Source organism: Leucoraja erinacea, chromosome 10 (assembly GCF_028641065.1).
Source record: "Leucoraja erinacea ecotype New England chromosome 10, Leri_hhj_1, whole genome shotgun sequence".
Taxonomy (NCBI): domain Eukaryota; kingdom Metazoa; phylum Chordata; class Chondrichthyes; order Rajiformes; family Rajidae; genus Leucoraja; species Leucoraja erinaceus.
The window spans coordinates 157,775-229,863 of NC_073386.1; the positions used below are offsets into that span (position 1 = coordinate 157,775).

Below are 72,089 nucleotides of genomic sequence, written 5' to 3' on the forward strand. Positions count from 1 at the left end.
GGAAATGAGAAGACAAGTTAAAAGTTAGCAACTGGGAGATCCAGTAGGCCTAGGCGGACCTAGAGCAAGTGTTTGGTGAAATGGTCACCGAGTCTATGCTCGTAGAGCAGATGGTTGTACAGTAGATGGAATAAAACGTGCTGAGATACCGACTAAATTCAGCTCTGCTCCAAGTTAATTAAACCTTGGATCTTTGATGGTATTCACTCAATCATCTGTGGTAAAATGAGTTACCTTGCATGACAAGTCTAATGTTATATGAATGGGCGATACAGTAGAACTCATCTTCCATAGCTTCAGTTACCACAATCGTTGTAATCTTCGACCAGTGATATTGCGCCCAGTCACTTTGTTCAAGGTGAAATATAACGACCTGGAATAATATTACAATTACCATTTAAATTAAGAAATAACACTTTCCTGCAACTATACAGACCCTGAGGAAAATTACGAGCCGTTGGTGTACAAACTACGGCTTTTTCCCCATGTCCCTTGATTCCGTGAGGCCGAAGAACTAAATCTAACTCTCTCTTGAAAACATCCAGTAAATTGGCCTCCACTGCCTTCTGTTGCAGAGAAATCTACAGATTCACAATTCTCTGGCTGAAAAAGTTTTTCCGCATTTCAGTGCTAAATAGCCTACCCCTTATTCTTAAACTGTGACCCCTGGTTCTGGAAACCCCCAACATCTGGAAAATTTTTCCTGCTTCTAGCCTGTCCAATCCTTTAAGAATATTAGTTCAAGTTCAAGTTCACATTATTGTAACATGTACCATTCGGTACAGCGAAATTTGAGTTACCACACAGCCGTACAAATAAAAAGAACACAATACACACATAGAGTTTGACATTAAAAAACACCACAATGGAATCAACATTTCCCACCGTGATGGAAGGCAATAAAGTCCACTCATCTTCCTCTTTGTTCACCCATGGTCGGGGTCGTGAAACCTCCGCAGTCGCCGCTACGGACGGCCCGATGTACTAGCCCTCTCGCCGGGATGATCGGAACTCCGACGTCAGAATGCAGGAACACACTCGCACTTGGAGTTTCCGAATTGGCGCTTCTTACCGGAGACCGCGGCTTCTGAAGTCCACAGGGCGAGCTGGGCGGAACTCCAACACTGGCGATCCCCGGCAAGGCATCGCCTGCTCCATGATGATATTTCAGTGCTACGCCACTGCTGATGTTCTGGGCGCTCCGGGCTAGCCACCGGTAGGAAAGACCGCACAAAGCCAGTTGGTGGGCCGCAGGGGGGGTGGGGTGTGAAGATCCGACAGAGAGAATAGATGCATCTCCGTCCGGGAAAGTGACTGACAAACGGTTTCCCCCTATTTCCCCCATCATTCCCCGTATGAAACATACTAGGAAATGTTTAAATCATACAGTTCGACACACTAAAAGTAACAAAAATGGAGAAAGGACTAACAGCTGCTGGCGTGGCAGCCATTGCTGGCACCTCACGGTTATTATAGGCTCCGACAAGGTGTTCTCTCATCCTTCTAAATTCCAGTGAATTCAAGACCAGTCGACCCATTCTTTCATCATATGTCGGTCCCGTCATCCCGGGAATTAACCTGGTGAAACTACGTTGCACTCCCTGAATAGCAATAGTGTTCTTCCTCAAATTAGGAGACCAAAATTGCACACAATGCTCCAGATACAGTCTCACCAAGGCCCTGAACAACTGCAGTTGGACCACCTTGCTCAAATCGTCCCACAATGAAGGCCAACACGCCATTAGCTTTACACCAGCTCTTTGTGTCTATCTTCTGTACTATTCCATGTTCTATGTTCTAATTCTGTCCCTTTCAGAGCATCTCTGCTTCCATCTGAGGAGATTAACTCACCACTGACATCTACTATGAGCCCACTAATTACCAAAACCAACTCATAGAACGTGGACCAGTACAGCATAATAACAGGCTTTTCAACCACAATATCTGTGCAAACATGATGCCGAGACCAACACTGATCACCCTGCACATAATCCATACCTCTCCATTCCCAGCATATCCATGTGCCTATCCAAAAGTATCTTAAATGCCACTATCATCTCTACTTCAACCACCACCCAGGAAGCGTGTGCCAATCACCCACCACTCTCTGCATGAAAAGCATGTCCCGCACATCTCCTTTCAATGGTGCCTCTCACACCTCAAAGCTATGCCCATCCCCTTCTTCGCTATGTATATCTTTGTTGGGTACGTCGAGCAATTCCTGTTCCAGGCATACACTGGCCCTATCTCTAAACTCAATCTCTGCTACATTGACGACTGCATCTCTGCCACATTGACAACTGCATCGGGCTACCTCCTGGACCCATGCAGAATTCACAGACTTCATCAAGTTTACTAGTAATTGCATCCTGCGCTCAAATTGGCTTGGACCATCTCTGATGTCTCCCTATTGTTTTTGATCTCACCGTATCCATCACAGAAGATAGACTATCGATTGACATAGAAACATAGAACATAGACAATAGACAATAGACAATGGGTGCAGGAGTAAGCCTTTCCCACATTGACCCTCCATTATCATAGTGAGGCCCAGCGCAATTGAAGGAACAGCACCTCATATATTGCTTGAGCAGCATACACCCCAGTGTTATGAGTATTGATGTATCTTACTTCATGTAATCCTTGCTTTTCCTCTCTCTCCATCCCTCCCCCTTCCCAGTTCTCCAACCAATCTGACTTCCCTGATTACATTTTATCTGTTTGCTTTGTTGTTACCTTCTTCCAGCTAACAATGATCAATTCTACATTTTACACAATAGACAATAGACAATGGGTGCAGGAGTAGGCCATTCAGCCCTTCGAGCCAGCACTGCCATTCAATGTGCTCATGGTTGATCATCCCCAATCAGTACCCCGTTCCTGCTTTCTCCCCATATCCCCTGACTCCGCTATTTTTAAGAGCCGTATCCAGCTCTCTCTTGAAAGCATCCAGAGAACCTGCCTCCACCGCCCTCCGAGGCAGACAATTCCACAGACTCACCACTCTCTGTGAGAAAAAGTGTTACCTCGTCTCCGTTCTAAATGGCTTATTCCTTATTCTTAGACTGTGGCCCCTGGTTCTGGACTCCCCCAACATCGGTAACATGTTTCCTGCCTCTAGCGTGTCCAAATCCTTAACAATCTTATATGTTTCAATGAGATCCCCTCTCACCCTTCTAAACTCCAGAGTGTACAAGCCCAGCTGCTCCATTCTCTCAGCGTATGACAGTCCCACCATCCCGGGAATTAAACTTGTCAACCTACACTGCACTCCCTCAATAGCAAGAATGTCTTTCCTCAAATTAGGGGACCAAAACTGCACACAATACTCCAGGTGTGGTCTCACTAGGGCTCTGTACAACTGCAGAAGGTCCTCTTTGCTCCTATATTCGATTCCTTTCTTCACTGCCTGCTGTCCACCCTCTTTCCTTGATTTTCCTTGATGTCCACCCTCTTTGATGTCTAATTCTCACATTTACACTTCCTTATCTCTGTATTTCCCCCTCCCCTGACTCTCAGTTTGAAGAAGTGTCTCGATCCGAAATGTCACCCATTCCTTCTCTCCGGAGCTGCTGCCTGACCCGCTGAGTTACTCCAGCATTTTGTGTCTATCTTGGATTTAAACCAGCATCTGCAGTTCTTTCCTACACATTGTGCATTGTAAGTCGTATACACATTTTAAATGGATAAGAGTGTTGTGTTGCCTCAGAGATTTGTGATACTTTGGAATGTTTAATTACAGAGAGTTCAGATCACTCACTAAACTAGATTAACCAGGATCGGAACGAAAAGCAGAACAGTCACTAGCAGTCAAAAGTCCACCTACATTTGCTCCCATTGCCATGTCATGTTCTGGTGTCCACACAACTAGAATATAGAACAGTACAGCACAAGAACAGACCATTCACGATGTCCATACCGAACATGACCCCAAGTTAATCTATCAGTTTCCCATCAAATCTTTCCACTCTCAACTTGAACCTATGCCCTCTGGTTCTTTATTCCCCAACCCTGGGCGACATCCTCGTAAATCCTTGCTCCACTTTCCATCTGAAGAGATAAAAGGCTACGCAGTGCTTTCCACCTCATCACTCACCTCAGTTCGATGGGTTGAAGAGATGGGTTCGCACAGAGTTTCATTCGCACACATACAATTTTTCCCATCTGTGTTTTGCATCCACAGTGTGTTTATGACCAAAGTCAGCACTGATTCCAGTCTCCATCTCATCCTCTCTGTCTGACTCTGCCAGACCTGCTGCAACCAATGTTTTATGTATGGTAATCCACTAAGAATGAAACATCCGATTCCTTTCTATATCTCTCTCTCTCTCTCTCTGCAAGTGGCAACAATGGAATATTGACGTCAAGTGCATGCAATCAAATGTAACTTTGCAGGAACAGTGATTTCCTCTCCTCTCCTGCAGCCTTGAACAACAGTCAGCACTGACTCCCCCTTTCATCTGACCAATATTCAACTCCAAGACACTAATCCCCTTCCCTCACAGACTCGGACAAAGTTTGTCCCTCAACGTAGATTTGATTTTCACCCTCCTCCACCATTTACACCTCTCCACACGAACTGAGGCAATAATAATTATCCATGACCAATAAGTATCTGATGTGGATTGGTTAAAAGATACCAATCATGTTATTCCCTTGATCATGTATCAGTACACTGTGGATGGCTTGATGGTACTCATGTACTGGCTTTCTGCTGACTGGTTAACACGCAACAGAAGCTTTTCACTGTACCTCGGCACACATGACAATAAACTGAACTTTAAACAGTACAAATTATATTTTTTCCAAGTCAGCCAGCAAGCTTTATATCTGTGCTTTCAACTAGTTATAACTTAGGCATCCAAGTGGAAATAATGTGGCAGTGCTTTTTACAGCTTTCTATTACACGTATTTAAGGTTGTAGGAAGGAACTGCAGATGCTGGTTTAAACCGAAGATAGATACAAAATGCTGCCGTAACTCAGCGGGACAGGCAGCATCTCTGGAGCGAAGGAATGGATGAAGTTTTGGGTCAAGTCCGTTATTTCAGACTCTAGGTTGTTCAGAACATGTTGACACTGCCCTGGCCACGCTCTCACCTCCCTGCGAGTGCCGTGAAGTCGTCAAGAGAGTACCCGCGTGGTCGAGGAGGGGTCTGCGGCGGGTGGTGAGTGCCCGAGGCCGGATATGCCACGTGGGTGCCGGAAGACAAATGAGGACGAGCCATCGAGGTGGGGTGGAGGGTGGTGGTGGGTGTTGCTGAGAACAAAGAAGGACTCGGTGTGCAGGGGGGCTGCCGAGAACAAAAGAGGGACCATTGACTTTATGATTGCCACATGATCACCACATGATCGCTGGTTGTCTCTGGTGAGTCTCCTTCATGGTCAAGAGGAGTTCCCGCACTCTGGGATCTAGTCGCCACCTCAGTATGGTCGCAGCAAATTTTTCAACATGTTGAACATTTTTCTGCGACCAAATATTGGTCACCATAGAGAAAATCTATATTTTTGTAGTCGTAGGTGCAGTAGTAGTGTGGTCGCCATGTCATTGTAGGTAGTTGAGGCAGCCGTGGGTAGTTTTAATTAATCTCCTTTGCTGACTGGGCAGTTTCATTGGCTCATTGGGGGGAAAAAAACGTAAGCACGAGTTTTCAGAGCCAAGGAAAACTGACCGGTAATGTTAAATGCCTGCTAAACTTCACAGATGTGTATCTCTGGCTTATTAAACGTTGTCTGGCTTCTTAAAACTCCACTCCTTTCCCCCCCTCCCCCCATTCTCAGCCCTTCTCCCCTCTTCTCCTCTCCCGCCCCTCCCCGCTCTTCTAAAGGACTTACCGTCCCACTGTGCTAGCCGTCTTTAACCTTCCTGTTCATCGCAGTGTGTGTCTGTATCACCTTGGCTTTGCACCGAGTGAATTTCAGACAGCGCTCCCCTACTTTCCCTGGTGCCCGCCTTTGCGATGTGTTTATGTGTGTGTTCCGCTCTGACAGTCGCCGTTCCAGTTGGAGGTTTTTCAGACGAGTGCCTCGAGCTTGAAGGTCGCACGCAGTCCGCTGAAAAGTCGCCCGTGGGACAGGCCCTTAGCTTTGCAACTTTGTCAGCGCCCTATATGTGGTGATTCTTTGCATATTTGTACATGGAAAACAAAGAATTTCACCGTGACATGTCACATGTGATTATAAAGTATCATTCACAATTCAGCTCACTGTTACCAGTGGGAAGAAGGTACAGGAGCCAAAAAAAACCGTGACCTCTAGGTTCAAGAACTGCTTCTTCCCAACAACCATCAGGCACTTGAACACTGCACAACACTAATAGACAAGATGCAATAGACAATAGGTGCAGGAGTAGGCCATTTGGCTCTTCGAGCCAGCACCGCCAATCAATGACTGATCTTCCCCAATCAGTACTCCGTTGCTGCCTTCTCCCCATATCCCCTGACTCTGCTATTTTTAAGAGCCCTATCTAGTTCTCTCTTGAAAGTATCCAGAGAACCTGCCTCCACCACCCTCTGAGGCAGAGAATTCCTCAGACTCACAACTCTCTGTGTAAAAATGTTTCCTCGTCTCAGTTCTAAAAGGTTTACCCCTTATTCTTAAACTGTGGCCCCTGGTTCTGGACTCCCCCAACATTGTGAACATGTTTCCTACCTCTAGCGTGTCCCCTCTTATTTGATCTTCATTAACTCCTGAGATTTTTTACTCGCTGCTCGGTCGCCCTGAGCCTTGCGGTGCCCACAGTCCTGTTGTCTCTGCACAACGGCGGGGGGGGGGGGGGCAACAAAAACCCCCCCCCACGTTATCTACTCGTGGTTGCCTGTTGCATAATTTTCTAGTACGTTTGTTTCAGCATTACCTAATCCCATTGTGCCTCTTTGCCCCATCTTTGATGGGGACTTCTCAATGGCTTTCCGCCGTCCGGTCCTACCCCTGGTCTTTCGTCCTTCCTGTCATGCTCCCTCCTTCCGCGATTGGTCAAGCTGCTTTCGCCTTGTCCATCCTGCTGCTCGGCTGATCCGGTCTCTGTATGCACCACAGTGCCGTATTTCTCCATGATGCTGACTCGCATTCCCTCCCTGTCCGGTACCCGGTCCCATCATTCCCTGTTGATTTCCTCTTGCCTTTTCTTACCCGGGCAGCCTGTAGCTCCCCTCCCCTCCAGGAATTCGACTCTCTACGGACGGACTAACCCCTTGCAGCCCTCCGGCCCTGGGGATTTGCTGTCCCTTCCGTCTACCCCACCTCCTTCTGTCCTGTGGATTTTTCAGTTTCCTAGCCGCTCCTGGCCGGTCCTCAGGCCGCTTCTTGTCTCCTAATGAGCTGCTCCCTGGCCTGTTCACTCATCTGCATTCTTGCCCCCATACTAAGTCCCTTTCCGTTTCGGTCCCTTTTGCTCCTCTCCTCCCGCGCTCCCCCCCTCCCTTCTTTTTTTTGTCTTCGTTATCTCTCTTTCCGTCTGTTTTTGTTCTTTGTGCTCTTCACCCTATTTTCACTATGCTCTGCCCTTTTGTCCGTGTTTTCTCTCTTTTCTCTGGCGTTTGTGCCCGGTCCCTCCTGGCTTTTTTGGCGCACCTCTGCTTTGTCTTCTTCGAGCCATCCGTCCTTGCGTCTGTCTTGTAGGGTTCGTTCCCCTCATTTGGCGGTTCCCTTGGCTTGGTCTCCTCCCCTGCCCCTCCCCTTCCTCCTTTGCTGAGCTCCCTGTCATCTTCTGTTCCGCCGGCTCTTCCCTTCCGCCTTTGTCACTCTTGTATTCCCTCTCCACCAGCAGCTTCTCGTGGTCGGTCCCATAACGTGCTTCCATACACTCCGGGGCACCCCCCCCTCCTTTTGGTGGTTTGCCCCCGATTTTCCCCAGTCCACCGCCCCCACCCCCCTTAGCTTCCTGTCTCCCATGCACTTTCTGATTACCCGTACCTCTCCGGTACGGTTTTGGGGGCTGGAGCGGTCCAAGAGGGCTTTTCCTCCCATCTAGTTCTATAGACCCAATTCGTTTCACTGTCCCTTGAAGGGTCCTGACTCTTCTCCCCCGACTCGCCCCTTGGTTGTTTTTTGCCGCGCCATACCTGGCCTCTCCGTTCAGCTGGCTTTGAGCATGTTTGTCATCTGCCCCTCTGCATTCCTCCGCTCGATTTGTCCCTGATATATCGGCTTTCCCCCCTTGGCTCCGGTCACTCTTCTCGTGCGCCCCTGGGTGATCCCTCTCAGTGCCTCTTTTTTTTTTGGTTCTTTCTTTCTAGCAGCCCCGTCCCTCCTGCTCCGCCCCTCTAGTCATTGTGCCCTCTTTTTGGCTTTCCCCCAGAGCCTACCCCAAGTCCGCAGGCGCCAAGCAGGACGTGCCGGACGGTTGTGAGCAACGCTAGGGCCGGCATCGGTGGCGCAGCCCAGCAATCCCGCCCGCCAGCGACGCACCACAGAGAAAGACCTACTGCTCTATTGTCCCCCCCCCAATTCGCAACAGGCTATACAAACTGTTCTATTGCCCATTACTTGTATACCCCTGCAGGTCGGTAGCTTTGTTTAACTTCTCGGCATTTGTTGTTACCCTCCCCAGGGGTATCAGTCCGCCTTTTTTTGTCCGCTCGTGGGGGGCGTTCCTTCAGTGTGTTGTTTCGCTGTTGACCACATTTGTGTTGGTCATGGAGCTTTACCCAATTCAGTTCGTTTTCCCCCGACTCGTCCCTTTTCTTGCAATATTTCCTTTGGGGTCTGCTATTCCCGCTCTTCTTGGGTCGTAGTTTTGTTTTCCCTCATTGTGAAGCTTCCCCCCTCTTGTTCCCCATTTCGGTTCACGCCCCCCCCCGAGGGCTAGTTCGCTCTGTGCCGACCATTTCCACCGGTGAGGCATGGGCCCACTTTCTTCTTTAGTTTGCCTCAATAGTCTAGTCAGTTTCTATTGGCTTCGAGTCGTCGACGTTGCACGCGCTTCTGACGCTACCGTGTTTTACCGCTCTTGAAATTGTAAGTACTTCTTGTTCCAGTCTTCTCCTCTTATGGTTGTCGGTTTCCTATCTCCATATATCTCAGACGTATGTCTAGAGTTTGCTGATTCAGCTGGCTTCCTACCCTCAGTGGGGGCTACTACTCGTCTTGAAGTCTCCTCCCTACTGTAGTCTTCCTCCTTCTTCTCGGTCGTTGCCCGGCTAACTCCGTGTGTTTGCGTTTCTTGTGTTCAATGCTCCTACATTGGGTTTTCACCGCAGGTATTGGTCGGATTCGCCGGCGCCCCCTTCTTTGTCTTGTCCCCGTTACTGCATGTACGTTCCATGTTTCCACATCGTTGGTGAGGTCGCCGTGATTCCCGGCTGCAGCTCGCTCCTCAATCGTCCCCTGGGTAGGCGGTGTCCCGTGGAATTCTCTCCTTTCCGCCAGTCTCTTTCGACATTAGGCTCTTGAGCGGTGGGTGTGGATTATAATCCAGGGATGTATGTTATTTGACCATTGCCGGTGATGATGCACTCCATCGTGTGTGTACACAGTCTAAGCTATGCTCTCCGAATCGGCGCGCTCAGCCTATGATGTCCTTTCAGTAAGGGGCCTAGCATCAACGGTGCCTAGTGATTTTCACTGTACTTCCTCGTGCATGTCCGGTATTAAAGGGTGTTTCTTCGACATCTACTGTCCTCTGTCCGAGCCAGCTGACCTCCTCCGATTCGGCGCCTCCCCCGCTGATAGCACAGTGTGTGAGAATTACTGATGGGGCTTTGACTATGTTAGACCGAATCTGTCGCTTCATAGTCTTGTCCTATGATGGATGTATAACACGAGTCGGTAGGTCGCATTTCCGCCTACCGGTCACCACCTGTCCCCGCGCAAATCCCCGGGTGTCTGACCCGGTCTACCTTGCCTGTATGGAATCGTGTGATATTCTTAGTTAATTCTCTGGGGTGTTACTGTCCTACTTTACCCGTCTGCGCTTCTCCTGAACTTGCCTACTCACCCTCCTCGCCAGAGTCTGCCGAGCCCTGCCCGATCGCACTTGCCGTTTTGCTCTTGTCCTTCTCCGCGAGCTTTCGTACGGACCTAGTTAGAGCGGAAAGACCTGACTCTCGTGTATCCTGTGCCCCTGTAGAGTAGTATCCATTCCAATGCTCTGAGTCTATATAATTACGAGCTCTCGGCGTGCTACGTCTATAGCATGCTTTTTTGTGAGCGACTTCACCAGTGCCGCCCCAAATTCAAAACATTCTTGTTTAGTAATTTGGAATAATCTTATAATCTTCTCTGATAGTAATTTATTTAGCTTAAATTTCAGAATTAAAATTTTATTATGTTTATCCATAGTTGGGTCTTTAGCATTATCTATATCTAGTTGTCTGATTTGTTCTTCTAATTGTCTTTGTTCATTTTTATTCTTTTTGTTTTAAAAAGCTTGATACGAGATAATGACTCCTCTAATAAATGCTTTGAAGGATTCCCATAATAAAGTAGGCGAAATATCTGGTGTATCATTTATCTCAAAAAATAGATCCATTTGTTTTTTTAGATATATACTCCCTTATGGATCTTTCAAAATTTGCGAGTTAAACCTCCAGAACGATTTGTTCGTAGAGATTCCTTCCAGTTTTAAAACAAAAGATAGCGGGGAATGATCTGAAATCGTATTGGTGTGGTATTTAGGGTTAAGAGTATAAGGGATTAGTTTTGAATCCACTAGGAAATAGTCTATACGTGAGTATGTTTTATGCACCATTGAATAAAACGAGTATTCCCTTCCAGTCGGGTTCGCGATCCTCCAAACGTCTGCTATATTTGTATCTTTTATATATATATTTAAGAGTTCACTAGTTTTAGATTTCATATTACCTCTTTGTTTTTGCATCGATTTATCTAAATACGGATCTAAAGCACAGTTGAAGTCTCCTCCAATCATTGTAATCTTCGACCAGTGATATTGCGTCCAGCAAATTATTTCAAGGTGAAATGTAAAGACCTGGAATAAAATTAGAATTGCCATATGAATTAAGAAATAACAATTTCCTGCAATTATACCTAAGTATCTGCTCCCAGACCATGAAGAAAATTAAGGCGTGTTGGTGGACAGATTTGGCCTGCAGATGATGTTGGTGGTACATGTTTGTTGTAATCCTGAATGGTAGAGCTGCTGCCTCACAGCACAAGAGTTTTGGGTTCGATCCTGACCTCGGGTACTGTTTGTGTGGAGTTTGCATGCTCTCCCAGTGAAAGTGTGGGTAGTGCAGTATTGCGTAAGAACAGGTCCGTCAGCACAATATGATCTCAGCACAATGGATTAAGATGTACGGGTTTCACAATGTAATGTAGCTGCTCTATAAGGCGCTGGTCAGGCCACATTTGGAATATTTTGAGCAATTTTGGGCACCATATCTGAGGAAGGACGTGCTGGCTCTGAAGAGGGTCCAGAGGGGGGTTACAAAAATGATTCCTGGAATGAGTAGGTTAACATATGATGAGCATTTGACAGCAGTGGGCCTGTACTCACTGGAGTTTTGAAGAAAGAGGGGGGATCTCATTGAAATGTACAGAATGGTGAATGGCTTGGATAGAGTGGATGTGAAGAGGATGTTTCCACTAGTAGGAAAGTGTTGGACTAGATATCAAAGCCTCAGAATTAAAGGAAGGAGATGAGGAGACATTTCTTCAGTTAGAGGGTAGTGAATCTGTAGAATTCTTTGCCACAGATGGCTGTGGAGGCCAAGTCCATGGATATATGTAAGGCAATGTAGATACTTGATTAGTACGGGTGTCAGAGGGTATGGGGAGAAGGCAGGAGAATGGGGTTAGGAGGGAGAGATAGATCAGTCATGATTGAATGGCAGAGTAGACGTGATAGGCCGAATGGCCTAAATCTGCTATCACATGACCTCAATAAACTGACATCTCATTTTTCTGAACAATAAAAGACTCAAACCTAATTTATTTGGCCTTTAATAATAGGACAACCCTCTCCCCCAATGAATTAGCCTGGGGAATCTCTTTTAGATTATTTTTATACTTTTTGGCCCCAATGCTCCCAAATTAATTTGGCATCATGTTTGGCGCAAACATCGTGGGCCGGTGGTCTGTTCCTCAGGAGATTAACTCGCCACTGACATCTCCTGTACGCCCACTAATTACTAAAACAAGCTCATAGAACATGGAAGAGCACAGCATTAGAACAGGCCTTTCAGCCACAATATCTGTGCAAACATGATGCCAAGACCAATATTTATCAACCTGCACATAATGCATATCGCTCCATTCCCAGCATACCCATGTGCATATCCAAAAGTTTCTTAACTATCTCTCTCTCTCTCTCTCTCTCTCTCTCTCTCTCCCTCTCTCTCTCTCTCTCTCTCCATCTCTCCCTCCTCCCTCCCTCCTCCTCCCTCCATCTATCCATCCATCCCTCCATCCATCCATCCATCCATCCATCCATCCATCCCATCCATCCATCCATCCATCCATCCATCCACCCATCCATCCATCCATCCATCCATCCATCCATCCATCCATCCATCCATATCCATCCATCCATCCATACATCCATCCATCCATCCATCCATCCATCCATCCATCCATCATCCATCCATCCATCCATCCATCCATCCATCCATCCATCCATCCATCCAGCCATCCATCCATCCATCCATCCATCCATCCATCCATCCATCCATCCATCCATCCATCCAATACATCCATCCATCCATCCATCCATCCATCCATCCATCCATCCATACATACATCCATCCATACATCCATCCATCCATCCATCCATCCATCCCATCCATCCATCCATCCATCCATCCATCCATCCATCCATCCATCCCATCCATCCATCCATCAATCTATCAATCACATCCATCCATCCATCCATCCATCCATCCATCCATCCATCCATCCATCCATCCATCCATCCATCCATCCATCCATCCATCCATCCATCCATCCATCCATCCATCCATCCATCCATCCATCCATCCATCCAATCCATCCAATACATCCATCCAATACATCCATCCATCCATCCATCCATCCATCCATCCATCCATCCATCCATCCATCCATCCATCCATCCATCCATCCATCCATCCATCCATCCATCCATCCATCCATCCCATCCATCCATCCATCAATCTATCCAATACATCCATCCATCTATCCATCCATCCATCCATCCATCCATCCATCCATCCATCCATCCATCCATCCATCCATCCATCCATCCATCCATCCATCCATCTCTCTTTTCTGGTTTGCATATTTTTTACATTTGTGCAAACACGGTACCGTAGATCGCTAAATTCTGAGGCCACCTTACTCACCGATCTCCTGTGCTCAAAGCACAGTAAGTTTTGTTCCAATCGGTGGAATATTACAAAAGTTATGAAGGTTTAAAAGTCATGAGATCAGCAGATTGGTCTTCTTGCCTGTCAATCACCAGGAAGGTAACGCCCCTTGTGGCACCTGCTGCCAATTACTGGGGTGAGCAGAATAAAGCCCAGGAGGCCGGGAGTGAGTCCAGAAGTTGGGTGTGAGTCAATCAGCCCAGAGGCTCGGTAGCCCGGAAGCTATGAGTGGGAATCGAGTCCAGCAGCCGTGAGTGAGTGTACTGTGAGTCCAGAAGGCGTGAGTGAGTGAACTGTGAGTCCAGAGGCCGTGTGAGTGGGTTGTTAGTCCAGAAGCCGTGAGTGAGTGAACAGTGAGACCAGAAGCCGTGAGCGAATGCTGTGAGCAGAGAAGCCATAAGTGAGTGAACTGTGATCCCAGAAGCCGTGAGTGAGTGAACTGTGAGTCCAGAAGCCGTGAGTGAGTGAACTATGTGTCCAGAAGCTGTGAGTGAGTGAACGGTGAGTCCAGAAGCCATGAGTGAACTGTGAGACCAGAAGCAGTCCGGTGCGCAGAGGTGGCCCAGAGCATGGAGCCTGCCCGATTGCTGCAAACTCGAAATCCTGGGGAAGCGAGCAGTGAGAGTAGCGGGATTGTGGGGGCCATGCGCTGACGAGGCTGGGTGCTGGCTGGGCCAGGCGCATGTGGGGCTCACCACCCACGCCGACACACCCCCATCCCCCTCCCCTCACATAAATCCCCCCCCCCCTCCAGATGCAAGCCACGGCAGCGGCAGGGCAAGGCAGCAGTAGCCACAGCACCACACCCCACCGGCCCCTTCCTGAAATTGTCCCCTTCCCCGACTACATAACACTCCCTCCGGCCCCCACCTGAAGCCTCCCCATCCCCAGCTGCAGGACTAGCCCAAGAATCTATTCGGCCCACAATGTCCATAGTAGTCCTCTGGAAACCAGCCCCCTGGACCAACAACGCCCATACTAGCCATCCAGAAAGCCCCCCCCCCCACCACTGGCCACTGCCTGAAGCTGTCTCCCTCCCCCGGCTGCAGGGTGCTCCCCCCTCTCTCACTGGCCCCCAACAGCCCCGCCTGAAGCCGTGCCCCTTCCCCGGCTGCAGAACGCAACAAGAGACGCAACAAGATAGAATGGACTGAATAAATCTCCTCTGTAACATTTATACTGTTGTTATATTTTAAGAGGTATTCATATTTTAATTTAATAAATCCACTAGCCGAGCCCGTCAGCTGCACCTGCTCATTAATACCTGCGTGTTTTATGTCACAATGGGATCCCAATTGGAGGGAATTGTGCGCTGCCGGAGAGCCGCTAAGAGTGGGTGTGGTAGGGGTTTGAGGGGGGATGGAGTAAGTGTGTAGTGGGGGGAAGGGCAAGGGGCGGAGTGAGGGGGTGAAGGCAGGAGGGGGGATCAGGGGCATCACAACGTGAACCCGTCTGCCGTGCTTGCGCAGATGGGGGCGATACTTGTGTAGTGGAATATTGCTTTGGGCACCAGGCCTCCCATGTGAGAATGGGACCCAACGGGTCCCACTTATTGTAGTACTTAACTAAAAGTCTCATCATGTCCTCTTCCGATGTGCTTTGTTTTAAAATTTGCGCAAAAACGGTACCCGATAACATTACGATTATTAACAGCAGCTTGTGTTCTGGGGTTGTCCCCGTGAGTTTTAAGCATGCGGTAGTGCAACCATTACTTAAGGAACCTGGCCTGGATCAATCTGTTCTGGCCAATTTTAGGCCCATCTCGAAATTGCCTTTTATTTCTAAATTACTGGAGAGAGTTGTTTATGCTCAGCTAAAACTATTCCTGGAGGAGCATGATATTCGGGAGATCTTCCAGTCTGGATTTAAAACCATGCACAGCACGGAGTCAGCATTGCTAAGGGTTTTTAACGACATACTCCTGGCTAATGATTCTGGGGATTGTGTGGTTCTTGTCCTGCTGGACTTGTCTGCCGCCTTTGATACGGTGGACCATAATATCTTATTATCTCGGCTACAGCAGTTAGTGGGCATCTGCGGCAGTGCCCTGGGATGGTTCAGGTCCTATCTGGCGGGCAGAACCATGTGTGTTAGCCTTGCTGGGTTTGAATCCTCTTCCGCTCCCCTGTCATATGGGGTTCCACAGGGTTCGATTCTGGGGCCCCTGCTTTTCTCGCTGTACATACTTCCTCTGGGTTCCATCCTTAGAAAGCATGGCATCTCTTTCCACTGTTATGCAGATGATACCCAGCTTTATTTGCCGCTGAGGGGGGAAGACGCCTTTTCTGTAAAATCGCTTCTGTCTTGTCTTGATGACATTAAGTCCTGGTTGGCCCTAAACTTTCTTGGATTTAATGAAAAGAAGACAGAGGTGATTTTATTTGATCCCAATGGCTGCCGTGAACCTCCATTTGTTGATTTAGGTCCATTGTCAAGGTACGTGAAGCCAACAGTTGTGAACCTGGGTTTTAGGATGGACAGTGACTTTAAATTAGATCGCCAAATATGCGCGGTGGTTAAGTCCAGCTTCTTTCACCTAAGGAAGCTGGCGAAGGTGAAGCCCATTCTCGAGCGGCAGCATTTTGAGACAGTAATCCATGCCTTTATTACATCTAGGCTGGATTACTGTAACGCGCTCTATTTTGGTGTTGCTCGTTCTTCACTGGCTCGTCTCCAGTTGGTTCAGAATGCTGCTGCTCGCCTTTTAACAGGGACTCGAAAGAGGGAGCACATATCGCCAATTCTGGCCTCCCTACACTGGCTCCCGGTGCACTTTCGAGTTTATTTTAAGATACTGTTATTTGTTTTTAAATCTCTGAATGGGCTCGCCCCGCCTTACCTCTCTGAGCTGCTCCACCCATACGCTCCTGCCCGGTCCCTCAGGTCAGCTGGTCAGCTGCTCCTGGAGGTACCGAGGTCTAGTCGGAGGCTCAGAGGGGATAGAGCCTTCTCTGTTGCTGCTCCGGCACTCTGGAACACCCTGCCGTTGCACATCAGACAGGCCCCCTCACTGTCCATCTTCAAATCCAGTGTTAAAACACATTTGTACTCCTTGGCTTTTGACCATGCCTGAGGCTTTGCTTCTGTTGTTGGTGTTTTTGATGTTTCTTTATTTTGCATGTCTTTTCCTACTATTTCTTATGATTGTTATTTTTGGTGTGTATTAACTTTTTTGTCAATGATTAGTGATGTACAGCACTTTGTTGCAGCTATGTTTGTTTTTAAAATAAAATTATTATTATTATTATTATTATTACTACGATTTTTTGCCACCTTATTCACCATTCTCTTGTGCTGCAAGTGCATCAAGTTTTGTTCTGATTGGTGATATATATCACAAATGTTATTCGTCTTCTTTCCTGTCATTCGCCGGGACTGCAAGGCCCCTTCCGGCACCCGCTGCTAATCACGACGGCGAGAATAAAGCTGAAGCAGCGGAGTGAGGAGAGTGTGGTCGGGGGCTGGGCGTGTGTGTCCGCAGGCGGTGGCTGTTTGTGTGTGTGTGTCCGTCCGTCCATGTGTCCGTCCACGGTTTGTGTTTGTGTCGGCGGGCGGGGGCTTTGTTTGTTTCCTCGTGTGGGGGCTGTGTGTGTGTGTCCGCGTGCGGGGGCTGTGTGTGTCCGCATGCAAGGGCTATGTATGTGTGCGCTGGCGGGGGATGTGTATGTGTGTTGCCGCGGGCAGGGGTTATGTGCGTGTGTGTCTGTGGGCGGGGGCTGTGTGCGTGTGTGTGTCTGTGTCTGTGTGTGTCCGTGGGTGGGGGCTGTGTCTGCGTGTGTCCGTGGGCGGGGGCTATGTGTGTGTATCCACGGGTGGGGGTTGTGTGTGTGTGTGTGTGGGTATCCGCAGGCAGGGGCTGTGTGTGTGTGTGTCGGCGGGCTAAGGCTGTGTGTGTGTGTGGGTCCGTGGGTGGGGGATGTGTCTGTGTGTGTCTGCGGGCGGGAGCTGTATGTGTGTATCCGCGGGTGGTGGCGATGGTGAACACCACCACCACGAGCCGCGGGCCTCTGAGTGCAGCCGGTTCCGGGGACGGGATCCACTGAGTGAGGTCAGGGCCGGGAGTCGTTGAGTGAATCCGGTGCCGTGGCCGGGAGCCGTTGAGTGCGGACGGAGCCAGAGCCGCGAGCCATGCAGTGCGGTCGGAGCTAGGGCCATCCGCCGCTGAGCCTACACACCCCCCTCTCACCCCTCTCACACAACCTGTCCCACCCGCCCATCACACATTCCCTCCCACACCGTCTCCCCCCCTCCCACACACAACCTTTCCACATACACCCCCGCTCTCCCCCAAATGCCTCCCGTCACCACACCCATCCACTACCCCCCCCCCCCCCCACGCTCTCTCCACGCCCCCCACCGGCCGCCGACAGCCCCCGCCTGAGGCCGTCTTCCCTCTCCTGGCTGCAGGACAGTCCCCATTGCCACCTGACAGACCCCACCTGAAGAAATTCCCCTACGCAGCTGAAGGAGGCTCCGCCCCCCACTGGCCCCCGACAGACCTCACCTGAAGCCTCCCCGCCGCTGCAGAACGCTCTCCCCCCCCCACCTTACAGGCTCCCGAAAGCACCCGCCTGAAGTTATCATCCTCCCCAAGCTGCAGGACACTACCCCCCCCCCCCCCCCCCCACCCACCCAGCCCTCGACAGCTCCCGCCTGAATCCGCCCCCTTCCGCTGGTTACAGGACGCTCCCCCCACCGGCCCTCTATAGCCCCCGCCTGAAGCCGTTCCCGTCCCCCAGCTGCAGGACGCTCTCCGCCCTACCAGCCCAGCCTGAAGCTGGTGGAAAGTGGTAGCGGTGGGCCACGCCAGCGGTAGGTCGCAGCAGGGGTAGGAAATGGTAGGCTACAGCAGTGGTAGCCTACCGTTGAGAAGGAGATGGTTAAATCGGAAGTGTCAGTGATGTAGTTGAACAAAGGGGACTACAAGACATGAGGGTGGAGCTGGCCAATGTAGACTGGAAAGGGATCCTAGCAGGAATGGCGGTGGAACAGCAATGGTAGGAATGTCTGGGCATAATCCAGAAGATGTACACGGACGCCCAGGTCTCGCTGCACCTCCCCCTTAACCTAACCTAACCCCATTGATGCAATAATCTGCACCCTTGTTTTTACCGCCAAAGTGGATAACTTCACATTTATCTATATTATACTGCATCTGCCACGTATCTTCCCACTCACTCAACCTGTCCAGATCACCCTGCAACCTCCTAACATCCACTTCACAGTTCACACTGCCACCCAGCTTTGTGTCATGCGCAAACTTACTAATGTTGCTCCTAATTCCCTCTTCCAAATTATTAATATATATGGTAAGCAGTTGCGTCCCCAACACTGAGCCTTGCGGCACTCCACTTGCCACTGCCTGCCATTCACTCCTATTCTTTGCTTCTTGTCTGCCAACCAATTTTCTATCCATGTCAATACCATGTGCTCTAATTTTAGTCACAAGTCTCCCGTGCAAGATACAGGATACATTTATTTGTCACATGTGCCAGTTGGCACAATGAAATGTGATCACCATACAGCCATACAATAAAATAAAGAAAACAACATACGATAGCGTTCGACATAAAACATCCCCACACAGCAGAATCAAAAGTTTCCCACTGTGAGGGAAGGCACCAAAGTCAGTCATCTTCCTCTGAATTTCACCCGTGATCGGGGCCTCCGGAACCCTCCGCAGTCACCGCTACGGGCAGCCCGCTGCTCAGGCCCGTTCGCCGGGATGTTGCCACTCCGACGTCAGAATGGGGGGCCAACCTCAGCAGCTTGGACCTCCAAAACGGTTGCTTCCCACCGGGGTCTGCAGCTCCCGACGTCCCTAGGCCGCGCCGGGCGGAGATTCAACGCTGGCGGCCCTCGGCAAAGGGCCCCAGGTCTCCGCGATGTCTGTCAGCGTCGCCCGCGCTGGGAGCTCCGCGAACCACAGCCCCGCGATGTTGGAGCAGTGGGCCCAACGCTCCGGAGCTTCAAACGACGAACCAGGTAGGTATCGCCCGCTCCACGGTGAATCCAGTGCCGCGCTGCCGCTGCCAAAGCACTGGTCCGGTCCCCGGTAGGAAAGGCCGCGCCAATCCACATGGTAGGCCGCGAGGTGGGGGCGAGGACTCGACTCAGAGAAATAGCCGCATCCTCACCAGGAAGTGACTGGGAAGTGGTTTCCCCCTTACCCTACTCCCCTCCCACACATAGAAAAATTAAAGAATCCCCAAAACAAAACTGTTGAGACAAACTAAAATGAAAAAAAGATAGGAAAAAAACGGACAGGCTGTATGCAGGACCTTATCAAAGGCATTCTGAAAGTCAAGATACACTACCTCCACTGGCTCCCCTTCATCCATTTTATTTGTCACTTCCTCAAAAAATACCAGAAGATTAGTCAAGCATGATTTCCCTTTCATAAATCCATGTTGACTTGGACTAATCCTTTTACTGCTATCCAAATGCCCTATTAGTATCTCTTTAATAATTGACTCCAGCATCTTTCCCACCACTGAAGTCAGGCTAACTGGTCTGTAATTCCCCGTTTTCTCTCTCGCTCCTTTCTTGAAAAGTGGGATAAAACATTAGCTATCCTCCAATCCACAGGAACTGATCCTGAATCTATTGAACATTGGAAAATGATCACCAATGCGTCCATTATTTCTAGAGCCACCTCCCTGTGGACCCTGGGATGCAGACCATCCGGCTCAGGGGATTTATCATCCTTTAGTCCCATTAGCCTACCCAATACTATTTCTCGCCTAATGAAAATTTATTTCAGTTGCTCTACCCCCTTAGATCCTCTGTCCTCCAGTACAGAGTCTAGGACAAGAGGTCATAGCGTCAAAATTAAAGGACGTTTCATTTGGAACAAGATGAGGAGGAATTTCTTTAGTCGGAGGGTGGTGAATCTGTGGATTTTTTTGCCATAGAAGGCTGTGGAGGCTATGAATAGATATTTTTAAGGCAGCGATAGGAGGAACAGATGGATTAGCCATGATTGAATGGCATAGTAGACTTGATGGACCTAATGGATTAATTCTGCTTCTGTCACTTATGACCTTATTAATTATTTTCTCTGGAGCGTCGGAGGTTGAGGGGAGACCTGATAGAAGTATATAAAATATGAGAAGCTTTCAAAGGGTGGACAGTCATTATCTATCTTTCAGGGTGGAAAAGTCAAAGACTAGTGAGCCTATCTTTCAGTTGATAGGAGCAAAGTTTAAGGGGATGTATGGGACAAGTGTATTACACAGAAAGTGGTGAATGCCTGGAACGTGCTGTCAGGGATGGTGTAGGAGGCAGATACATTAGTGGTGTTTAAGAGGCTTTTGAATAGTCACAGATGTGCAGGAAATGGAGGGATGTGATCTGTTGGTCTTGGTGTCATTTTCAGCACAGATATTATGCACCAATGGGCCTGTTCCTGTTGTATTGTTCTCCGTTCTATATGCAAGTGAAATAAGAATTGGGGAAAGTGAAGAAGAATGAGACACATAAATCAGAGTCCAAATAATTGATTGAAGCAATCATTTGTGGATGCTGGAAAATCCAAGCTAAAGCATAAAATGCTGGAATTACTCAGCAGATCAGACAGTGTTAGTGAGGGGGAGAAAATTAGTTAATGTTTCAAATTAAACATCCTTCATTGCAATTGGAAAATGAGGAGATGAGCTTGCTAAGTTGCAGAGAGAGCGAGGCGTGGAGGCTCAAAGGTCGTTTTATGCTGAGCTATAATCTTCGTTCAAAACACAAAGTGGTAGAGTAGCTCAGCTGGTCAGGCAGCATCTGTCAGTTTATTGTCACATGTACCGAGGTACAATGAAAAGCTTTTGGTGTGCTAACCAGTCAGTAGCAAGACAATACATATTCTGGTTTACTAAGGAAAGGTACAAAATGCTCGAATAACTCAGCGAGTCAGGCAGCATCCCTGGAGGACATGGATAGGCGATGTTTTGGGTCGAGATCTTTCTTCAGATTGATTGTGATGGGTGGAATAGGGGGACATGGAAGCAACTTGGAAGAGTAAAGAGGGCAGGACAAAGCCTGGCAAGTGACAGGTGGGTACAGGTGAGGCAGGTTTGATTGGTGGGCCTGGGTCAGAACACAGTCAAAGAGCAGGGGAGCTGCAGGAATCACAGAGGGGGATGGGAGAGAGAGAGGGTCCCACTGTTCTCCTGCTCGCCCACCATTTTCCATCCATGTGCAAATTCATTAGTTCCTCTCTTTGTATTGTGCTACAATTTATTGGATAAAACATTAAGCTGATCCAGATCTTTGTTTATTTCACTTCTGACGCTAGAAAGTAGCTAATTTTTGTACTGTTTCCTTGGTATGCTAAGCGGTAGATTATACAGAGATTAAATGTTTGAGCAGAGGATGATCTTCATGGAGGACAGAGGGCATTCCACATTTCCTCAGCGTGTAACGTTGCCCTGGCGGTTCTGCTGGGGTCCATGTCACTGAGATTCGTCACACCAATGCCACCGAGTTTGAGTTTCTTCAAGAAAGTTGACTTCATTGAAATGCTCTCTGGATCATCATACCAGACCTGGTGGTAGGTTTTACCATCCTGTCGTAAAACCAGGGAGAGTTACACAGATAGAAGACAAGGTTAGGTCCACACAATGCTGAAAACGGTTCACCACATCTGTCTGGACAGCACATTCGTCAACACAGAAAACGGAACAGTACAGCACATAAACTGTAGACCCGGTGCTGGTGTCTGAAGAAGGGTCTCAACCCGAAACATCACCTACCCATGTTCTGCAGGTGCCAGTGCCAGCTCAAGGATCGAAAGAACCGGCCAAAGTTCTTTTTCAGGACAAGGCTCAGGCTGGCCAACATGGAAGATGCACAACTGGCACACTGCAGCATCTCTACCACTCAAACATCGGGGGCGGAAACTAACATCGCAAATCCACCAGTAACCATGGAGGTAGGCGGGTCTGGTTCTCTATGGAACGTGCGGTGTGTGGGTCAATCACCAGTTGGTGGGAGATTACGTTTCTTTTTGAATGAATGACGTTCGATAACATCGGATTTGTTTATACTGCACAGTATAAATGGGTTCCAAATTGAGTTTTCTCATTTACTTCCACCCACACAGCACACTCCAATCTGAACTTTTGATCGTTCACAACAGGACGGTTTGGATGTACAATTTGAAATTCAGTCATTATATTCAAAAAGGGTAATTGAGAAGTCGAATCATGAATCTCACCAATTCGTGTCCAATATATTTACAAGACAAAAGAAAGATGGGGGATGACGAATCATCCTTGACCTGACCCAACACAACTCCTTTGTGCAGTAGAGACATTTCAAAATGGAAAATGTTGTTACTGCCAGACAATTAATATCCAAAGGATGTTATATGGCATGCAGCGATCTCAAAGATGCATACTATTTGGTACCTATTCATAAGGATCACCGAAAATACATAAAATTCAACTGGATGGGGCCGCTTTGGCAGTTTAAAGCATTGCCTAATGGGTTGACTTCAGCTCCCAGATTATTCACTAAATTATGAAAACCAGTACGCGCTTTTACGAGCTCAAAAACACATAGTAATGGCATACTTGGACGATATCCTTATTATAGGCAAAACCTTTTCAGCGGCCTCAGCCACCAAGCTCTTGCTTGAGTGATTGGTGTTTCTCATCCATCCAGTTAAATCCAAGTTGACACCATCCTGAGTTATGGATTATTTGGGATTCACCATTAACTCTATTCACATGTCTGTAACTCTGCCTTGGAGCAAGATATTGGATAATGGAAGCCTGTAATTACGTCATAACGAAGCAACAGCCTTCTATTCGACAAGTGGCCAGTCTAATTGGCAAATTAGTGGCTGCTTTCCCAGCTGCAAAATTTGGGCCTTCATCAACAATTACAACGAGCAAAGGTGCAGGCACTTAAACACCATTTAGGTCACTTTGACAGGCCTATGCAATTGCCGGCTGAAGCCATTGCCGAGTTACAATGGTGGAAGTCCAATATTCGGCATTGCTTTAGCGATGTTTCGGTTGACAGTCCGTCAGTTATTTTACAAACTGATGCCAGTGCTCTGGGATGGGGCGCTACTGACACCATCTCTAGCTGCGGTGGCAGATGATACATGCATGAGCTATCATTTCTTCAGTTACATGGTGTTAATTATTTGTTGCTGGCAGCTCTCTATGGATTTAGGGCTTATTGTGGGTATATGCACCATCTGCATGTTCAATTACAGATTGATAACACCACAGCAGTGGTATACATAAATCACATGGGTGGAATCAAGTCAGTATCCTGTGATAAATTGGCTAACCTCATTTGGCACTGGTGCATTGCAAGAAATAATTGGGTTTCAGCTACCTACCTGCCGGGTAGGTTTAACACGGTGGCAGACACCAGGTCACGAAAATTCAATGACAACACAGAATGGATGTTGAATCATAGAGTGTTTAATGATATTATTTCTAGGTATGGAACACCGGATATAGATTTGTTTGCATCCAGACTAAATCATCAGTTACTGAAGTATGTTGCATGGGACCAGACCCAGGGGCAGTAGCGGTAGATGCATTCTCGTTACATTGGGGAGGAATGTTTTTCTATGCATTTCCCCCCTTCTGCCTTGTCAGTTGATGCCTGCTTAAAATTAAGCAAGACTCTGCCTCGGGCATTCTAATAGTCCCTGACTGGCCCACACAGCCATGATATCCACTCATTCTGGGTATGATTATAGAACCCTTCATGGCGGTTACCAAATGCAGGAATCTGCTAGTTCACCCCATCACTGGGGACGAACATCCTCTACATGATCGACTAAACTTATTGGTTTGCAGATTCTAAGAAGACCTTTCCTCGGGCTTGGACCATCTGATCGCACTGTGGATGTGCTGACTGCAGCCTGGAGAGACAGCACTAAAAAACAATCCATTTATAAAGAAATGGGAAGTGTTTTGCTTGCAATCTAATATCTCGTATGACACAGCGCACATAAACAATATTTTGGAATTCCTCGCAAAACTTCATTTTGATGAGAGATTGAGCTATAGTGCTCTAAATTGTGCCAGAAGTGCGCTGTCGTCATACTTGTTGCCGAGCTCGGGACACCACCTTGTTGGGTCTCAACCGTTAATAACCAGGTTCATGAGGGGTATTTTCAACTCGAACCCTCCCAGGCCCAGATACATGGAAATATGGGATGTAGGTGTGGTTCTAACACGGCTTCGCCAATGGGCTCCAGCAACATCCCTGTCCCTACTCCGGCTCACGTACAAGGTAGTGATGCTCATGGCACTAGTGTCAGCTTAGTCCAGTCGTGGCAGAAGCTGGTGGACAGGAGCATCGGAAGCTCGCAGGTCCCTGGTGGGAGACCGGTTTTCCGAGCTCCGCAACGGCTACTTCTCCCACTGGAATCGCGGGTTTAAGGACATGGAGCCGGGGCCTAACATCACCCGGCGTGGCTTAAACGGCCTCGGGACTTACCATCGCCCGCCGGGGGATTTAACATCGGAGCCCCAGTTCGCCTCGACACTGCAGTTGGACTGCTGGACCACGGGAGAAGAAACAAAGGGAAGAGATAAAGACTTTGCCTTCCATCACAGTGAGGAGATGTTGGAGACTCACTGTGATGGATGTTTATGTAAAACTGTGTTAAGTGTGGGTCTTGGATTGTGTGTAAACTGTAGAAATGATATTTTGTTCAAACCTAGGTTTGAATGACAATAAATTGCATTCTATTCTATTCTATTCTGCCAGTGGTATAACCTTTTTTGTGGATGATCCAATCAGAGTAGACCAGGTACTTCCGGCCTTAAGCTACTATTCATGGCATACCGCTTGGACCCCCGGTTATGTGTGGTCTCACACCTCCAGCAATATATTAAGATCACCAAGGACCTTGGGGGGTCAGAACTAGCATTATTAGCTAGTTACAAGAAACCACATAAAAAGGTTTCAGCTCAGACCATCTCCAGGTGGTTGAAATAGGTTCTGCCTGATGCTGGTGTAGATACTGAAATATTCAAATATCATTCCACCAGGGCTGCAGCTATGTCCGCAGCAAGGGTCATGGACTTCCCGCTGGACCATATCCTTGCGGCCGCAGGATGGTCCTCAGAACGCACGTTTCAGACGTACTATAACGAACCCTTTGCCAGACCAAGTGTATTTGCAAACTCCATTTAAAGTTCTGTTTTATAGTCTCCTCTTGGGTGAGAGAGGTTATTATTGTTATTTTGTCCATTAAATCTTCAGCATGTTAATTTTATGTTATGTCTGAATACTTCATTTTCCACTCTTCCTTGGTCAACTGTGCAGTGTGTGACGCATGGACTCGTTTCCACGGCATAAAGTCACAGAGCTTTGAAATCTTCATGTAGTTACTCACGTGACTCCGAAGTAAAATAGTAAGATTAAACGAGAACTTACCAGTTTGAAGTTTGATCTTTATTTTATGAGTTACGATGAGGGATTACGTGCCCTCTGCTCCCAACCCCTCCTCATAACGTTCAGCTGGTAGTTCTAGTTTCTCGTATCGTACTATCTTCAGTTGAACAACTGTTATCTGTGACTTCACACCGCTGCTTTGAAGGTTGACGCGCATGTGGACTGGCGGGTTCTTCACATAATCCCTCATCGTAACTCCTCATAAAATAAAGATCAAACTTCAAACTGGTAAGTACTCATTTAATCTTACTATTAAAAATACCTCCCGAAGCACCTGGCTCCTTGCCTTCATTTCGGGATTGTCGCACTACATTGGTGAGCCCTGATGCTCCATTATTGTCATGATGGAGGAAAAAGACGGAACCGCTCATCCTTCGTCTGTCCCTCGTCTGTCCCTCCACCTGTCCCTCCACCTGTCCCTCCACCTGTGCCTCCACCAGTTCCTCGGTCGGCTGAATTCCGTACGCAGTCTGGTCAGGTTGTACACCTGCCGGTGCGTTTCGTGCCTCCGGTTCTGGGGGGGTGGTATCCTGTGGTGGCTCCCATCGGTCGGGCCATTCCCACTATCAAACCCCTCGGCACAGGAATGGATGAGTCCGGAGGTGGCCCTTATCTAGAGGGATAAAGGGCAGAGGTTTAGGTGCCATCTTCCTCTAGCAGACTCTTCTGGTAAGGAGAAGGACCGCTATTAAAAATACCACCCGAAGCACCTGGCTCCTCGTCTTTATTTTGGGATTGTCGCACTACAGGATCATTTTTGTCCAATGGGGAGGGCAGAGTTGGTGTAAATTCTCTTTTTCAAACTAAGGACATTCTCTGTGTCTGCATTTGATTAACACAGCACTTAATAAAATTTGATTAGATTCAGGATGAGATACATTCACTCCCAGATTCTTGGCAGTTCTTATTCTCCACCGTACAGACCCATTGTTCTGAGCTTTGCACAATCCCTTACACAGAACTGGTTCAATCTTACAGATGGTAATATTTGCATTAGCTGCCGATGTACGAGCTTACCAAGTAGGAAAAATATGGGACTCTGTGTTCATCGTTCCACAACCTTCCAGTTAGAGATCTCAGCAGGCGTTGTAATACTTCTTTATAAGGAATCCTTCTTGCTACTGGATAACTGCAGGGGTCTTCGTGAAAACCAGTTTCCAATTCACACATACCGTCCTGAGAAATATAAAACGTTTATGTGATGTGTACGTGTAAATAAAGATAATTCACTTCAGTTTAGTTTATTGAGTTTATTATCGTCACATAAGGAGGTACTGAAAATCTTTTGTTTGCATGCTTTCCCAGTCAAAGAAAGGAAATTACATGATTATAATCAAGCCGTCCACAGTACATAGACCACACCTGGAGTATTGCGTACAGTTTTGGTCTCCTAATCTGAGGAAAGACATTCTTGCCATAGAACGAGAACAGAGAAGGTTCACCAGACTGATTCCTGGGATGTCAGGACTTTCATATGAAGAAAGACAGGATAGACTCGGCTTGTACTCGCTAGAATTTAGAAGATTGAGGGGAGATCTTATAGAAATGTACAAAATTCTTAAGGGGTTTGACAGGCTAGATGCAGGAAGATTGTTCCCGATGTTGGGGAGGTCCAGAACAAGGGGTCACAGTTTAAGGATAAGGCGGAAATATTTTAGGACCGAGATGAGAAAAACATTTTTCACAGAGAGAGTGGTGAATCTGTGGAATTCTCTACCACAGAAGGTACTTGAGGCCAGTTCATAGGCTATATTTAAGAGGGAGTTATATGTGGCCCTTGTGGCTAAAGGTATCAGGGGGATTGGAGAGAAGGCAGTACAGGATAGCGAGTTGGATGATCAACCATGATCATATTGAATGGCGGTGCAGGCTCGAAGGTCCAAATGGCCTACTCCTGCACCTATTTTCTATGTTTCTATGAGATGTGATCACCATACAGCCATACAATAAAATAAAGAACACAACACAATAGAGTTCAACATTGTGTGTGTGTGTGTGTGATTTATTTTTATTTACATATATATACCATATAACCATATAACAATTACAGCACGGAAACAGGCCATCTCGGCCCTACAAGTCCGTGCCGAACAACCTTTTTTCCCTTAGTCCCACCTGCCTGCACTCATACCATAGCCCTCCATTCCCATCTCATCCATATGCCTATCCAATTTATTTTTAAATTATACCAACGAACCTGCCTCCACCACTTCCACTGGAAGCTCATTCCACACCGCTACCACTCTCTGAGTAAAGAAGTTCCCCCTCATGTTACCCCTAAACCTCTGTCCCTTAATTCTGAAGTCATGTCCTCTTGTTTGAATCTTCCCTATTCTCAAAGGGAAAAGCTTGTCCACATCAACTGTCTATCCCTCTCATCATTTTAAAGACCTCTATCAAGTCTTCCCTTAACCTTCTGCGCTCCAGAGAATAAAGACCTAACTTATTCAACCTATCTCTGTAACTTAGTTGTTGAAACCCAGGCAACATTCTAGTAAATCTCCTCTGTACTCTCTCTATTTTGTTGACATCCTTCCTATAATTGGGTGACCAAAATTGTACACCATACTCCAGATTTGGTCTCACCAATGCCTTGTACAATTTTAACATTACATCCCAGCTTCTATACTCAATGCTCTGATTTATAAAGGCTAGCATACCAAAAGCTTTCTTTACCACCCTATCTATAAGAGATTCCACCTTGCTTCTGTTATTTCTCTATTGTTAAATTTAAAACAAAAGTTGTAGACAAAATGTATTATGTTATATGCCACGGTTTATACGACTGTACATTGCTTCTAATAAAAATATTTAAAAAAACCAAAAAAAACAAACCATGTCCCATCTACGTACCAGCCCGAGTGCCTTATACATGCCAAAATTCCACAGATGCGCCGTGGAGAGCATTTTACCGGGACGCATCACGGCACGGATTGGGAACAGCTCCATCCGAGACTGCGAGAATTGTGGACGCAGCCATAGTCCATCACACAAACCAACCTCCCTTGCTTTGACTCCATCTACACCAGCAAGGCCAGCAGCATAATCAAGGACCAGTCACACCCCAGCCACTCCCTCTTCTCCCCTCTCCCTTCAGGCAAGATGTAAAGAAGTGTGAAAATGCACACCTCCAGATTCAGGGACAGTTTCTTCACGGCTGTTACTTATTTATAAATATAAGTAGGGGCCTCCAAACGTTTCATCATGAGGGCAAATATATATTATATATATATATAGGAAGCAAAGAGTAGGAATAGAAACATAGAAAATAGGTGCAGGAGTAGGCCATTTGGCCCTTCGAGCCTGCACCGCCATTCAATATGATCATGGCTGATCATCCAACTCAGTATCCTGTACCTGCCTTCTCTCCATACCCCCTGATCCCTTTAGCCACAAGGGCCACATCTAACTCAGTCTTAAATATAGCCAATGAACTGGCCTCAACTACCTTCTGTGTGAAAAAAGTTTTCCTCATCTCGGTCCTAAAAGATTTCCCCCTTATCCTTAAACTGTGTCCCGTTGTTCTGGACTTCCCCATCATCGGGAACAATCTTACTGCATCTAGCCTGTCCAACCCCTTAAGAATTTTGTAAGTTTCTATAAGATTCCCCCTCAATCTTCTAAATTCTAGTGAGTACAAACCGAGTCTATCCAGTCTTTCTTCATAAGACAGTCCTGACATCCCAGGAATCAGTCTGGTGAACCTTCTCTGTACTCCCTCTATGGCAAGAATGTCTTTCCTCAGATTAGGAGACCAAAACTGTACGCAATACTCCAGGTGTGGTCTCACCAAGACCCAGTACAACCTCCCTGCTCCTAAACTGAAATCCTTTTGCTATGAATGCTAACATACCATTCGCCTTCTTCACTGCCTGCTGCACCTGCATGCCTACTTTTAATGACTGGTGTACCATGACACCCAGGTCTCGTTGCATCTCCCCGTTTCCTAATCGGCCACCTTTCAGATAATAATCTACTTTCCTGTTTTTGCCACCAAAGTGGATAACCTCACATTTATCCACATTATACTGCATCTGCCATGCATTTGCCCACACACCCAGCCTATCCAAGTCACCTTGCAGCCTCCTAGCATCCTCCTCACAGCTAACACTGCCCCCCAGCTTCGTGTCATCCGCTAACTTGGAGATGTTGCATTCAATTCCCTCGTCCAAATCATTAATATATATCGTAAATAGCTGGGGTCCCAGTATTGAGCCTTGCGGCACCCCACTAGTCACTGCCTGCCAGTCTGAAAAGGACCCGTTTACTCCTACTCTTTGCTTCCTGTCTGCCAACCAGTTCTCTATCCACATCAATACTGAACCCCCAATACCGTGTGCTTTAAGTTTGTATACTAATCTCTTATGTGGGACATTGTCGAATGCCTTCTGAAAGTCCAGATATAACACATCCACTGGTTTTCCCTTATCCACTCTACTAGTTACATCCTCGAAAAATTCTATAAGATTCGTCAGACATGATTTACCCTTCATAAATCCATGCTGACTTTGTCCAATGATTTCACAACTTTCTAAATGTGCTGCTATCCCATCTTTAATAACTGATTCTAGCAGTTTCCCCACTACCGACGTTAGACTAACTGGTCTGTAATTCCCCGTTTTCTCTCTCCCTCCCTTTTAAAAAAGTGGTGTTACATTAGCTACCCTCCAATCCTCAGGAACTACTCCAGAATCTAAAGAGTTTTGAAAATTTATCACTAATGCATCCACTATTTCTGGGGCTACTTCCTTAAGTACTCTGGGATGCAGCCTATCTGGCCCTGGGGATTTATCGGCCTTTAATCCATTCAATTTACCTAACACCACTTCCCGGCTAACCTGGATTTCACTCAGTTCCTCCATCTCATTTGACCCCCGCTCCCCTGTTATTTCCGGCAGATTATTTATGTCTTCCTTAGTGAAGACAGAACCAAAGTAGTTATTCAATTGGTCTGCCATGTCCTTGTTCCCCATAATCAATTCACCTACATTTGTTTTAACTAATCTTTTTCTCTTCACATATCTATAAAAGCTTTTGCAGTCAGTTTTTATGTTCCCTGCCATTTTTCTTTCATAATCTATTTTCCCTTTCCTAATTAAGCCCTTTGTCCTCCTCTGCTGGTCTCTGAATTTCTCCCAGTCCTCTGGTAGGCTGCTTTTTCTGGCTAATTTGTACGCTTCATCTTTTGTTTTGATACTATCCCTGATTTCCCTTGTTATCCACGGATGCACTATTTTCCCTGATTTATTTTTTTGCCAAACTGGGATGAACAATTGTTGTAGTTCATCCATGCAGTCTTCAAATGCCTTCCATTGCATATCCACCGTCAACCCATTAAGAATCAATCGCCAGTCTATCTTTGCCAATTCACGTCTAATACCCTCAAAGTTACCTTTCTTTCAGTTCAGGACCCTTGTTTCTGAATTAACTATGTCACTCCATCCTAATGAAGAACTCAACCATATTATGCTCACTCTTGCCCAAGGGGCCACGCACAGCAAGACTGCTAACTAACCCTTCCTCATTACTCAATACCCAGTCTAAAATAGCCTGCTCTCTCGTTGGTTCCTCTACATGTTGGTTTAGAAAACTATCCTGCATACATTGCAAGAAATCCACTTCCTCAGCACCCCTGCCAATTTGATTCACCAAATCTATATGTAGATTGAAGTCATCCATTATAACTGTTTTATCTTTGTTGCACGCATTTCTAATTTTCTGCTTGATGCCATCCCCAACTCCACTACTACTGTTAGGTGGCCTGTACACAACTCCCACTAGTGTTTTCTGCCCCTTAGTGTTTCGCAGCTCTACACATATCGATTCCACATCTTCAAAGCTAATGTCCTTCCTTTCTATTGCGTTAATCTGCTCTCTAACCAGTAACGCTACCCCACCTCCTTTCCCTTTCTGTCTATCCCTCCTGAATATTGAATATCCCCGGATGTTGAGCTCCCAGCCTTGGTCACCGTGGAGCCATGTCTCCGTGATCCCAACTATATCATAGTCATTAATAGCTATCTGCACATTCAACTCATCCACCTTATTACGAATGCTCCTTGCATTGAGACACAAAGCCTTCAGGCTTGTTTTTACAACACTCTTACCCCTTATACTATTATGCTGAAAATTGGCCCTTTTTGATTTTTGCGCTGGATTTGCCGACCTGCCACTTTTACTTTTCACTTTGCTACCTTTTGCTTCTACCCTCATTTTACACCTCTCTGTCTCTACGCTCACACATTTAAGAAACCCTTTCCCTTTAACTACATCCCCAACTATCCCATTCGACACCCCACCCCTCTTATTCAGTTTAAAACCACCCGTGTAGCAGGTGCAAGCTTGCCTGCCAGAATGCTGGTCCCACACCTGTTAAGATGCAATCCGTCCCTTTTGTACAGTTCCACCTTACCCCAAAACAGATCCCAGTGATCTAAGAATCTAAATCCCTGCCCCGTGCACCAGTTCCTCAGCCACACGTTCAGGTCCCGTATCTCCCTGTTCCTGCTCTCGCCTGCACGGGGAACTGGAAGCAAACCGGAGATAACAACCCTGGAGGCCCTGCTTTTCAGCATTTTTCCGAGCTCTCTAAAGTCACGCTGCAGAATATTCATCCCCTTCTTTCCGGCATCGTTTGTGCCGACATGCACTGCCACTTCCGGAAGTTCACCTTCGCCCTTGAGGATTTTCTGCACTCTGTCCATGACATCCTGGATCCTGGTACCAGGAAGGCAGCACACTATCCTTGCATCCCGTCTGTTGCCACAGAAACCCCTGTCTGTACCTCTCACAATGGAGGTTCCCACTACAATGGCGTTGCCTGCCTTAGGCCTTTTTGGTTTTGGCTCAACAGCCCTATTCGCATCGCAAGCCAGTCCGCCGCTTAGTGTAAACACGTCTTCTGTCCCGACAGCTTCTAAGTGGGTGAACCTGTTCACAAGAGGTACAACACCAGGGGACGTTGGCATTCCATGCTTCCCTCCCTTTCTCACTGTCTCCCACCTTCTCTCTTCCAGTACCTTAGGTGCAACAATCTTACTGTAGGACTTGTCGAGGAATGACTCCGTTTCGCGGACGAACCGGAGGTCATCCACTTGCTTCTCCAGTTCCCCAACACGGTACTTCAGGAGCTCTACCTGGATGCACTTCTCGCATTTGTAGCAGCCAGAGGCACCTGCGGTGTCCTTGACCTCCCACATACTGCAAGCATCGCACTGAATCAGCTTGCCTGACATTTCCTTGTCGTCTCTACCTCTCAAGCATATTGCGTGGCCGCCTCTCCGAAGACTCTCGAGCCAAAGACTTGCACTTCCCTCACAAGGCCGCTCACTCACTGCCGCTCCCTAAGAGCAGTCTTGCTTAAATTGACTGATAAATTGCCTGATTTACCAATTTACAAACCAAATTCCTCAACTGTTTTCCCAGCTCTGACTCACTTCTCTCCTCCCACTCGGGCTAGGGCCAATCTGTCTTATCACTTGCTAACCTCCTCCTGCTGTTGCTCCCAAATCTACAGCAGTTCTGAGTAAAAGGGTCCTTTTCAGAATGGCAGGCAGTGACTAATGAGGCGCCGCAAGGCACAGTGCTGTGACCCCTGTTATTTACAATATATATTAACGATTCAAATGAGGGAATTAAATGTAACATCTTCAAGTTTGCGGATGACACAAAGCTGGGTGGCAGTGTAAGCTGCAAGGAGGATGCTATGAGGCTGCAAGGTGATTTGGATATTGTGGGTGAGTGAGCAGAAGCATGGCAGATGCAGTATAATGTGGATAAATGTGAGATTATCCACTTTGGTGGCAAGAACGGGAAGGCAGATTAGGAAAAGGGGAGATGCAACGAGACCTGCAATGATGGTGTCCTTGTACTTCAGTCACTGAAAGTAAGCATGCAGGTTCAGCAGGCAGTGAAGAAAACAAATGGCATGTTGGCCTTCATTGTGAGAGGATTTGAGTTTCGTGCAAGGGGGTCCTTCTACAGTTGTATAGGGCCCTGGTGAGACCGCACGTGGAATATTGTGTGCAGTTTTGGTCTAATTTAAGGAAGGACATTCTTGCTATTGAGGGACTGTAGCAGAGGTTCACCAGCATAATTCACAGGATGGGTCAACTGGGTTTGTATTCACTGGAATTTAAAAGGATGAGAGGCAATCTTATTGAAGATGTTACATTTAATTCCCTTGTTTGAATCGTTAATATATATTGTAAATAACAGGGGTCGCAGCACTGTGCCTTGCGGTACCCTCACTAGTCACTGCCTGCCATTTTGAAAAGGACCCGTTTATTCCTACTCTTTGCTTCCTGTCTGCCAACCAGCTCTCTATCCATGTCAATACCCCACCCTCAATACCTTGTGCTCTAATTTTGCACACTAATCTCTCATGTGGGACCTTGTCAAAGACTTTTTGAAAGTCCAGATACACCACATCCACTGGCTCTTCCTTATCCAAGCAACTTGTTACATCCTCAAACAATTCCAGAAGATTAGTCAAGTATGATTTCCATTTCATAAATCCATGCCGACTTTGACAAATCCTATCACTGCTTTCCAAATGCGCTGCTATTACATCTTTAATAATCGAAAAGTTTGTTTACGTGGCCACAATTAAATACGGAGCAAAATCTCATTGAAAGTGGTGAGGACAGAGAAGACACCCTACCTTAAAGATACGCCTGCAAGTGTAGTCATAACCATACCATGGAACGCCCATCACAAGCTTCCTGGAGTCAACGCCCAGTTTGACGTAGTCGGAGAGACCTGAAAGTACAGATTGGTGAGTTTGGGTCCCAGTTATTTCAGTGTTACGCGGCCACTGATGTGTCATCGGACGTACCTGTTAACACGTGCTGGTAGGAAGAGCTTGACGTTGCAACACAACCTTCCCGCATGTCATTGCGAATGTTGAAGGATTCGACAAAGAACAAGTCAAGCGCATATGAAAGCGCCAAAAAGTCGAAGCATTTTTCATTCTTGCAGTTCGGAGTCCACGGCACATTAAAGGAGATCTAAAGAGAGCAAGTGAAACAAGAATCCAATTGCACCTTGTCATTTACATTGGCTCCCATCACTGTAAATATTTAGTTTGGAGATGCAACATGGAAACAGGCACTTCAGTCCAACGAGTCAATGCCGACCATCGATCAACCATTCACACTAGTTTAGTTTAGTTTATTATTTTTACGTGTAGCGAGGTACAGCAAAAAGCTTTTTTATTGCTTGCTATCCATTCAACGAAAATACTGTATTATTGCAACATTTAAGAAACATTTAGACAGATACATGGATAGGGGAAGGTTGGCTTGCACGATAGTTTCGGCTACGTCCAGCAATTCTCTTGAATTTCTCGTGGTCTTTGTTTGAAGCTGTTCCCGAAACCTGCTGTGATACATTCTTATAAAATGCTTTTTCTGGCGCATCTGCAGAAGTTGGTGAGGGTTATTGGGGAAATGCCAAATTTCCTAAGCTTTCTAAGGAAGTAGAGGCGTAGGTGTGCATTCTTGGCCTTTGTTTGATGTTCTATGTTATCCCAGTTTTGCGTCCACTCCCTACACATTAGGGGCAATTCACAGAGACCAATTGAACTACAAACAATAGACAAGGGATAATAGACGATAGATGCTGGAGTAGGCCAATTCAGCCCTTCGAGCCAGCACCACCATTCACAGTGATCATGGCTGACAATCCACAATCAGTGGTACCCCGTTCCTGCCTTCTCCGCATATCCCCTGGCTCCGCTATCTTTAAGAGCTCTATTTAACTCTCTTTTGAAAGGATCTAGACAATTGATCTCCACTGCCTTCTGAGGCAGAGAATTCCACAGATTCACAATCTTCTGTGTGAAAAGGTTTTTCTTCATCTCTGTTCTAAATGGCTTACCCATTATTTTTAAACTGTGGCCCCTAGTTCTGGACTCCATCATCGCGATCTTGTTTCCTGCCTCTAGGGTGTCCAAACACTTAATAATTTTATATTTTCCAATAAGATATCCTCTCATCCTTCTAAATTGCAGAGTATACAAGCCCATCTGCTCCATTCTATAAACATTTGACTGTCTCGCCATCCCAGTAATTAACTTCATGAACCTATGCTGCACTCCCTCAATAGCAAGAATGTCCTTCCTCAAATTTGGAGACCAAAACTGCACCCAATACTACAGCTCCTATACTCAACTCCTCTTGTTATGAAGACCAACATGCCATTCACTTTCTTCACTGCCTGCTGCACCTGCATGCTGACTTTCAGTGATTGCTGCACAAGGACCCCCAGATCTCGTACTTTCCCTTTTCCCAACTAGACACCACTCAGATAAAAATCTGCCTTCCTGTTTTTGCCACCAAAGTGGATAACATCACATTTTACTTTGGAGTCACATGAGTGACCACGTGAAGAAGCCCGTCAGCCCGCATGCGCGTCAAAATGTTTAACGCATTGGCGTCGCTCCTCCAGCGGTAAGTTTCAAACCCTGCAGGTAAGTTTTAAACTTATTCTCATGTTGTATTTTTGGTTGGGGGGAAATCTTTTTTACAGAGTTTTCTGCGGATAAGGATATCCAGGGTGAAATCCAGACGGGCCGCGGGGGAAACCGGCTACGGAGGAGCGCGGGGGTGCGGGTAGCCGGTGGCCGTCGGGTTCGCCACCCGAGTCGCTGACAGTGCGGTCAGCGACTTCAGTCTTTGGCAACCCCGAAAGGGGATAAAGCCAAACGTAGTCTGAGAGGCCTGTGGAGTCGGACGCGTCAGGCCAGGAGGGTTCCCCTCCGACATACATGGGTAGCGTCCTCGGGCATTTGTCCCAAATGGAGCACCTCATGGAGAGGATGCTCCATCATAATATGCTCCATGATACGGAGACATATCAGCACAGGTTTCCTTTGGTACCTGTGGCAGCGCCTGTTTCAGGGCTGCTTAAAAATCACACTCTCTGTGGAGGGGAGTGTCATGGGTCAGTGTATCACTGACTCCGAATTCGGAGGTGTGTCCGTGGAACATACTGGAATGCATGCGTGAGGTTCAAGAATCGTCTGCCATGACATCAAGGTTTGTGATACCCTCGCAAACAAAGGAGCTGCTGCAAGAAGAGCTGGCTTCCAGCAGCAACTACCTCACATCACATCATTACCGGAACAGGTGACGGCTGCAAAATACTATGCACCTGTAAATTGTGCATCCCTGAAAGTGCCGGCAGTGAACAGGTCTATCCGGGGAAACATTGGAGGGGGCGTCAAAGCCCAGGAAATGAAACGCCAACAAAATTTTAAATTACTGGCCTCAGGCATCAAGGCATTTGCCAGATCTGTGGATGGCGGGCCCTTATCGGACATCCAGCAGGATGCCTGTCGGGCTAATCAAGGTACCAACAACGAGCAAAGCTTCACCGTTTCTGCGACAACACCCCTACGCCTCCATCAGCAGTATAAGATTACAAGATACAAGATTACAAGATACATTTAATTGTCATTTGGACCCCTTGAGGTCCAAACGAAATGCTGTTTCTGCAGCCATACATTACAAACACATAGACCCAAGACACAACATAATTTACATAAACATCCATCACATCGCTGTGATGGAAGGCCAAAAACACTTATCTCTCCACTGCACTCTACCCCCCCGATGTCAGAGTCAAAGTCAAAGCCCCCAGCTGGCGATGGCGATTGTCCCGCGGCCATTAAAGCCACGCCGGGTGATGCGAGGTCGCACACCGGGTCTTGCTGTTAGAACCCCCGGCGTGCGCTCGCAGAGTCCCGCGGCCATTCCAAGCCGCGCGGGGCAGTGATGTTAGGCCCCGCTCCAGGAGCTCTTCAACCCCGCAACTCGGGCGGGGGAAGTCGCCGTTGCAGGAGCCCTGAAAAGCGGTCTCCCTCCAGGGAGCCGCGGGCTCCCGGTGCCGCCGTCCACAGACCTGCCGTTGGAGCCTCCGACTCTCCGGTAGCAGCAGCAGCAGCAGCATCAGCGCTCCTCCACCGCTCCACCCGCTCCGGACTCGGCCAGCCCCGCGACGGCGATGGTGAGTCGTAGCACCAGAGTCCCCGGCTTCTTCCTGTTGGAGGCCGCTCCTCGTTGCGGCCCCAACGACAACGGAAACCCGACGAAAAAAGGTCGGGTCTCCAGTGCAGGGAGAGATTTAAAAAGTTTGAATTTTCTCTTAACTCTTTGCCACCCATGCAATATACACCAAGTCGGGCATTTATTCATTCCAAACAAGAAGGTTTGGATATACAAGCAGAAATTCATAAATTACACACAAAGGTGGTAATCGAGAACTCAAGTCAATGTCCAGCTGTCTAATCTTCTGTTTGGGTTAGACCTATCCAATCGAGGGCTGTTAGGTTAATTAAAGCAACTACGACGAGCAAAGCTTCACCTTTTCGGCGACGACACCCCTGCGCCTCCAGAAAAGAATGATGGGGGATGTCGGATCATCCTTGGTTTAATTCATACTTAATTCACATGTGCCGTATAGACATTTTAAAATGGAAAATTGCCGAACAAGTGATTGCCAAAGGATGCTTTATGACATGCATCGATCTCAAAGATGCATACTATTCAGTTCCCATTCACAGGGGTCACCGGAGATGTTTGAAATTTAGCTGGATGAGGCAACTATGGATGTTTTAAAGCGTTCTCTAATGGGCTAACTTCAGTTCCCAGGTTATTTACGAAATTACTAAAGCCGGAGCTTGGGCTGCTCAGAGATCAAAAACATTGTTATGGCCTATCTGGATGATATTCTAAAATGCCATATTTGGCTAAATTAGCTGTTCAGCCACAAAACATATTTCAGAAATTGGGGTTTCTCATCCATCCAGTTAAATCTAAGTTGATACTGACTAGAATTACTGATTATTTTGGATTTACCTTTAACTCTATTAATATGTCTGTGACTCTGCCTTGGGGCAAGAGATTAGAATTAATAGACTTGCAACAACCTTGTTGTTATGAAGCAGCCTTCTATTCACCAGGTGGCTAGGGTAATTGGCAATATTATGGCTGGTTTTTCAGGCTGCGCAAATTTGGACCTTTGCATTATCAGAATGTATAACGTGCAAAGGAGCAAGCTCTCAAGTATCATTTAGGTCATCTTAAAAGACCTATGCTAATACCAACTGAAGCTATCAGAATTGCAATGGTAGACGACCATATTAAGCATTGCTCCAGTAACATCTTGTTCAGTAAACCTTCAGTCATATTACAAACTGATGCTAGTGCTCAAGGATGAGGAACTACTAATACCATCTCTAGTTGCGGAGGAAGATGGGATGTGCATGAGTTTCCAATTCTTCAGTTATATGGTATCAACTACCTGGAGACACTGGGGCATTCTAAGGGTTAAAGGCTTATTGTGGCAATATGCATAATCTGCATGTTCAACTACAAGTTGATAACACTACGTGGTGGCATATGTCAATCACATTGGTGGAATCAAGTTAGATTCCTGTGATAGCTTACCTAACCTCATTTACCTGGTGTATTGTCACGTAAATTTAATGACAGCACAGAATGGATGTTGGATCACAAAGTATTTAATGATATTCTTGCTCGGTATGGAACACCGAATATCGAATTGTTTGCATCTAGTCTCAATCACCAGTTGCACAAATATCTGGCATGGGAGCTAAACCCAGGGGCAGTGGCGATGCATTCTCGCTACACTGGAGAGGAATGTTCTTTTATGTCTTTTCTCCATTTTGCCTCATCAGTCGGGTCTTGCAAAAAATCCAGCAAGATTCCGCTTCAGACATTTTCGTAATGCCTGACTGGCTTATGCAGCCACGGTTCCTGCTGATATTGGGAATGATAATAGAACCTTATATAGTTATTTCTAAACACAAAAAAATTGCTGGTTCACCCCGTGACTCGGGAAGCCACCCTCTGCATGATAGAATCAATTTATTAATTTGCAGACTCCAAGTAGATCATTCCTGGGGCTCGGGTTGTCAGACTGAAACGTGAACACTGCAGCTTGGAGAGATAGCACCAAAATCAGTACATTTCCTGATCAGGAGATGGGAAGTGTTTGTTTAAATGCTAATATAACATATAATACGGCACGGATAACTGACGTCTTGGAGTTCCTTTCAAATGGCTCTTTGACAAAAAATTAAGTTATGGTGCCATTAACTGTGCCAAAAGTACCTGTCATCATATTTGCTGCTGGGATCGGGACCCATTCTGTTGGGTCTCACCCTCTGATATCCAGATTTATGAAGGATATCTTTAACACAAATCCTCCCAGGCTCAGGTACACGGTACCAGGTATTACGTCCTTATCTTTGGCATGGGTCTCATATAAGGAAGTTATGCTCATGATGCTGGTTGCAGCGCAACACATCCAGTCATTGCATAAGTTATGGCTCAACAGAATGGTTATATCTACCAACAAAATGTCGTTCTATGTAAATGAGTTAATTAAACTAAGCAGAACGGGGGCATTGGGTCTAAAGATGGAATTTCTGGCATATCCTATGAACCATAGATTGTGTGTTGTCACACATCCTCATCAATATTTTAAGGCTACAAAGAACCTTAGAGGAACTGAGCTGCCAATGTTTATTAGACACAAAAAACACACACAACAGGTTTTCACTACAGACCATCCCAAGATGGTTTAGATATGTATTGGCTTGTGCAGGAGTGAACACTGATGTTTTTAGATCTCACTCCACCAGGGCTGAGATAGCATCAGCAGCAAGGTACATGGAGGTTCCGCTGGGCCGCATCCTAGCCACAGTAGGATGGTCAAATGAGCAGACTTTCCAAAACCTTTTACAATAAACCGATTGCCAGGTCGGGTTCGTTTGCCAACTAAATTTTAAGTTCTATTCAATACTTTTCAGAGGACCTCACATGGTCCACCAACACCGCTGCGCTGGTCAAGAAGGCACAGCAATGACTGTTCTTCCTGAGGACATTAGAAAAGACCGGTCTGCCCCAACAGCTGCTGCCAACCTTCTACCGCTGCACCACAGAGAGCATATTAACGTATGGCATCTGTGTGGTATCTCAGCTACATGGAGACGGAGAGGAGAGCTCTTCAGCGCGTCTTCCACGGAGCGCAGAGGATTATTGGGATACAGCTACCAGCCTTGGAAGGCATATAACACACATGGTGCCTCAGGAGGGCCGTCAGCATCCATAAAGACTCCTCACACCCTTGTAACGGACTGTTCAAACTACTTCCCTCCAGCAGACGTTACAAGGCCTTCTACACCCGAACCTCCAGACTCAGAAACAGATTCATTCCCAGAGCTATAGCGGCTCTGAACCGGCACTGCTGAGTGCCCCCCATCCACCCTGGACTGTCTCCCTCAGATGGTCACGTCGCAGTTTATTTATTTATTTATGTTATTTTTTTTACATCGGTTGGCGCTGCATACTAAATCTCGTTGCACTGACGTGCAATGACAACAAAAGATATTATTATTATTATTATTATTATTATTATTATTATTATTATTATTATTATTATTATTATTATTATTATTATTAATTTGCTTAATATTTGCTTATTATTAGCATCAGCATGTTTTAAATCTATGTCAGTCTGAATGCATTATTTTTTCAATCATTTCTGGTCAACTAATGCAGTGTGTTGCATGGACTCATGTTCGCGGCATGAAATCACAGAGCTTTGAAATCTTCACGTAGTCATTCACGTGACTCCGAAGTAAAATAGGAAGATTAAACAAGAACTTACCAGTTTGAAGTTTGATCTTTATTTTATGAGGAGTTACATAGAAACATAGAAAATAGGTGCAGCAGAAGGCCATTCGGCCCTTCGAGCCTGCACCGTCCTTCGATATGATCATGGTGGATCATCCAAATCAGTATCCCACCCTGCCTTCTCTCCATACCCCCGATCCCTTTAGCCACAAGGCCCACATCTAACTCCCTCTTAAATATAGACAATCAACTGGCCTCAACTACCTTCTGTGGCAGACAATTCCACAGATTCACCACTCTGTGCAAAAAATGAATTTCTCATCTCGGTCCTACAAGACGTCCCTCTTATCCTTAAACTGTGACCCCTAGTTCTGGACTTTCCCAACATCGGGAATAATCTTCCTGCATCTAGCCTGTCCAGCCCCTTAAGAATTTTATAAGTTTCTATAAGATCCCCCCTCAATCTTCTAAATTCTAGCGTGTACAAGCCGATTCTATCCAGTCTTTCTTCATATGAAAGTCCTGCCATCCCAGGAATCAGTCTGGTGAACCTTCTCTGTCCTCCCTCTATGGAAATAATGTATTTCCTCTGATTAGGAGACCAAACCTGAACACAATACTCCAGGTGTGGTCTCACCAAGACCCTGTACAACTGCAGTAGAACCTCCCTGCTCTTATACTCAAATCATTTTGCTATGAATGCTAACATATCATTTCCTGTCTTCACTGCCTGCTGCACCTGCATTCCTACTTTCAATGAATGGTGTACCATGACACCCAGGTCTTGTTGCATCTCCCCTTTTCCAAATCGGCCACCATTCAGATAATAGTCTACTTTCCTGTATTTGCCACAAAAGTGGATAACCTCACATTTATCCACATTATACTGCATCTGCCATGAATTTGCCCACTCACCCAACCTATTCAAGTCACCTTGCAGCCTCCTAGCATCCTCCTCACAGCTAGCACTGCCCCCCAGCTTAGTGTCATTCGCAAACATGGAGATGTTGCATTCACTTCCCTCATCCAGATAATTAATATATATTGTAAATAGCTGAGGTCCCAGTACTGAGCCTTGCGGTACCCCACTAGTCACTGCCAGCCATTCTGAAAAGGACCTGTTTACTCCTACTCTTTGCTTCCTGTCTGCCAGCCAGTTCTCTATCCACATCATTACTGAACCCCCAATACCGTGTGCTTTAAGTTTGCATACTAATCTCTTATGTGGGACCTTGTCGAAAGCCTTCTGAAAGTCCAGATATAACACATCCACTGGTTCTCCCTTATCCACTCTACTAGTTACATCCTCAAAAAATTCTATAAGATTCGTCAGACATGATTTACCTTTCATTACATTTACACACAGGCAAAGGCGGGTGAAGTATCTTGCCCCAAGGACACAACGACAGTATGCACTCCAAGCGAGATTCGAACCGGCTACCTTCCGGTCGCCAGCCGAACACTTAGCCCATTGTGCCATCTGTCGTCCCAAGGGGCCACGCACAACAAGACTGCTAACTAACCCTTCCTCATTACTCAATACCCAGTCTAGAATAGCCTGCTCTCTCGTTGGTTCCTCTACATGTTGGTTTAGAAAACTATCCCGCATACATTCCAAGAAATCCTCTTCCTCAGCACCCCTGTCAATTTGATTCACCCAATCTATATGTAGATTGAAGTCACCCATTATAATTGTTTTACCTTTGTTGCACACATTTCTAATTTCCTGTTTGATGCCATCCCCAACTCCACTACTACTGTTAGGTGGCCTGTACACAACTCCCACTAGCGTTTTCTGCCCCTTAGTGTTTCACAGCTCTACCCATATCGATTCCACATCCTCCAAGCTAATGTCCTTCCTTTCTATTACGTTAATCTCCTCTCTAACCAGCAATGCTACCCCACCTCCTTTTCCTTTCTGTCTATCCCTCCTGAATATTGAATATCCCTGGATGTTCAGCTCCCAGCCTTAGTCACCCTGGAGCCATGTCTCCGTGATCCCAACTATATCAAATTCATTAATAACTATCTGCACATTCAATTCATCCACCTTATTACGAATGCTCCTTGCATTAAGATACAAAGCCTTCAGGCTTGTTTTTACAACACTCTTACCCCTTATACAATTATGTTGGAATGTGGCCCTTTTTGATTTTTGCCCTGGATTTGTCTGCCTGCCACTTTTACTTTTCACCTTGCTACCTATTGCTTCTACCCTCAATAGGAAAGGAGGGCAGGTTAGTGGGAGAAATGGGTACGCATCCAGTCAGGGCACAGGGAACAGAATGAAGATGGGGGGTAGTTGGTTAATTCCTAAAATTATATCTAATATTGTAGAATTCAATGTTCATACTATAGAGACAAATAACCATAGATGCTGGTTTACAAAAAGGCACAAAGTGCTGGAGTAACTCAACAGGTCAGACAGCAAATCTGGAAAACATGGAAAGGTGACGTTTCAGGTCTGAACCCTTGCTGAACTAGAAACCTCACCTATCCATGTCCTCTATAGAATCTGTCTAACCCGCTGAGCTGCTCCAGCACATTGAGTTCGTACCATTGGATTGTAAGGTACCTGGAAGGAATATGAGGTGCTGTTCCTCCAGTTTGCAAACAAAAAACATATATTTGCTTATTTTACGCAGTGAGCATCATATTGGAACACAAGGCTTGAAGCTTTGGCTTTTTTACCTGACATCCAGGTAATTCATTACGGAAATAAGTCGTAATTTCTATCACGATGCTGGTAAATTTATGATAATTCACAGATCCTTTTTTTAATTTTTCCATGAAATTCATGTTGATTCCATCCACATGATAAGCTCTCACAAGTTCTACTGTGAATTGCATCCAAAATCCCCTCAATGTCTTGTCTGTCAAGTGAGCAAACTCTATTTCTGCTGAAGAAAGGTAAAGAAAATACAGAGTTTAGACAGCTCTAAGGTCAGAATGGGCATGTTGCACGACACAATTGCAGGACAGAACTGGCATCAACAACAAGGAAGGAGGATTTAGATGGAGTTTGCTCCTCAGCTTTGCTTCTTAGGGTGTGATGGAGGCTGTGGTGGAGGCAGAAAGGATAGTGGGTTTAAGAGGCTTCTAGATGGCCACATGGATGTGCAGGGAATGCAGGGAGATGGATCACATGCAGGCAGAGGAGATTAGTTTAACTTGGCATCATGTTCCTCCCAGACATTGTGGGCCAAAGGGACTGTTCCTGTGCTGTACTGTCCAGCATTCTGTGTATGCAGTTTCTAGACCATCCCAGAATGCTGCATCGATGAATTGTGTGCCTCTTACTCAGAGAACACAGAAGAACATAGAACAGTACAGTACAGGATGTTTGTGCCGAACATGATGCAAGTTCAACTGATCTCATCTGCCTGCATTTGATACATATCCCTCTATTCCCTGCACCTCTTATCTAAAATCTACTAAAGCGCCACAATTGTATCTGCCTCCACCACCACTTCTGGCAATGCGTTCCAGGTTCTCACCACTCTCAATATAAAATACTTGCACCAGACATCTTCATTGAACCTTTTCCATGTCACTTAATAGCTGTGACTTTAATCTACATATAGATTGGGCCAACTATATTGGTTACAATGCTGAGGAAGAGGATTTCCTGGAATATATACAGGATGGGTTTTTAAACCAATATCAAGAGGAACCGACAGGAGGGCAGGCCATCCTAGACTGGGTATTGTGTAATGAGGAAGAATTAGTTAGCGATCTTGTTGTGCAACGGGGTTAATTAAGAGGGGGGACAAAAGAGCATGAAAGAAAGCTTGCAGGGAATATAAAAACTCACAGTAAAAGTTTCTTTAGGTATGTAAAAAGGAAAATATTAGTGAAGATGAATGTTGGTCCCTTACAGTCAAAGACAGGTGAGTTTATATTGGGAAGTAAGGAAATGGCAGAACAGTTGAACGCGTATGTTGGTACTGTCTTCACTAAGGAAGACACAAACAATATCCCGGAAATACTAGGGGACCGAGGATCTCGTGGGACAGAGGAACTGAAGAGAAGGCATGTTTGTCAGAAAATGGTGTGGTAAACTGTTGGGACTGCAGGCAGATAAATTCTCAGGGCCTGCTGATCTGCACCCCAGAGTACTCAAGGAGATGTCGCTGGAAATTGTGAATGCATTGGTGATCATTTTCCAATGTTTTCTCAACTCTGGATTAGTTCCTGTGGACTGGAATGTAACCACTTTTTAAGGAAGGAGGGAGAGAGAAAATGGTTAATTATGGATCAGTTAGCCTTACATCGGAAGTGGGGAAGATGCTGGAATCGATTATTAAAGATGTTATAGCAGCCCATTTAGAAAGCAGTGATGGGATCGGACAAACTCAGTATGGATTTATGAAGGGGATCTGGACTTTCAAAAAGCCTTTGACAAGGTCCCACACAATAGATTAGTGTGCAAAATTAGACGCACATGGTATTGGGGGTAGGGTATTGACATGGATAGAGAACTGGTTGGCAGACAGGAAGCAAAGAGTTGGAATTAAGGGGTCCTTTACAGAATGGAAGGCAGTGACTTGTGGGGTGCCGCAAGGCTTGGTGCTGGGACCCCAGTTGTGTACAATATATATTAATGATTTAGATGAGGGAATTAAATGTCACAACTCTAAATTTGCAGATGACACAAAGTTGAGTGGCAGTGTAAGCTGCGAGGAAGATGCTATGAGGCTGCAGGGTAACTTGGATAGGTTGGGTAAGTCGACAGATGCATGGCAGATGCAGTATAATGTGGATAAATGTGAGGTTATCCACTTTGGTGGCAAGAACAGGAAGGCAGATTATTATCTGAATGTGGTGCCTGATTTCGGAGAAGTGGAGGTGCAACAAGACCTGGGTGCACTTGTACATCAGTCACTGAATGTAAGCGTGCAGGCACAGCGGGCAGTGAATAGAGTAGGTTCACCAAGTTATTTCCAGGGATGACGGGACTGATGTATGATGAAAGAATAGGTCGATTGTGCTTGCATTCGCTAGAATTTAGAAGGATGAGAGGAGATCTAACAGAAACACAAACAATTCTTACAGGATTAGACATGCTAGATAAAAGAAAAATTTTCCCTATGTTGGGGGGGGGTCCAAAACTAGGGGTCACATTTTAAGAATAAGGGGTAGGCCATGTAGGAGTGAGACGAGGAAATACTTTTTCAATTAGAGAGTCGTGATTGTGTGGAAATCTCTGCCACAGAAGACAGTGAAGGCCAATTCCTTGGATGTTTTCAGGAGCAGAGTTAGATTTAGCTCTTTGGACGCAGGGAATTAAGACTATGAGGAAAAAGCTGGAACGGGGTACTGAATTTAGATGATCAGCCATGATCATATTGAATGGCGGTGCTTGGACGAATGACCTACTCCTGCACCTATGTTCTAAGTTTCTATGTTTCAATGGCCATTAATATTAGACATTTTCAGCCTGGGAAAAAGGTTCTGACAGTCTACCCTATCTACGCCGCTCATAATTTTAGATATTTCTATCATCTCCCATCAACTTCTGGAGTTCCAGAGAAAGCAATCCAAGATTATCTAACCTACCCCATATCTACCTCTTTGGTCACCCTTGGGCTATCCTTGATCGGACTTTGCTGGCTTTACCTTGCACTAAACGTTGTTCTCTTATCATGCATCTATACACTGTAAATGGATCAATTATAATCATGTATTACCTTTCTGCTGACTGGTTAGCACGCAACAAAAGCTTTTTACTGACCCTCAGAACATGTGACAATAAACTAAACTGAAATGAGATGAAAATAGTAAGATTAAACAAGAACTTACCAGTTTGAAGTTTGATCTTTATTTTATGAGGAGTAACGATGAGAGATTACATGAAGAGCCCGCCAGCCCGCATGCGCATCAATCTTCAAAGCAGCGGTGTGAAGTCACAGATAACAGTTGTTGAACTGAACATAGTAAGATGGAAGAGAACTAGAACCACCAAGTAATCTTTATGAGAGAGGTTTGGGAGTGGAGGGCACGTAATCCCTCATCATAACTCCTCATAAAATAATGATCAAACTTCAAACTGGTAAGTTCTTGTTTAATCTTACTATTTTACTTTGGAGTCTCGTGAGTTACTATGTGAAGATTTCAAAGCTCTGTGATTGCATGCCGTGGATCCGAGTCCATGCGTCACACACTGCATCAGTTGACCAAGGATGAGTGAAATTTAATAAAGCATGACGTACTGATGCTTTTTAATGATGAAATGATAATCATAGTAATCCCACTCATCCAGGAGGAATTATAAAACAGAACTTAAATAGAGTTGGCAAATATCCCCGGTCTGGCAATGGGTTTGTAATAAAACATTTGGAAATTCGCTTGATTGACCATCCTGCAGCTGTTAGGATGTGGTCCAGCAGAACATCCATAACCGTCGCTGCTGATGTTGTTGCAGCCCTGGTGGAGCAAGATTTGAAAACATCAGTGTTCACTCCAGCACAAGCCAAAACCTGTTTTAATCACCTGGGGATGGTCTATACTGATACCTACGTATGAGGTATTTTGTAAATAACAAACATTGCTAGTTCAGAGCCTCTAAGGCTCGAGATGACCTAGTGTACTGTTACAGATGTGTGACCACACACACAACCGAAGTACCATGGGGTATGCCATGAAAACTAGTTTGAGAGCTGACGCACCCGATCTACTCTGTAAGACTAAGTCATGAACATAAAATGTAAAATTATTTGCAGATGTAACCATCCTGTCCAGTCGCAGCTTATGCAAACGACTGGACCCGTTGCGCTGAAAACCAGCGCCATGAGCATAACCACTTTGTAAGTGATTTTGACCGAGGACAGGAATGTAGCTGGAGCCCACCGGCGACGCAGCGCCAGCAGAACATAAACATCCCATATCTCCAAGTACCTGGGCCTGGGGGAATTTGAGTTGAAGATACCCTTCGTAAATCTGGATATCAGAGGTCGAGACCCGACAGCGTGGTGTCCCGACCCCAGCAGGAAGTATGACGACAAGGTACTTCTGGCACAATTTATAGCACTATAACTCCATCTCTTGTGAAATATAGCTTTGAGAGGAATTCCAAGACATCTGTGATACGTACTTTGTCATACGATATATTGGACTGTAAACAAAACACTTTCCATTCCTTGATATAGGAGATGTACTATTTCTTGGTACTATCTCTCCATGCCGCAGTGATTACATCCTCCGTATAACCTGACAGTCCATACCCCAGGAAAGGTCTTCTCATAGCCTGCAAACCAACAATTTGATTCGCTCATGCAGTGGATGGTTCTCCCCAGTCACGGGGTAAACCAGCAGATTTCTGCGTTTGGGGACAGCCATAAAAGACTCTGTTATCATTCCCAATATGAGTGGACCCATGGCTGTGTAGGCCAGTCAGGCACGATCAAAAGCCTGAGGCAGAGTCTTGCTGGATTTTACGCAAGCACCGAGACAAAATGGAGGAAAGACATAAAGAACATTCCTCCCCAGTGTAGCGAGAATGCATCCATCGCCACTGCCCCTGAGTATGGCCGCCATGCCAGATATTTTTGCAACTGGTGATTGAGACTAGATGCAAACAAATTGATATTCGGTGTTCCATACCGAGCAAGAATATCATTAAATACTTCGTGATCCAACATCCATTCTGTGCTGTCATTAAATTTACGTGACAATACACCAGCACCAAATGAGGTTAGGTAAGCTATCACAGGAATCTAACTTGATTCCACCAATGTGATTGACATATGCCACCGCCGTAGTGTTATCAACTTGTAGTTGAACATGCAGATTATGCATATTCCCACAATAAGCCTGTAACCCATAGAATGCCCCCAGTGTCTCCAGGTAGTTGATACCATATAACTGAAGAATTGGAAACTCATGCACATCCCATCTGCCTCCGCAACTAGAGATGGTATTAGTAATTCCTCATCCTTGAGCACTAGCATCAGTTTGTAATATAACTGAAGGTTTACTGAACAATATGTTACTGGAGCAATGCTGAATATGGTCGGTCTACCATTGCAATTCTGATAGCTTCAGCTGGTAATAGCATAGGTCTTTTAAAATGACCTAAATGGTACTTGAGAGCTTGCTCCTTTGCACATTATACATTCTGATAATGCAAAGGTCCAAATTTGCACAGCCTGAAAAACCAGCCACAATTTTGCCAATTACCCTAGACATTAGTGTTCCATCGAGCCACAATGTCATTAAATACTTTGTGATCCAACATCCATTCTGTGTTGTAATTGATTTACATGATGATACACTAGCGCCAAATTAGGTTAGGTAAACTATCTCAGGATATTGACTTGATTGCACCCATGTGATTTATATATGCCACCTCCATAGTGTTTCAACTTGTAGTCGAGCATGCAGATATGCATATTCGCAGAATAAGCCTTTAACCCATAGAATGCACCTAGTGTCTTTAGGCAGTTGATACCATATAACTGACGGATTGGTAACTCATGCACATTCTATTTGCCTCTGTGACTTGAGATGGTATAGTAATTCCCCATCTTTGAGCACGAGCGTCAGTTTGTAATATAACTGAACGTTTAATGACCAAAAGATACTGGAGCAATGCTGAATACCGTTTGTCCATCATAGTGACTTTATAGCTTCAGCTGGTAATAGCATAGGTCTGTTAATAATAACCTACATGGTACTTGAAAGCTTACTCCTTTGCACGATGTAAGTTCTGATAATGCAAAGGCTCCAATTACGCAGCTGAAAAAACAGCCATTATATTGCCAATTACACTGGCCCCTTGATGAATAAACAACAAGGTTGTTACAAGCTTCCATTAATTCTAATTTCTTGCCCCATGGAGGAGTCACAGACAATTAATAGAGTTAAAGATAAATTGCAATCTATAACTCCAGTTGGTATCAACTTAAATTTAACTGAATGGATGAGAAACCCCAATTTCTCAAATATTAGTTTTGTGGGTAAAACAGCTAATTTAGCAAGATTCAGCATTTTTAGAATATCATCCAAATAGGCCATATTTTTTAGCTTTGAACAGCCCAAGCACTGGCTTGGTAATTTGGTAAATAACCTGGGAGCTGAAGTTAGCCCATTTCGCAACTGCTCTCATTGCCCATCCAGCTAAATTTCAAATATCTCCAGTGAACCCTGTGAATGGGAACTGAATAGTATGAATCTTTGAGATCGATGCATGCCATAAAGTATCCTATGGTAATCCGTTGTTAGACAGTAACAAAGTTTTCCATTCTAAAAGTCTATACTGCACATGTGAATGTGAGTTAATCAAGGGTTATCTGACATCCTCCATCTTTCTTTTATGAAAGTGCAGGGTATCATCATTTAAACGGTGAAGCTATACCCGTCGTGGGTGCGTTGCTTCTTCAACAAGATCTTCTTGTATACCCAATCCTTTTTGTTTGGAATGAATAAATGTCCAACTTGGTGTATATTGTATGGGTAAATTCAATTTGGAACCTTTGTATACCGTGCAGTATAAACTGATCTGATGTCATCTTGTCAGTTATAAACGGATCTGAAGTTATCCGTTGTCATTCATGCAAAAACAAGTGTAATCTATACCAACTTATAACTGGTCCACACACCCCATGTTTCGGAAAGAACCAGACCCACCTACCTCCATGGGTACCGGTGGTCTTATGATAAGCCCAAAGGCCCCTGATGCGGGTTTCATTTCCGTCCTTGATGTGGAGGATAGGACTGCTGGGGTGGGTGGATTGTACATTTTTCCTGAGGCCTGGCTTGGTCCTTGGCCTGAAAGACCTCTGCCCAGAGAATCAGCTTACAAGTTGCAACCAGCTTCAGTGAACCGCTTACGGTGAGGCTTTTGCTCGTCGTAGGTCTTCCTCATCCAATTTTTTTTAACCTGTTTTGCTAAGTCTTTTCCGAGGAGAAGATTCGGCGACTGGACATTGCTGGCCTTACATAAGCCTGCAAATTGGGATTTTTAAGACAGGTCTGATGGCATTCTTCTGAAAGCAGTTAATTCCGAAGTGTGCATTGCACATCAATGCCAGGGCATCCTGCAGGATGTCCGATAGTCTCCCCAGATAGTGTTGTTCACTGCCGGCACAATGTGACGTGAGGTCACTGATGCTTACAAAGCTTGTACCTTTGGTCTGACAATGTCCACGGGCCATATCAGGATGAAGCATCACCTCAGTGGGATGAACGCCTTGCGGACGCTATCCATGCTCCATCTGGGTAAAAAGGTCTGAGAACGTACCCATGCCGGAGGGGAACCCTCCTGGCCTGACTTATCCCAGTCCAGGCCTCACAGACTCTGTTTGGCTGCACACCCTCTTGGGGCTGCCAGAGCCTGAAGTCGCTGACCGCACTGTCAGTGACTGCCGCCGCCGGCTAACCGCACTTCCGGCGGTCCATAACCGTGTATTTCCATGGTTCCCATCGCCGGGTTTCCCGAGCCGGGTTTCCCCGAGCCGAGTTGCTCGCGGTCTCGGATCCGGGGTTTCCGCGGTCCCCATAGCCGGGATTCCCCGCGGTTTCCGTAGCCGGGTTTTCCCCCGAGCCGGGATTCCCTCGTGGAGCTGGGATTCCCCATCAGGATTTCAACCCCAGACCATCAGCAGGAACTGTGTAAAAGAGCTTCCTGCAAGTAAAGCGCAACCTGAAAATAAGTTTGAAACTTACCTGCACGGTTTGAAAACTTACCGCTGAAGGAGCAGCACGTCTGCCAGCCAGTCGTTGCACCATGCATTAGATGATAATGAAGCGCATGTGGGCTGGCGGGCTCTTTACGTGGTCACTCACGTGACTCAGAAGTAAAATATCTAATCCAGCAACATTCTGGTAAATCTCCTCAGCCCCCACTTCAAAACCTCCAAATTATTCTTGTAATAAGACACCAGAACTGCAAGTAATACTCCAAATGTGGCATTTTCAAAGCCTCTTCAAATCTCTCAGACCTTGTGTTGCTCCACCTGCGGCCAGCCACCATCCCGTGCCTGTTCTACCACTGAGGTCTTCTTCTTGGGTTGTGCTTTGTCAGGGACGTCCCCCTCGACTTGCCTGCTGTGGGTGACCCTGACGGACCAGAGCTCCACATGGTATAGCTTTCGAGATCAGAGGCATACATATGCAAGACATGGCCACCATTCCTCGACCATCACTCGGTGGTGACCCTCAGAAAAACCAGGTGTATACTCGAGCAGACACTACAACATGGTGTGGAGCAGTTATTCTGTTCAGAGATTCTTTTTAAGGTGTAGCCAGCAGTTTGACTGCAGCCAGGAAGGAGAAGTTCTCTTCAGCCAGGGAAATAAATTCTCTGCCACAGAGGGCAGTGGAGACCGAATCACTGGATGGATTTAAGAGAGAGTTAGAAAGAACTCAGGGCTAGTGGAATCAAGGGATATGGGTAGAAGGCAGGCACGGGTTATTGATTGGGGACGATCAGCCATGATCACAATGAATGGCGGTGCTGGCTCGAAGGGCCGAATGGCCTCCTCCTGAACTTATTTTCTATATCTAGTTCAGATGGAGAATGACACAAGCCAAGAGTGAGAAATCAGAGGGTGGTAGCTATGAGAGATTGGACAAAGTTAGATTCTTTTCTCAGGAGTTTCAAAGAATGGAGATGGAAATGGGGTTGGGGATGGAGATGGGGATGGGGAGATGATGATGATAGACATCATTTTTTGATTAGTACGTGTGTCAGAGGTAATGGGGAGAAGGCAGGAGAAATGGATTGAGAGCGAGAGATAGGTCAGCCATGATTGAATAGCAGAGAAGACTTGATGGGCCAAATAGCCAAATTTGTCTTCTATTCCTTATGACCTTATGGCATGGAGATGGTTATGGAGATGGAGATAAAGATATAGATGCAGATGATGATGGCGATGAAAATTGAGATGTAGATGGAATGGCACAAACCAGTAGTGCGAGAAAAATACATTTTTACACAGTGGGTGATGAGTGCCTGGAACACGCTGCTTGGGGGGTGGTAGAAGCAGATACGATAGTGGGGTTTGAGAGGCTTTTGGATAGGCACATGGCTATGTGGGAAATGGAGGGATTGGATCACATGCAGGAAGAAGAGATTGGTTTAACCTGGCATCATAGTCAGTGCAGATATTGTGGACTGAAGGGCCTGTTCCTGTGCTGCCATCTGTGTACTATGGTTGGTTGAACTTCTGTTATATTGTGGAAAAGAACAAAGAGCGATGAAAACTAAAATTATGCAATAGTTATGTGAGAGAGATAATTTATCTGAGAAGGTGTCTAAGGATCAGCCACAGAAGGAGACCCTCCAGGAGGATACATTGAAGTACAATACATAGAAGTACCTACTAGAGAAGGGGCGGTTCTGGACCTCCTGTTAGGAAATAAGACGGGTCAGGTGGCAGAGGTATGCGTTGGGGAACAGTTTGGGACCAGTGATCACACTACCATTCGTTTCAATATAATTATGGAGAGGGTCAGAACTGGACCTAGGGTTGAGATTTTGATTGGAGAAAGGCTAACTTTGAGGAGATGCGAAAGGATTTAAAAGGAGTAAATTGGGACAGTTTGTTTTATGGGAAAGATGTGGAAGAGAAATGGAGGACATTTAAAGGTGAAATTTTAAGAGTACAGAATCTTTATGTCCCTGTTCGGTTGAAAGGAAATAGTAAAAATTGGAAAGAGCCATGGTTTTCAAGGGAAATTGGACACTTGGTTCGGAAAAAGAGAGATCTACAATAATTATAGGCAGCATGAAGTAAATGAGGTGCTTGAGGAGTATAAAGAATGTAAAAAGAATCTTAAGAAAGAAATTAGGAAAGCTAAATGAAGATATGAGGTTGCTTTGGCAAGTAAGGTGAAAGTAAATCCAAAGGGTTTCTACAGCTATATTAATAGCAAAAGGATAACGAGGGATACAATTGGTCCATTAGAGAGTCAGAGTGGACAGCTATCTGCAGAGCCAAAAGAGATGGGGGAGATATTGAACAATTTATTTTCTTCGGCATTCACCAAGGAGAAGGATATTGAATTATGTGAGGTAAGGGAAACAAGTAGAGTAGCTATGGAAACTATGAGATTCAAAGAAGAGGAAGTACTGACACTTTTGAGAAATATAAAAGTGGATAAGTCTCCAGGTCCGGACAGGATATTCCCTAGGACATTGAGGGGAGTTAGTGTAGAAATAGCAGGGGCTGTGACAGAAATATTTCAAATGTCATTAGAAACGGGAATAGTGCCCGAGGATTGGCATACTGCGCATTTGTTCCATTGTTTAAACCGGGTCCTAAGTGTAAACCTAGCAATTATAGACCTGTTAGTTTGACTTCAGTGGTGGGCAAATTAATGGAAAGGATTCTTAGAGATAATATATATAAGCAACTGGATAAACAGGGTCTGATTAGGAACAGTCAACATGGATTTGTGCCTGGCAGGTCATGTTTGACTAATATTCTTGCATTTTTTTTTAAGAGGTTACTAGGGAAATTGATGAGGATAAAGCAGTGGATGTTGTCTATATGGACTTTAGTAAGGCCTTTGACAAGGTTCCTCATGGAATGTTGGTTAAGAATGTTAAATTGTTGGGTATTAATGTTGGAGTAGCAGGATGGATTCAACAGTGGCTGAATGGGAGATGCCAGAGAGTAATGGTGGATGGCTGTTTGTCAGGTTGGAGGCCGGTGACTAGTTGGGTGCCTCAGGGATCTGTGTTGGGTCCACTGTTGTTTGTCATGTACATCAATGATCTGGATGATGGTGTGGTAAATTGGATTAGTAAGTATGCAGATGATACTAAGATAGGTGGTGTTGTGGATAATGAAGTAGATTTCCAAAGTCTACAGAGAGATTTAGGCCATTTGGAAGAATGGGCTGAAAGATGGCAGATGGAGTTTAATGCTGATAAGTGTGAGGTGCTACATCTTGGCAGGACAAATCAAAATAGGACGTACATGGTAAATGGTAGCGAATTGAGGAATGCAGTTGAACAGAGGGATCTAGGAATAACTGTGCATAGTTCCCTGAAGGTGGAATCTCATGTAGATAGGGTGGTAAAGAAAGCTTTTGGTTTGCTAGCCTTTATAAATCTGAGCATTGAGTATAGAAGTCGGGATGTAATGTTAATATTGTACATTGGTGGACCAATTCTGGAGTATGGTGTACAATTTTGGTCGCCCAATTATAGGAAGGATGTCAACAAAATAGAGAGAGTACAGAGGAGATTTACTAGAATGTTGCCTGGGTTTCAGCAACTAAGTTACAGAGAAAGGTTGAATAAGTTAGGGCTTTATTCTTTGGAGCGCAGAAGGTTAAGGGGGGGGGACTTGATAGAGGTCTTTAAAATGATGAGAGGGATAGACAGAGTTGACGTGGATAAGCTTTTCCTATTGAGAGTGGGGAAGATTCAAACAAGAGGACATGACTTCAGAATTAAGGGACAGAAGTTTAGGGGTAACATGAGGGGGAACTTCTTTACTCAGAGAGTGGTAGCTGTGTGGAATGAGCTTCCAGTGGAAGTGGTGGAGGCAGGTTCGATTCTATAATTTAAAAATAAATTGGATGGGTATATGGATGGGAAAGGAATGGAGGGTTATGGTCTGAGTGCAGGTAGATGGGACTAGGGGAAAATAAGTGTTCGGCACGGACTTGTAGGGCCGAGATGGCCTGTTTCCGTGCTGTAATTGTTATATGGTTAAATGCAGGTTTACCAAACAAAAAGGCGCAAAGTGCTGGAGTAACTCAACGGGCCAGGCAGCATCGCTGAAGTGCATGAATAAGTGACGCTTCGCGTTGTGACCTTTCTTCAGACTGATTGTGGAAGGTGAAATCTGGCCCAGAGGATGAGCAGGACAAACCATAGTGAGTAGATGTGTGTGAGAGGGGTTGTGATCGGCAGATGACCGAACAATGGGCAGAGATGAAAAAACGAAAAGAGTTAGATAAGAACGGAAGTGTGAATTGTGAATCCAAAGCAAGTAATATAGGTGGGAGGGTTGGGGGAAGAGAGAAATGAATGTGCAATCAGGTGGGACATGGGGAAGAGAGAGGGGAGAGACTGGAGGGGGAAAGGGCGGGGGGGTGGGGGGGATTGGGGAGGAGCATTTGTGGATTTGTGTGTGGTCTTACTCAAGAAATAGAGGAAGCCCATGCTAGAAAGGTCAGCAAAGGAATGGGAAGGCAACTTAAAATAGTTAGGTACTAGGAGATCCTGTAGGCCTAAGCAGAGAGAGCACAAGTGTTTGGCGAAATGGTCACCGAGTCTATGCTTGTAGAGCAGATGGGTGTACAGTAGATGGAATAAAACATGCAGCGAAGCTGACTAAACTCAGCACTACATCGGTCTAAATTAACCCTTGGATCTTTGATGGTATTCACTCAATCATCTGTGGTAAAATGAGTTACCTTCTTCTTCTTGCGTATGGCGTGCACAGCCTAAAGTTGTAGGACAACTTTTTCTATTTGATCTTATTTGATTGTGCATGCCAGGTTGATTGCATTCGACGAAACAAGGCGTAACGCGTGAAGGTTGCAATCACCCACCCCAATGAATTACCTTTCAAGACAAGTCTAATGTTAAATGAATGGGCGATACAGTAGAGCTCATCTTCCATCTCATCAGTCACTACAATTGTTGTAATCTTTGACCAGTGATATTGCGCCCAGTCATTTTTGTCAAGGTGAAATGTAAAGACCTGGAACAAATATAAAATTGTCATCCAAAGTAATTAAGAAATTAACATTTCCTGCAATATCATAGAATTATATGAATATCTGCTCTCAGACCCTGAAGAAAATTCCCCATAACCCTTGATTCCCTTAGCCCCGAGAGGTAGATCTAACTCTCTCTTGAAAACATCCAGTGAATTGGCCTACATTGTCTTCTGTGACAGAGCATTCTACAAATTCACAATTCTCTGGGGGAAAAGGTTTTTCCTTATTTCAGTACAGGTACTAAATGGCCTACACCTTATTCTTGGCCCTGATTCTGGACTTCTCCAACATCGGTCACATTTTTCCTGCATCTACCCTGTCCAATCCTTTAAGAATATTATATGTTCCCAGAAGATTTCCTCTCATCCTTCTAAATTCCAGTGAATATAAGCCCAGTCGACCCATTTTTTCCATCATATGTCAGTCCCAGCATCCCGGGAATTAACCTGGTGAACCTACACTGCACTCCCTCAAGAGCAAGAATGTCCTTCCTTAAATTAGGAGACCAAAATTTCACGCAATACTTTGTTGCGGTTTCACCAGGGCACTGCACATCTTCATTTCGACCTCCTTGCTCCTAAACTCAAATCCTCTCGCAATGAAGGCCACCATGCCATTAGCTTTCTTCACTGCCTACTGTACCTACATGCTTACTTTCAGTGAGTGATTTACAAGCACACCCAGGTCTCGTTGCACCTCCTCTTCTCCTAATCTGACACCATTCAGATAATTATGTGCCTTCCTGTTCTTGCCACCAAAATGGAAAACCTCACATTTATCCACAATATACAGCATCTGCCCACTCACCCAAGATATCCAAGTAACCCTGCAGCCGCATAGCATCCTCCTCGCAGCTCACACAGCCACCCAGCTTTGTGCCATCTGCAATCTTGGAGATGTTACATTGAATTCACTCGTCTAAATCGATAATATATATTGTAAACAGCGGGGGTTCCAGCACAGAGCCTTGCAGCACCCCATTAGTCACTGACTACCATTCTGAAAAAAACTCGTTAATTCCTACTCTTTGCTTCCCGTTTGCCAACCAGTTGTCTATCTACGTCAATACCCTACCCCAAATACCAAGTGCCCTAATTTTGCACAATAATCTCCTGCGTAGAACCTTGTTAAAGGCTTTCTGAAAGTCCAGATACACCACATCCACTAGCTCTCCCTTATCCATTCTACTTGTTACATCCACAAAAATTCCAAAAGATTAGTCAAACATGATTTCCCTTTCATAAATCCATGCTGACTTTGACCGATCCTGTCACTGCTTTCCAATGGAGAGTTTGTATGTTCACCCAGTGGATGTGTGGGTAGTACAGTACAGTCTTAAGGGGTTGGACAGGCTAGATGCAGGAAGATTGCTCCCGATGTTGGGGAAGTCCAGGACAAGGGGTCACAGCTTAAGGATAAGGGGGGAAATCCTTTAAAACCGAGATGAGAAGAACTTTTTTCACACAGAGAGTGGTGAATCTCTGGAACTCTCTGCCACAGAGGGTAGTCGAGGCCAGTTCATTGGCTATATTTAAGAGGGAGTTAGATGTGGCCCTTGTGGCTAGGGTGATCAGAGGGTATGGAGAGAAGGCAGGTACAGGATACTGAGTTGGATGATCAGCCATGATCATATTGAATGGCGGTGCAGGCTCGAAGGGCCGAATGGCCTACTCCTGCATCTAATTTCTATGTTTCTATGTTTCTATGTACAGCAGAAGAACAGTCTTGTCTGTACAATGTGATCTCAATAAGTATACGCCTCATTCTTCTGAGTCTTCTTCTACAAAAGACACAAATGAAATTTATTTGGCCTTTAATGATAGGACAACCATCTCCCCCAATGAATTAGCCTGCGTAATCTCTTATAGATCCCTTTTATATTTTTAGGCACCTATGCTCTCAAATGTAACTTGGCAACATGTTTCACAATAATATTGTGTGCCGGTGAATCTGTTCCTGTACTGTGCTATTACATGTGTAAGAAGGAACTGCAGATACTGTTTAAAATCGAGGATAGACATAAAAAGCTGGAAGTAACTCAGTTATTTTTCATCACTCACCTCAACTTGGACGTGGCTTCTAGAGACCGGTTTGCACAAACTTTTATCCTCACACTGACAAAATTCATTGTCCGTGACTATGACATACATCCACAGTATGTTTATGACCAAAGTCAGCACTGATTCCAGTCTCCATCGCATCCTCTCTGTTTGACTCTGCAAGACCTGCTGCAACCAGTGTTTTATGTATGGTAATCCACTGAGAATGAAACCTCCGATTCCTTTCTATCTCTTTCTCTCTCTGCAAGTGGCAACAATGAAATATTGACGTAAAGTTTACGCAATGAAATGTAACTTTGCAGGAACAGTGATTTCCTCTCCTCTCCTGCAGCCTTGAACAACAGTCAGCACTGACTCCACACCAACTGAGCCAATAATAATTATCGATGACCAATAAGTATCTGAGGTGGATTGGTTAATGAATGAATAATTTACGTTTATTAGCCAAGTATGTAAACATACAAGGAATTTGCCTTGGCGCTCTGCTCGCAAGTAACAACACGATATACAGTAAATAATTAAGAATAAAACATAAACATTTAAACATTAACAATTAAACAATATAGTTTAACCATGTGAATGAAATAAAATACCAGAGCAAATGGAGTTTAAAGATTTTTGGTTATTGAGTAGAACTAGTAGTAAAAAAGCTGTTTTCATGTCTGGCTGTAGTGGTTTTGACAGTCCGGAGTCGCCTTCCAGAGGGAAGTGCTTCAGTTTGTGGCCAGGGTGAGATGGATCAGAGATGATCTTACCCGTTCGCTTTCTGGCCCTTGCAGTGTACAATTCCTCAATGTAGAGAACTTTGCAGCCAATAACGATTGCCTGCAGTCTCTGGATGTTGTGCTTGGTGGCTGAGCCAAACCAGACAATGATGGAGAAAGTGATGGACCAAGTTGGAGAAAGTGAGGACAGACTCTACGATGGCAGTATAGAATTGGACCATCATTGTAGTAGCTAATTAGCTTAACTCAGTATGTTATAACTATAACCAGTTACTTTAAAATGTATCCTCCTCTAATTATGTGGGTGGGATTTTTACGTAGTTGGAGGCATGTTTGCGGCTGGGACTCTTGTGCAGTCATGAGGAGTTTTTCAATTTTCCAGCATTTGCAGTTCCTCTTAAACATTTTGTTTACTCCACTGCAAAATCCCCTCAAGGTATGCCTGCTTTGAAGAAGTTCTCCTCCCTCCGAAGGCAGTTTAACAACCTCCTATCTCACTGCCCCCTTCCGTGCTCTGCGATCTACTCTGGCTGCGATGCGCCGGCACCAGCAGGACCTCGCTTTGACTCTCCCGAAACGTCAGGCCTCACTCACCCAGACCTGCAATGCAGCCCAACTCTACTTCATCCTACGGCAGATCCACACCAACAAACAATTGCTGGCTCACCTGGACTCCACCAAACTAGCCCGCCTCCAGGCCACTCCTGCCACTGACACTTCGACTCGACCGCCTGCAGGCCCTAGGCCCCTACACTGGCCCGCACTGCCTACCCGAACACCACCAAGCTGAGTGCCGCAACGCCATCTTGGACAAGTGAAGCAGCATCAGCATTGTCGAGGACGCCACTGATGCCAACCTCCACGTCGATGCCGCCACCCACCTTCGCGTGCTTATTTATGATGCCGATCCTCGCTGCCGCACCGGTAACTCTCACTATCGCCCGCTCATCGATTATGCCGACTCTCGCTACCTCCCCGATTCCTCCGACTATCACCACCATAATGTGACCGCCGAACCTCGCCGCCTCACCGGGCTCGCTGAACCACTCCGCCGCACAGGGGACTACTTATCGCGCCTCCTCACCGGCCATCCGCTGACCGGAACCTCCGATGCTTCGCCCGCTGACCCTTGACTCCACTCCCTGCAGGCCTCCACCATCAACTCCACTGACTCTTGCCAATTCACCGCTCTCCAGCACACCTCGGCCGTCGCCTTACCTGAGTCCTAGGCTGAGCAACGAGCCTGAAGTCTCCACGCTGCAGACACTGACATCACGGGCTGTGACTGTGCTGGGTCCTAGTGCTAGTCCCCCTAACCCAGGGAACGTCAGTGGTTGTTCCACTGGGTCTTCCTCTTCCCCCTCAAACCATGTGACCCCAGATCTTCCACACCCACACTTTAATCCTCATACCACCCACCACCCCCCCCCCCCCCCCACCAGCTATCACCTCAACCTCAGCCCACGCACCTGCCTTCCTCCGGCCCCAACCCAAATCCTTGCCGTATGTTCACCATCCCCTCTGACCTCCCCCTCTCTGATACCGAACAGGCTGTCGACAGCAGAGGTCTCACCTTTGTTCCCCTCCGTGCCCACATAGAAACATAGAAAATAGGTGCAGGAGTAGGCCATTCGGCCCTTCAAGCCTGCACCGCCATTCAATATAATCATGGCTGATCATCCAACTCAGTATCCTGTACCTGCCTTCTCTCCATACCCCCTGATACATATAGCCACAAGGGACACATCTAACTCCCTCTTAAATATAGCCAATGAACTGGCCTCAACTACTTTCTGTGGCAGAGATTTCCAGAGATTCACCAATCTCTGTGTGAAAAATATTTTTCTCATCTCGGTCCTAAAAGATTTCCCTCTTATCCTTAAACTGTGACCCTTTGTTCTGGACTTCCCCAACATCGGGAACAATCTTCCTGCGTCTAGCCTGTCCAACCCCTTAAGAATTTTGTAAGTTTCTATAAGATCCTCCCTCAATCTTCTAAATTCAAGCGAGTACAAGCCGAGTCTATCCAGTCTTTCTTCATATGAAAGTCCTGCCATCCCAGGAGTCAGTCTGGTGAACCTTCTCTGTACTCCCTCTATGGCAAGAATGTCTTTCCTCAGATTAGGAGACCAAAACTGTACGCAATACTCCAGGTGTGGTCTCACCAAGATCCTGTACAACTGCAGTAGAACCTCCCTGCTCCTATACTCAAATCCTTTTGCTATGAATGCTAACATACCATTCGCTTTCTTCACTGCCTGCTGCACCTGCATGCCTACTTTCAATGACTGGTGCACGATAACACCCAGATCTCGTTGCCTCACCTTTTCCTAATCGGCCACCATTCAGATAATAGTCTACTTTCCTGTTTTTGCCACCAAAGTGTATAACCTCACATTAATCCACATAGTGCATCTGCCATGTATTTGCCCACTCATCCAGCCTATCCAAGTCACCTTGCAGCCTCCTAGTATCCTCCTCACAGCTAACACTGCCCCCCAGCTTCGTGTCATCCGCAAACTTGGAGATGTTGCATTCAATTCCCTCATCCAAATCATTAATATATATTGTAAATAGCTGGGGTCCCAGACTTCATCCAATGATTTCATCACTTTCCAAATGTGCTGCTATCCCATCTTTAATAACTGACTCTAGAATTTTCCCCACTACCGATGTTAGACTAACTGGTCTGTAATTCCCCGCTTTCTCTTTCCCTCCCTTTTTAAAAAGTGGGGTTACATTAGCTATCCTCCAATCCTCAGGAACTACTCCAGAATCTAAAGCGTATTGAAAAATTATCACTAATGCATCCACTATTTCTAGAGCTACTTCCTTAAGTACTCTGGGATGCAGCCTATCTGGCCCTGGGGATTTATCGGCCTTTAATCCATTCAATTTACCTAACACCTCTTCCTGGTTAACCTGGATTTCGCTCAGTTCCTCAATCTCATTTGACCCCCGGTCCCCTGCTACTTCCGGCAGATGATTTATGTCTCCCTTAGTGAAGACAGAACCAAAGTAGTTATTCAATTGGTCTGTCATGTCCTTGTTCCCCATGATCAATTCATCTGTTTCTGACTGCAAGGGACCTACATTTGTTTTAACTAATCTTTTTCTCTTCACATATCTATAAAAGCTTCTGCAGTCAGTTTTTATGTTCCCTGCCAGTTTACCTTCATAATCTATTTTCCCTTTCCTAATTAAGACCTTTGTCCTCCTCTGCTGGACTGAATTTCTCCCAGTCCTCTGGTAGGCTGCTTTTTCTGGCTAATTTATATGCTTCATCTTTTGTTTTGATACTATCCCTGATTTCCCTTGTAATCCACGGATGTACTACCTTCCCTGATTTATTCTTTTGCCAAACTGGGATGACCAATTGTTGTAGTTCATCCATGCAGTCCATTGCACATGCACCGTCAACCCTTTAAGAATCAATCGCCCGTCTATCTTGGCCAATTCACGTCAATTCCCTTGTTTCTGAATTAATTATGTCACTCTCCATCCTAATGAAGGACTCAACCATATTATGGTCACTCTTTCCCAAGGGGCCATGTACAACAAGACTGCTAACTAACCCTTCCTCATTACTCAATACCCAGTCTAGAATAGCCTGCTCTCTCGTTGGTTCTTCTACATGTTGGTTTAGAAAACTATCCTTCATACATTCCAAGAAATCCTCTTCCTCAGCACCCCTGCCAATTTGTTTCACCCAATCTATATGTAGATTAAAGTCACTCATTATAACTGTTTTACCTTTGTTGCACGCATTTCTAATTTCCTGTTTGATGCCATCCCCAACTCCATACTACTGTTAGGTGGCCTGTACACAACTCCCACTAGCATTTTCTGCCCCTTAGTGTTTCACAGCTCTACCCATATCGATTCCACATCCTCCAAGCTAATGTCCTTCCTTTCTATTGCGTTAATCTCCTCTCTAACCAGCAACGCTACCCCACCTCTTTTTCCTTTCTGTCTATCCTCAATATTGAATATCCCTGGATGTTCAGCTCCCAGCCTTGGTCACCCTGGAGCCATGTCTCCGTGATCCCAACTATATCATAGTCATTAATAGCTATCTGCACATTCAACTCATCCACCTTATTACGAATTCTTGCATTGATACACAAAGCCTTCAGGCTTGTTTTTATAACACTCTTACCCCTTATACAATTATGTTGAAAAGTGGCCCTTTTTGACTTTTTCCTGGATTTGACTGCCTGCCGCTTTTACTTTCCACCTTGCTACCTATTGCTTCTACTCTCATGTTATACCCCTCTGTCTCTCCGCTCACACATTTAAGAAACCCTTTCCCTTTAACTCCATCCTCGACTATCCCATTGGACACCCCACCCCCTTTATTCAGTTTAAAACCACCCGTGTAGCAGTGTCAAACCTGTCTGCCAGAATGCTGGTCCCCCACCTATTAAGATGCAATTCGTCCCTTTTGTACAGTTCCCCCTTACTCCAAAACAGATCCCAGTGATCAAAGAATCTAAATCCCTGCCCCGTGCACCAGTTCCTCAACCACACATTCAGGTCCCGTATCTCCCTGTTCCTGCTCTCGCCAGCACGAGGAACTGGAAGCAAACCGGAGATAACAACTCTGGAGGTCCTGCTTTTCAGCATTTTACCGAGCTCTCTGAAGTCACGCTGCAGAATATTCATCCCCTTCTTTCCGACATCGTTTGTGCCGACATCCACAACTACTTCCGGCTGTTCACCTTCGCCCTTGAGGATGTTCTGCACTCTTTCCATGACATCTTGGAGCCTGGCACCAGGAAGGCAGCACACCATCCTTAAATCCTGTCTGTTGCCGCAGAAACCCCTGTCAGTACCTCTCACAATGGAGTCTCCCACTACAATGGCATTGCCTGACGTTGGCCTTTTTGGTTTTGGCTCAACAGCCCTTTTTGCTTCGCAAGCCAGTCCCCCACTCAGTGTAATAACGTCTTCTGTCCTGACAGCTTCTAAGTAGGTTAACCTGTTCACAAGAGGTACAACACCCAGGGACGTTTGCATTCCATGCTTCCCTCCCTTTCTCACCATCACACACCTTCTCTCTTCTAGTACCTTAGGTGTAACAATCTTACTGTAGGACCTGTCGAGGAACGACTCAGTTTCTCGGACGAACCTGAGGTCATCCACTTGCTTCTCCAGTTCCTCAACACGGTCCTTCAGGAGCTGTACCTGGATGCACTTCTCACATTTGTAGCAGCCAGAGGCACCAGCAGTGTCCTTGACCTCCCACATACCGCAAGTTTCACACTGAATCAGCTTGCCTGACATCTTCTTCTTTCGTCTCTCCCTCTCCAGCGTTTTGCGTAGCCTCCTCCTCTCCTCAGCCTCCTCGCCAAAGACTCTCGAGCCAAAGACTCACACTTTTCTCACAGGGCACTTCCCTCACAAGGCCGCTCCCTCATTGCTGCTCCCTAAGAGCCGTATTGTTATATTGACTGATAAATTGCCTAATTTACCAATTCAAACTGAATTCCTCGGTTTTCAACTGTTTTCCCCCTCTGACTCACTTAGAAACATAGAAACATAGAAATTAGGTGTAGGAGTAGGCCATTCGGCCCTTCGAGCCTGCACCGCCATTCAATATGATCATGGCACTTCTCACTCTCCTCCCACTTGGGCTAGAGCCATTCAGTATTTTCTCCTGCTTCTCTTTGTTGCTGTTGGAGAACCACATGAACCTTAGGTTGCAATAAGCGGTCGGCCACCCTTTTGTATTTGCCCTCGATGAAGCGAATGGAAGTGTTGTACTCGGACACATACGCCAACTGTCGCTGCTGCCGAGCAGACCACGGGTGTGAAATCTTGGCGAACGTGAAGGTTAGCGGCTTGTGATCTGTAAATGCAGTAAAAGGCCTCCCATCCAGGAAGTAGCAGAAATGGCGTACGGCGAGATTCAGGGCAAGGAGCTCATGGTCGAAAGTGCTGTAACGGGGCTGAGCACCACTGAGATGCCTGCTGAAGAAGGTGAGTGGCCACCAGCATCCGTCAACGAGCTGCTCTAACACTGCCCCAATTGCAACCTCAGAAGCATCCACGGTCAAGGCGGTTGGGGCGTCCATCGTGGATTCACGAACCTCGTGGCCCCCGTCAGTGCCTCCTTAGCACTATCGAATGTCGCTGTTGCTTCGTCGGACCACTCAACCTCCCTGCGATGACCAACAATCAGGTGGAAAAGTGGACGCATGATTGCGGCTTCTGCCGGCAAGAAACGGTGATTAAAAGGCGACCATGCCTACGAATTCCTGTAGGCCTTTAACTGTGTTGGACAGGGGATCCTGTGGACAACGTCCACCCTGGCCAGCAGAGGCACCACCCCATGTGGAGTTACGCGGTTGCTGGGGAAGTCGATGGCTGTCACCCTAAAACGGCACTTGGACGAGTTGATGGACAAACCAAAATCGCTGCTGCGCTGACACAGCAGACGGAGACACACAGTCCATAAGCCGTTGAAAGGCCTGCGCAGCATACTTCAAACCAAACAGCATCCGCACAAATTCAAACAATGCAAATGGCGTTATAATGGCTGTCTTAGGGATATCGTCGGGGTGGACCGGAATCTGGTTGTACCCTCACACAAGATCCACCTTGGAGCACACCGATGCTCTGGCCAGATGGGCATTGAAGTCCTGAATGTGGGGGACTGGGTAGTTGTCGGTGACAGTCGCATCATTCAGGCGACAGTAATCCGGGTGCCAGCCCACTCCCGCTTTGGGGACCATGTGGAGCGGTGACGCCCATGGGCTATCGGAGGGTCACACGGTGGCCATCGCTTCCATCAGACGGAACTCCTCCCAAGCCAAATGAAGCGCGAGACGACATGCCCGGGCGCGCACAGGTAGTAGGAATATGGTGCTCCACTCCGTGCTTGGGGGCGGAGGAGCTGAAGTGGGATTCGAGGATGTCCGGGAAATCCGCCAGGATGCGCGCGAAAGTCGCATCCACGGACGACAGGTGGCCATTAGAGCGTGATACAGGATCACCAACGCGGAGGAAGACCGGCTCCAGCGATGGAGGGAGGCAAAACACTCACTTCTGCACCAGTGTCCACGAGGAATCGACCCCCAATGCAGCGATGCCAGGCGAAGACGCGATGAATATGATTGGCCGCCAAAAGAATCACTGACGACCAGCCCCTTAGTTTCCCGTGAATGAACAGATTGGGCGAGATTTCCTGGCTGCAGCTCCCAGCAACGCTGATAATAGCACCGACCCTCTCTGCCGGCGTCTGGTGGAACTGAAGGTGAAGTTGGCTGGGTTGAACACCAGCGACCTCTGCTGGCGTTGGGTGGAACAGCAGGCGGGTCATGCTGGAAAGACGTGCCTGGACTGGAAAGCCCGATTGCGGCTGGATTTCGCCATGGGGGCCGACTGAGAGCAACGGAGACGCAGTCAATAGCGGCCCCAATCAGCTCCGTGCTTCCCGATGTCGCGGGAAGGACAGCCAGCGCTTCCAGGTCCCGCTGGCAGGACATCCACAGCTGGTCGGCGCGCTCGGCCAGCGCCTGCATGTCGGCAAGGTATCGGTGGCGAGCTGCAGGCAGATGTCGGGCGGGAGCTGCTGCAGGTAAGCAAATTTAAATAGGAAACAAGGCCGGTGGTCGCCCATAACGGCGAGAATGTCCTCCAGGCCGGTTGACGGCTGGCGGTCACCCAGGCCGTCCATTCGGAGAATCCGAGCTGCCCGTTCAGATTCGCAAACCACCTGATAAGGAGGTCCTTAAGGCCCCTATATTTGTTAGCTACCGGGGGCTTGCTGAGGTAAGACTTAACCCACCTCTCAGTCGCTTGGTCAAGCGCCCTGACCACATAAAAGTATTTCATTTTGTCAACAGTTACCCCTCGCAGAGCAAATCAGATATCAGGCTCTTCGGTCCACAAAGTAGGGAGTTTAACTGCAACAGCATTGGTATCCATCACGGTGTGTGATGAACGACGGGGTCACCAGTTGTAGCGACATGGACAGTGTCAGGAATAGGCCACATGTCAGGCAGGTTCAACAGTAGTTTAATGTCACAGCGAGAACACACACCCCCGAGCGGGACCTCGGGAAACCCCGTGACAGACCTGTCACTCAACAGCCGAGGGGGATGAACCAAGGAGTGGCCTAACCCCCCAGGACCGCCACAATCCCACCACTTGCCACATCTTCCCATCTCCTCCCCTGTCTGCTTTCCGCCGAGACGGCTCCCTCCGTAACTCCCTGGTCATTTCGTCCCTTCCTACTCGCACTGATACAGAATGAACTCATGTGCCTTGAAGAGAATGAAGAGAAATGCAGGTTTGGCAAGAATACAAAATTTCATGAGGAATATACATCTTTCCTAAAGGATATGATTGACAATGATTATGCCAAAATGGTACCAACAAACCAACTAAATTGAAGTGATGGAGAGCTTTGGTACATTCTGCACCAAAGGGTGTATCATTCGTAGAAAGGGACCTTGAGGGTGGTCTTTGACTGTGTTGCAGTCTTCAAATGAACATCACTTAACTGTCAGCTTCTGCAATGTCCAGACCTTACCAACTCACTCATTGGAGTTCTTATTCAATTCAGACAAGATCCAATTGCTTTGATGGCTGCAAGTAAAGCTATGTTTCATCGTCAAAGTATCAGAAAAACACACTGACTGCTTGCGATTCTTATGGTGGCCTGATGCGGATGCACAACAAGATCTTGTTGAATACCGGATGAAGCTGCATCTCTTTGGAGCAGTGTCATCACCAAGTTGAGCGAACTTTGCATTAAAGAAGACCGCAGAGGATAATAAAGCTCATTTTCTAGGATAAGTGAATGAATGAATGTATGAATGAATGTATGAATGAATGCATGAATGTATGAATGAATGAATGAATGTATGAATGAATGAATGGATGAATGTATGAATGAATGAATGATTGAATGAATGAATGAATGAATGGTTGATTTAATGAATAAGTTTATTGGCCAAGTATCCACATACAAGGAAATTGCTTTGATGCTCTGTCCACAAGTGACAACATGACATACAGTGACAGTTAAGAATGATACACAAAACATTAAACATTAATAATAAAACATTATTGATTAAACATGTGAATTAAATAAAATACGAGAGCAAAAGGAGGCTACAGATGTTTGGTTATTGAGCAGACTATTACTCGTGTAAAACAGCTGTTTTTATGTCTGGCTGTGGCAGCTTTGACAGTCTGGAGTCGCCTTCTAGAGGGAAATGATTCAAAGAGCTTGTGGCCAGGGTGAGAGGGATCAGAGATAATCTTACCCACATGCTTCCTGGACCTTGCGGTGTACAGTTCGTCAATGGAGGGAAGGTTGCAGCTAATAACCTTCTCAGCTGATCCGACGATTCGCTGCAGCCTCCAGGTGTCGTGCTTGGTGGCTGAGCCAAACCAGACCATGATGGAGAAGGTGAGGACATACTCTACGATGGCCGTATAGAGTTGAACCATCATTGCCTGTGGCAGATTGTGCTTCCTCAGCTGCCGCAGGAAGTACATCCTCTGTTGTGGCTTTTTGACTTTGGTGTCAATGGTAGCCCCTCACTTAAGGTCCTTGGAGATGATGGTTACCAAGAACTTAAAAGACTCCACAGATGTGACTGTGATGTTGTTGATGGTGAGTGGGGTCAGGGGAGGGGGAGCTCTCCTAAAGTCAACAATCAATTCCACAATGATTGAGCTCCAGGTTGTTGCGATGGCACCAGGACGCCAGCTGTGACACTTACTGTCTGTAGGCAGATTCCTCCCCATCCTGGATCAGTCCAATCAGGGTTGTGTCATCCGCAAACCTGATAAGCTTGACAGAGGAGTCAGTGGAGGTACTCTCATTGGTGTAGAGAGAGTAGTGGAGAGGGGATAATACGGAGCCTTGCTGCGCTCCTATGCTGATGGTTTGCGGGTCCGAGATGTGCTTTCCCAGCCTCACATGCTGCTTCCTGTCTGTCAGAAAGCTGGTGATCCACAGACAGAGGGGTTCAGGCACAGTCAACTCGGAAAGTTTGGAGTGTAGTAGCTCTGGCACAATGGTGTTGAATGCAGAGCTAAAATCAACAAACAAAATCCGCGCATGACTACGGAGGTTAGTGCAACAGGCCTGTAGTCATTATAACCAATAATCCTTGCTTTTTTGGGTACAGGGACAATAGTGGAGACTTTGAAGCAGGAGGGACAGTACAGCTTTGCAGAGACTGGTTAAAAATGTATGTGTAGACCGGTGCCAGTTGTTCGGCTCTGAGCTAGAGAGTAGAGGGGGAAACATTTTCTGGTCCTGGAGATTTCGGGCTTGTCTGTCTTCTGAAAAGCCTCTCCATCTCCTCTATTTTTTATTGTTGATGATGAGGAAATATTATATAATAGAATTGCTCGGATAGTAACTTTCGGGTTTCGAACCTTTGTTTTTATTTATTTATTAGAAGTAAGTACAATACAGTGGTACCTTTTTTCAGGTGCCAAATATATGTTAACATGATACATTCTCTGAACAACCAATTTTTATTTTTTTTAAAGAGAGAAATAAGAAAGAAAGAGATAGTAGAAAAACATGTAGTGTGTATAAAAAAAGAGAGAGATAGTGAGGAAGAGAAATAAGAAAGAAGAGAGAGCAGGAGAGAGATTAGCAAATAAACGATAGGAGATGAGTCTTTAAGTTGTAAGAAAAGCTTAAGGTTTTCAGAAACACATGTATCCTAAAGTAATAAAGTACAAAGAAACATATAAAGCGAACAGATGAATCAAAACATAGAAATGCTAATCTGAACCAGCATAGCTTAGTTTTGAGGCAATTATAACACTGGAGGAAATTGTATTTGATATGATTTTAGTGTTGAAGAATGGATAGCTGAATAGGGGCTCTTCTTAGGCCAGAGGTCATCTGCTCTTTCTCTATGGCGCATTCTTGAGCTGTGAAGTTTATGCTGAGTTTGGGACAGAATTCAAGGCTGAGAGATAATAGACTCCGTGGTTACCTTTGGCTATGTTAAATTATAATGAGGTTGTGATAAGGGATGGATGCTTGAAGAGGAAAAGAATCAGATTGATGGTTTTGTGACCTTCCTTCTGTTTATAGAAAGTCGAAGAAGCAGATGTACTTCTGAGGTTATGGTCTGTGAATTTACCTTTGTTCTGTAATATTTGTAAAAGGCCTTGCAAATGAGATCGGAAATCCAGCTCCCAGAGATAGCAGGAAAAGGGGCTGCAAATTAGAATGAAGTTGTAACCTGGCACCAAACACTTATTAGAAACATAGAAAATAGGTGCAGGAGTAGGCCATTCGGCCCTTCGAGCCTGCACCGCCATTCAATATGATCATGGCTGATCATTCAACTCAGTATCCTGTACCTGCCTTCTCTCCATACCCCCTGATCCCTTTAGCCACAAGGGCCACATCTAACTCCCTCTTAAATATAGCCAATGAACTGGCCTCAACTACCTTCTGTGGGAGAGAATTTCAGAGATTCACCACTCTCTGTGTGAAAAATGTTTTCCTCATCTCGGTCCTAAAAGATTTCCCCCTTATCCTTAAACTGTGACCCTTTGTTCTGGACTTACCCAACATCGGGAACAACCTTCCTGCATCTAGCCTGTCCAACCCCTTAAGAATTTTGTAAGTTTCTATAAGATCCCCCCTCAATCTTCTAAATTCTAGCGAGTACAAGCCGAGTCTATCCAGTCTTTCTTCATATGAAAGACCTGACATCCCAGGAATCAGTCTGGTGAACCTTCTCTGTACTCCCTCTATGGCAAGAATGTCTTTCCTCAGATTAGGAGACCAAAACTGTACGCAATACTCCAGGTGTGGTCTCACCAAGACCCAGTACAACTGCAGTAGAACCTCCCTGCTCCTATACTCAAATCCTTTTGCTATGAATGCTAACATACCATTTGCTTTCTTCACTGCCTGCTGCACCTGCATGCCTACTTTCAATGACCGGTGTACCATGACACCCAGGTCGCGTTGCATCTCCCCTTTTCCTAATCGACCACCATTCAGATAAGTCATGGGGAACAAGGACATGGCAGATCATTTGAATAACTACTTTGGTTCTGTCTTCACTAAGGAAGACATAAATAATCGGCTGGAAATAGCAAGGGTTTAAATGTTGAAAAGTGGCACGTTTTGATTTTTGCCCTGGATTCGTCTGCCTGCCACTTTTACTTTTCACTTTGCTACCTGTTGCTTCTACCCTCATTTTACACCCCTCTGTCCCTCTGCTCAC

At 46.1% G+C, this 72,089-nt stretch overlaps 1 protein-coding gene across 1 annotated transcript; it reads right to left on the reverse strand.

Annotated features, from left to right (window-relative positions):
• Window positions 1-18,005: 18,005 nt before the first annotated feature.
• On the reverse strand, window positions 18,006-34,775 carry LOC129701296 (di-N-acetylchitobiase-like). The gene is made up of 5 exons (XM_055642463.1): window positions 34,562-34,775; window positions 34,388-34,485; window positions 26,743-26,901; window positions 21,719-21,856; window positions 18,006-18,161 (listed from the first exon to the last, which is right to left on the reverse strand). The coding sequence occupies exons 1-5, from the start codon at window positions 34,614-34,616 to the stop codon at window positions 18,006-18,008; spliced, it is 606 nt and encodes a 201-aa protein (XP_055498438.1). The 5' UTR covers window positions 34,617-34,775.
• Window positions 34,776-72,089: the final 37,314 nt, after the last annotated feature.

Coding starts and splice junctions, on each gene's coding strand:
- LOC129701296 (XM_055642463.1), bottom strand. CDS start 34,616: ATGCGGGAAGGTTGTGTTGCAACGTCAAGCTCTTCCTACCAGCACGTG. Junction 34,486..34,561: donor CTACCAGCACGTGTTAACAG/GTACGTCCGATG, acceptor CTGTACTTTCAG/GTCTCTCCGACTACGTCAAA. Junction 18,162..21,718: donor ACCCCAGCAGAACCGCCAGG/GCAACGTTACAC, acceptor TCTCAACGGTAG/GCTACCACTGCTGTAGCCTA.